Here is a 72,089-nt window from a genome sequence, read left to right on the forward strand (position 1 = left end):
AACCGTCCGCATAACCTTTACTAACACCCAACTGCGTTCTTATACGCTTCGCAGACCAAAGCTCCAACCTCAAAGGACTACGATACATTTTCTTCCCATAATCCACACACCTACCTTGAACTAACTCTGTAACACCCCTTACCCGTATCCAAAGTTGAGACATGGTTCGAGGCGTTACCGGACTTTAATACAAGCATATACATAAAATCGAACCATAAAATTTCCATTTAGATCAATTTCACTCATACATATGCAAATTGTCCCTTCTATGGGCCTACAAGGCCCCAAACATACATCGAAGGTGGTTCGGGACTAAACTAAGAACTTTGGAAAACTTTAGGGTAACTTAGTAAATTTTCATACTTTAGAGAGTCATACGCCCGTGTGGGTAGGCCGTGTGGTCACACACGCCCCTGTGGCTTGGGACACGTCTATGTCCTTAGCCCGTGTAACTCTCTGACTATGACGTTATCAATCAAATAAGGCCACACGGCCAAGTCACACGCCTGTATGCTTGGGCTGTATGGCGAATTAAATTCCAAAAATTAAGTGCAGACTTTACACGGCCTGGGCACACGTCGATGTCCTAAGGTCGTGTCCTTCACATGGTTGAGACACACGGCTGTGTCTCAGACCGTGTGTTTACTACTGGGCAATCTATTTTGCATAATTAGGGTGCAGGGGACTCACAACTGGTTCACACGCCCATGGGGAAGACCGTGTGTCACACACGGCCTAGACACATGCCCATGTGTCTAACTGTGTGGACAACTTCTAGGCTATTTTTCGAGCCATTTGTCACCCTTAAACACTCACATACTTACACTCATTTGTCACCCTTAAACACTCACATACTTACACTCACCTCATGGCATGCAATATGACATATTTGATTACTCAAGCATTCACATTCATGGTTGTAATATGACTTGGCAATGTCAACATATCACCTATTCAAACTATTATGCTTTCATATGGCATTCCACACCAATTTCATATTTAACTATCATTTTTACTAACCTACTTCCGAGTTACATTTGCATCTTATTTATTGGTATACACATTAATCATATCTCATACACCAAACATATATGCCATCCATCGCACTCATTACCCATAAGTAACCATAACCATATTAAAGCATAAACACATTTGCATGCATCCACCAATAATTAGGGTTACAACCCAAATAACCAATATGGACCACTTTTCATGGCCATATACAAAATAATCATAATACTTTCATGAGTCAACTCATTGGCTAATCAATATGACATATGACAAAAATACTAAGTCCCTATACATGCCATACTCGAAATGATAAGACTAGCTATACCCAAAATATTCAATTGATAGTATGATCGAGTCTCTGACGTCTTGCGATCTCCGTGCTAGCTTGGCGGCGCTATAAGAAAAGGAAAGGAAAGGGGGTAAGCTTTAAAGCTTAGTAAGTTTATATGCAAATAATATGCCACTTAACAAGTATTAATCATACATTTAACATAATGAACATGATCTTGCATTTTTATCACACCTATTAACCCATTCTTTATATATATATATATATCTTTTTACCATAAATTCATCATTTCTCATGTCATTCTCATGAGTTCGATGTACATACTTGTGCCACTTGCACATAATAACTTACTTTCTCGTCTTGACATATTCATCAAGATTACTTATTGAACTTCCTTGAGAACTACCCGTTGAACACTCGGAATACTATCGGATGCATCGGAATCTCGCACCTAAGTGCTTCATATGTAGCCAACGTTGCCTCATATCACATATCACATGTTGCTCGCTTTCGAGCTACTCACGAGTCTGCTCACATAGGCTGTCAGGCATTCGCAACACATGTCGGACTACCCCGCCACTGGTAATATACGCGAGACTAGTACCCGGATGCCAAAACATGTGCCATATACATCATGAACTCAAACCATAACTCAATGAGTTCAGATGTCACATATATCATGAGCTCAGACCACAACTCAATGAGTTAAAATCACATAGTTCCTAGTGACATGTCACTTGTATCCTAAACTATTCCTAAGGTTCAAACGAGATTCTTCGATACCATATTTTCATTGACTTGCTCATAATGTCGATTTCAATGCTCATAGCACCAATCACATATTCATAGAATAATCAAGCATACTCATAATAGTAGTAAAGCATTAAAATTCATTTGATATTAAAGCAATAGAAATATGACATAACATCTCATATGAACTTACCATACATGCAATATTAAAGCATTTAAAGTATGGTACATGTTGCATTATTTTCAAATGAACTTACCTCGGTACAAAATGATAGAAACGAGCCTAATCCTCGTGAACCTTGTTTTTCCCTCGATCAAGACCCAAATCGCGTTTTTCTTGATCTATAATGTCAAATTCAACTTGTTTAATAGTTACATTTCTCATATCGACCCATAGCACGTACTTTGGTAAATTTACCTTTTTACCCCTAACTTTTCACTTATTTACATTTTAGTCTCTAGGCTCGTAAAATGAAATGCATACAATTTCTTGGTTACCCAAGCCTAGCCGATTCATATTCTAACTCATATCAGCCCACATTTTCCTTTATTTCACATTTCTACTGCTCATTTTTACACCTTTTACAAACAAGTCCTTTTTAGGTGTTTTTACTAAAAATCACTTAGCAAAAGATGTTTATCACATACCAAACATTCATATTCCTCCATTAATCATCAAAACACAACCAAGTCACTCATGGGTTAAATTTCATACATGAACCCTAGCTCAAAATAATGGTAGAAATAGCTAGATCGGTTGATGACAACTTCAAAAACGTAAAGAGCATTAAAAACGGGACTTGGAAGCACTTACAATCAAGCTTGAAAATGTTGAAAACCCTAACTATGGAGACTCCCCAAATTTTGGCACCCTTGGAGAAGATTGAGAAGATTTTTTCTTAATTTTTCTCTTTTTATTCTTTTATTAACCAAATGACCAAAATGCCCTTAAGGCATTTCTTTCAAAATTTTCCTATTCATGCCCATTTTTGTCCAAAATTTTAGAACTTGGTAAAATTGCTATTTAAGGACCTCTAATTAATAATCTAATGCAATTTTATACTTGAAGCCTCTAAAACACAAGTTTTACAATTTATTCAATTTAGTTCCTAAAGTCAAATTGGACACTTTAGGCATAGAATTTCTTCATGAAAATTTCATACAAGCATACAATCATATCATGGATCATCAAATAATCATAAAATAATTATATCTATTTCAAATTTGTGGTCTCGAAACCACTATTCTGACTAGACCCTAATTTGGGATGTTACAAACTCTCTATTCCTCTCTAAACTAGCCTCGAAAACTTTCTCTAACACCTTTCTCACCACCCGAGTCAACGCTTCGGTACCAACCTTTAGGTTGTCGCTATTGGAAGCTAGTGGAACCGTATTGACTTCTAACTCCTGAACAAACTCACATCCCAGAGAAGTAAACGACTCTTCGAGAGTCTCACCAGATTGACCCCCATGATCATGCTTACCATCAGAATCCATATCAGTCTTGTGACCAGCTTAAACTATCTACATTTTCAAAAAACAAACATAAAATAAATACGAAAATCTAAATTTCTAATATTACAGTTTTGAATTTCCACCTCGGACTAGTATCGGAGTCTCAGACATTTTATTTCTTCAAAATCAGTGAAACACAGATTATTTTAAAATACTGTGGTACGGTTTATCAAAACTTTTTTTAAAAAATGAACACGTACGCACACGGATACATAAAAACACAGGTCGAGTTTTTACAAATCTAGCTCTGATACCACTAAATGTAATGTCCCAAAACCCAGCCTAAAAGTTTAGGCTGAATTCTGGAAGTCACATTAATCATCTAAGTGATCGTGGGAAATTTTAGTTTAACAAACTGAAAACATTACAGTATTTAAGTTTTGTAAAAACTCTCAGATATAAAGTCTCGTTATTACAAAAATTTTAGTCGAAAGAAAACCATTTTCAAAAACCCAAATTAAAATAATACCACAGCTCAGACTCTTAAACATATTTTCTTATTGTGACTGTCTAAGACCTCTGGCATGCTGAGTCTAAGCAACAGAAAATGGAATTGTACCTAAAAGAGGAAACACTAAGGGGGTGAGCTACACGAGCTTAGTGTAAGTTCAAAAATGATAGATAAATGAATATTAAAATGTCACAATAAAAAAAATAAAATTCAATAGCAATCCGATATACGAACAGTTTTTACAAACAAATCAACGTATCAGCACTAAAACACCTCAAACTATAAGCAGTTAGTCTCGTAATCAAACAGACAGACAGAATGTGGAATGAATGCAACAAGTAATAAAAACCCACCCAACCAGCCAAACAACTCTCCGTCCCCCAATCATACCCCAAAAAGAGCTGATTAAGCTCATCCAACTATGCACACCACAGAAGACCTTGAAAGGCCCGTCCAACCCTACACACCAAGTATGTGGACTAAAAAACTCAAATGTTAATATGCAGCAAAGCTGCCATATATGTCGTACTTGCATTGCGGTAAAATGTTGTATAGACATATTCTAGTTCAAACAGCCAAAATAGATCAGACTCCCTTCTCTTCACAACTAAACCCAAAAAGATTAATGCAAATGCTAAATGCACACCATTTGAAGATAGACTTATAGAAGCAGAGTACGGAATTAAAAATGCACACATTCAAATGCCCAGAATTAACTATAGATATAACATAACACCAATTAACACTCAATCAAATCTCTTAATTAGAGATAAAATTGCGAATAACGCACAAGTCCAGGCCAAAACAAGGTCCTGACCACCCTTACAAAGACCTAGCCAAAGGTCGGAACGCATAGAATCATAATCAGATAAAAAATAGACACAATACAAAATTTGGTGACATAAGGCCACACAGCCATATACCTTGACTGTGTGGAAGTGCCTAGGTCGTGTGGGGGTCTACATGCCCATGTGAAGGCCACACATACCCATGTGGAGTGAACACACACCCGTGTGAGCAGTTCATGTAACTCGCTGTCTAAAAGTGCTAAAAATAAATAATAGAGGAGACACGGCAGTGTGGAGATTTCACACGCCCGTGTGGGGACACATGCCCATGTGACCAGGCCGTGTGGTACTAAAATTCATCGAAAACCCTAAATTCCCAATTGCATACAGCCGTGTGGACCACCCGTGTGCGGCACTCGCCCGTGTGGCCACTCGTATGGTCATGAAACCACACCGAAATAGGTTACAAAATGTGCCTTTGATGTCGAAACGATCCTCAACACTCAATTACACAGAAACATACCAAAAACACTCAGAATTTCAAGCAATTCCACAACAATCAACACTTCAGCTGGTCAAATTCAAAAACACACGAAATATGTCGAATTTTACGGAAACAAATCAGAAATTCGATAATGAAAAAGGAAAGTTTCCAAACACACACCTTATACGCGATAGCAAACACTGAAATCGTTCGATTCGCTTCTCCAAACCGATTCAAAACATCAATTAACATACAAATTAACGAAAACTTCAATTCAATAACAAAATAGAAAAGAAAGAGACATTATCAAAACCCCCAAAAGCAAAACCTACCTTCTTCTCTTCTGATTTACCAAACACCCGAGAACAAAACTCCCTTGACAGCCGAAAACAACGATAAAACAGAATAAGCAAAGAATCAAAAGAAACTGAATATTATCTTTTTAGGAAGAAAGAAAATTGAAAAGCCATAAAGAACAAAATGGAGAAGAGGGGAAGAACGTGCAACTCTCTTTTTTTCTTTTTGGTATTTTTTTCTATTCTCAAAATTAAAATAGCTAAAACTAATAAATATTTTGGCAACTAAAAAAAACAAACCTAAAATACAATTACTCCCATGAACACACACAAAGATTCGAACTCAAAACTCAAAGGCAAATTAAAACACAACAAACCACCAGACCAACAAGCCCATTCTAACATAAAACATAGCAACAAACCCAATTATCTGATCTAGCCACTGACCCTACTTACAAATCTCAAAACTTCTAACCCCAAATTCCGGGGGTGTTACAGTTACGAGGGTACTAACCCTTCATTGTGCATAAACGACTCCTGAACCCATTTCCTAAATTTTGTAAACCAAAAATCATCGTTTTAGTAAATCTAAAATTTTATTAAAATAATCAATTACGAAGTGATCCGATCACACTTAATAAAAAGGATTGATGGCGACTCCCATTCTCATTTTTTAAAAAAATAAAAAGTCGATTACTAAAAAAAGGGTTTCGACATTAATAATAAAAGAAACATGTATCACTTTTAGAATATTGTTTGTGGAATCTAAAATCTCCTTTAACAATGTATCAAATAAATTTTCAATAATAAGAGTAATTATTCTATACATTGTCTATGAAATTTTTAAATTTCACAAAATATATCCTACTCTTATATATATTTATCTTTTATTCCTTTTACTATATTTATACTCATATGTCACTCTAAAAACCTGCTTGTAAAGTTTAAAAATTTAATTGATAATATATGAAATAATTATCTTTGTGAGATTTAAAAACGTCACTAATAATATATTAAATATTTTTTTTGATCATACCTAAACTAAGGATGACAAAACTTAAATCACCAAATAGCTTCCAAAACAATTTGTTTTAAATTAAACGCTTTTCTTTTGGACGAGGTAAGTTTTTTTGGACAGCGATTATAATAATTGTTATCCTATCAAATAACCTTTTTACCTTTACATAACTATTTTTTAGGGGAAACCCTTGCATAATTATTAAAAGAATAATAATAAAAACCATTATATTTTATGTTTATATATTTGAAAAGTCATGTTTACACATTTACTAGCCTCAAATTGGAATGAAGTGGGAATTAATGCATTTTGCCTCGAATTGGAATGAAGTGGGATTCAACATCAATGGAGTTAATAATGAAGAACAAAACAAACTGGTCTAATGAGCAGGCCTGACTGTGATGGGCCTCCAACAATCTGATTGGATTGAAATTCATTACAAAATAACTCAATGAATTAGACTCGAAACATTAATGTGGAAGCGTGAGATGAGCCCAAAGAGTAAAATTAAATTTAAAAAATTGGATCTAAACCCCATTCTCGATTATGGGACAAAATCAACTTTCATAATCAAAAAACAAAACACTATACTTGTATTTGATACTTTCAGATTCTCATGAGTGAAGTTACCTATTTCTTCAAAACATCCACGGAAACAAAATGGCAATATCATGCAAGAAAGAAACATTGTAAAATCATTACATAATATCATCCACCATTGTAATAGTTAAGGTCAGATTTGACTTCAAATTCATTTCACACAATGCAGATATTCTTTTCGTACATTATAAAAGAAAGGGTTATACAAGAGACCTAAAGTACCAATTAAAAAGCCAAAGCCAAGAATGATTTGCCTGTCAACATAGTTTGTAAGACATGAAACGCGAGTGCATCCCTTTCGCGGAAGCATGGAATGGTGAAACAATGGGGGCTCATGATAAGGAAATCCACTACACGAATGAACACTTGCGTTAATAAATAAGATTTTGGGTTAAACGCAATGATAAGAGAGATACTTCACCCCTTCGGAAGGTTCATTTGATTGTCAGGGCCCTGTGAGGCACCCCATTTGCCATGATTCTCTCATGCTGTTGCCTCGGACAGTCTCCTCCTTCCAACATATCATTGGAAAGTGAACGAGAGGTAGAGAAATGAAACCCTTGATGATGGGAATAGTAGCCACTGCCATTGCCATTGGAGAATGCTTGCTGCATATTTGTTCCCTGAAGTTCAGATTCTGCTGCTTCTCGATGACCAACAGATGAATTGTCATTCCAGGACATCTGATTGGTAACCGAGATGCCACTCGTGTTTTGGGGACATTGTGATGGAAGATTCAAACTAGTGTCACTGCTTTTGTTAGGCGTGGCTTTAGAAGCATCACTATCAAGCTTCTTCGTGTTTAAGAACCGCCCTCCACATCCTCTTGCTCTTCTCATAGCATGTAAATGTCGAGACTCGTGAAGATAGGGCTGAAAAACAAAACAAATAGATGCTTAGAACTCGTAAATGCACATTAAATACAAATAGTGAATGAAACAAAGTAGAACAAGATCCTGAATTAAAATTAAGTCTTGCCATTGTGATGTAATAATACATGAACGTATGGTACTACTTCAAGCATCAATCTCTCAATAACAATATGTGCATAAGCATGACTTTCATGTTATCTTGTTGGAACAATGTTTTGCCGGTTTGAAATATCAGAGAAACTATCATTCATGTCAACGGCTATTAGCATCATTAACCATTCTATTCAAGAAAAACAAACAAGAAAAAAATTTTAAACTCGGTTGAATAATGAACTTAGTGGAATAAGTCAAAACAAACTTTGGCACTTAGTTTGAAAGCTATAATAAATTGTCAAAGCACCAGCTTCTAGTAAAAGCTCAAACATGAAAGCAGAATACAATAGCATTCTATTCTCTCGAACTACCTAATGTTCACATATCTGCTTATATCTTGCCTTATGACTTTGAAATCTCTCTTCTAGATTGCATCAATGGTAAATTCTATCGCTCTTTATGACACATGTATGCAGTGCTCGAGGATTCAGACAGTCTTCTGAGTCTCCAAAGTTATCATACAACAAACTTTCGTAACTTAGACACATAATGGTACTTTTATCTCTTCCAAACTATTATTAATAGAAGTCCAATGATTTCATCCTTCCTTAATTACCACACCATGAGATTTCAGTATCATTGACCCACCAGTTCTAGTTCCCTTGCTGCCCATCAATGTATAAAGCAAAGATTGGAACATTTTCTTGCTTGTCAAAAAACTCAAACTGCTTGGTGCTTTCCCAGTTTCCTACTTTTTACGATTTTAACCCCAGTAAGGAACGTAAAACTCCATGCCACCAGACTGCCACATTAACTCATTTACACATGCAAAAGGAACACGGTTGAGATTGTACCAGACTTTCCTTAGAACTTCAACCATGCAAAATTGAATTATGTTCTCAAGCATCAACACAATGAAGAATAGAATCGACAACTAAACTATAGAACTAACTAAAATATGATGTAGCACATTGATGAATCAAATATGTCCATGCTTATATTTAGACAAAAAATTTAGAAAACCAACCTTTCTGACTTTGATCAGTTTCTTTTCCAGCTCAGCTTTTGCACGTGACTGCCTTCGCCTCAAAATACCATGGTATTGCTTAGCATTCACATAAACTGGTTCCTCAGCCATTTCAAGAGGCAAAGCCATTCTAGCAGGATGCACTCCAAGACTATGAGAATGTACCTGAAATGATATTTCAATAATCTTCATAAACAAATTTCATACCATATTTGCATCCGTTTTTTAGAAAGTTGTTCATAAACATTCAACTATTAAGAACAAATCTAAAGCTCGAATACCTAAAAAAGCTACATAATCACTTTCTCAAATATTTAAGTACATGTTACTAAACTGCAGCACTTCTAGTTATATATGTGTATAAATCATTCCTATATTGTAATTATTGCTAAAACAGTTTTCTATGTTTATATTATACCCGGCGTTATGTGTAATCTTAAATATAAGTTTCCTTTTTGCACAATCGCCATTTGACAATCCTACCTTGACAAGTGATGTTCCGCATACAACTTTTTTCTTTTTAGAGAACAACACGGATGTTCTATTATTTATTAGCAACATATTAAGCAAGTGGAATTATGAACCAAATACAAAAGCCTTCCACAGTCTATATCAAGTGATAACAAGAATTCATGTTCAATCATATTTGTGTGCTAGATTCGGAAGAGAACAAGTTTATTTCATTTCACTTACTCCCTTTTTAACATGTAATACAATTGGGATAACAATAAATACTCAAAACTCTTGGGTCATTAATTATTTGGTATGAGGTACATTATGGAGAATTCATCCTGGAGAAGAGTTATTGAACCATTGCATCACCACGGTGTTTTATTTACAATCTTTCTCCAACTCTTCATTTTTCTTAAGATACTCATGTCTGAAGCATATCCAGACAAGGTACGACGATATGACCTTTCAAGAGCCCTCTTAATATATGGAAATTTTTCTTAAATATGATCTTATTCCTTAATGCAACTAAAAGCAAACCAGTCTTTCCTCGAGAACAACTCCTATTCTCCATTTTTTTCTGCCCCAAAATAAGAGAAATAATCCATGCACACAAAACCATTCAAAACCATAAGTGACAGTTTTTGCTGTTTGACTACCTTTCTTCAACTCATACTTTTGAAGCCTTGTACATGGATAATAATGTTATCGGGAGAAAACATAACAATGCTCATACATATTCATCCGCTTTTTACAGTCTAAAATCTCCAACTATTCATTTGTGTCCAATGCATATACGAACATTGATAAGGAGATATCCTCAAAGGATCCTCCAAAGCCATTAGAAACAATAACTTTAAAAAATTGAACATACTCGTGTCAAGCACATCCTGATGTCCAACACTCACACCGAAGTCCAAATGACTTGAGTGTATTTAACAAATAAATGGAGCTACAACCATCTTGATAGCAAATAATTTTATAGGCAGTCAAAAGGCGAATATAACCATACAAAACCAAGCAAGTAGGAAGATAAAAAAATCTTTATGATGACTAGTGAACTACATAAATTCATACCAAAGATTGAGGTACATAAGGAGGCACCACTCCCCCATAATATGGATCCGTGTATGGATAGGACGGACATGCCTGCAAAAGAGTTTTCCACTTAGACTTCCATCATTACACTTTGGTCTTGCATAAAAAATGGAAAGCAGACATATAATTTTGTTTTGTTTCTAATCCAAAAATTATAATAGAGACAAACAAGAGATGGTCCAACCATTGGATCAGACGGAATTCATCTTTCCACCTTTCTATCCTTCCTATCAAACCAAACCCACAAAAGATACATCCAACAGTTCAAAATGATTCATCATGCAAATTCATTTTCATAACTATGTGTACTCTGAAGAGAGAGGAAGAAAAAATTTACAATGGAGTGGCCAACGAGCTCCAGCTGGGGTTCTGGTGGTACATATTCACCCATTGTCGGACGTATGATGGGTATAGCATGTTGTAAATATGGCTGTTCATCTCCACATTTCCCGTCTTGTCACAAAAGAAAAAACCTCCATTAGCTTTCACAGCATATGAACATGATGTGCAAAAACAGACTGAAAATTCACAACTGTTCAAGTACAGTAGCATCTAAGAAATGAAAACAATACATTGCCAAGAAAACAAAGAGAGCCATTATTGAAGTTTGGCTATAACAAAGTTAGTTAAATGAGTGCAATTAACACCACTCAAAAGTTTGATCAGGTTAATGTCCTTGCGAGGTCTCATTGAAACCTGCCTTGCGGGTATATCCTGATTACACTTTCAAGTCTTTTAATTGCATGACTGCAACTAGTGTACATTTATAAAGTGAATTTTATGCCTTGAAAACTACGGCACGCAAGAAAGAATTATGCCTTTTTTACTTCAAAATCATATAAATATTTGATAATTCAATTTTATAAGGGTCGATATCTGCATGCATGTAAAAGCTCGCTGCAACAAATCAATCACTTATATTATGAGCTGCGTTAAATTTTGCTCATATGCAAACATTTTGAAATATGATATAGCCTTCCGAAGTTGATGTGTACACAAAGAAGTAACCTCAATGGTTAGTGTGGAACTGCAGACACTTAAGAAGTCAAATTGTTACCTAAAATAGGCAAGTGTACCAATGTTTTTAATTCAATAAAACATTCTAGCAATACAATATCATGCAAGTTAAGTTCTTTGCAACTCATTATAGCAAGACAGGAGCTGATTAGTAACAAATGGTTCATTGAATTCTTGTTAATCATGATCTTAAAGCCAGGTACTGAGCCACCCTTTTTATAGCACACTTAAAATCCATGAACTAAGATTGCAGTTCAAGATCACTCACATACAGCAAACCCTTTGTATAAAATAGCATATGTGTTACCTGGATGTGGAAATATAGTTAAGGGCATTTCTTTACTAGAACAAAGCTTATCATCAGTCCTAATTGTGCTTGGAGATTCACTTGTTTTTGTCCCTAAACCGCCATTTGAGTGTTTGGCCAGAGATAAGCTTGTCCTGCCTTCTCCTAAAACACCCGTCAAGAAGGAATCTTGCCGTGTGCTGCACCAACATGGTTGAACCTGAACCATTTGCGGTTTATTGTTATTTGCATTGGGTTCCGGATGGTTTGTACCATCTGGTTTTTGGTGCATGCTTCTGAAGTCTAAATCTATGACACCCTGACCAACTGCTTGGTTATGCAAATAAAAGAAATATTCAGTCAACTAATGCAGTGATTAATATAGTCAAGAGAAGCATATCATAATGATCATTATATTAATACGTATATGTCTATCTTCGAACAATTAGCTAGGACATTCAGGAGAAAATCCATATAAAATCAATTGCATAGATACATAGATTAAAGCAGCCAGTGCAGGACATTACATGAGAATGAAATCTCAAAGAACATACCATATAAAGATAACTTGGGATTCAAAAACCATTACTGATGCTGCACATAATGGGAGGAACACAAAAGCAAAATCGGTTGTCTTTTTTATATGCATGTACTTCTTTTCCCTTTTTATTTTATTTCTTTTCTTATAAACAAATGAGAACTAAACACGTATATAACAACGAGTATTTATGAGCAGTACATTATGAACGCATTTGGGGTGTAAATCAAAGATGCATTTAGAGACCATATTACGATTAGAGTTGCAAATTAGCTAACGTTATCCCTAAGTTTCATTGATGCTTGTATTCAAAAAAAATAAAACCCTCTAAACTATAAAAAAAACACATGTTCCAACAACAATGCTAAACATGACCTTAATATGCCAGCTAAGATGATCCTTATTTCAACCTTGTGGGCATAGCCAAAACCCTCATTTAGCTTCATAAACAAGTTAATTAGAGAATGATAGCTTCACACCATCCTACTTTTTTGTATTTCTTGAACACTACTTTCCTGTATTAATGAAGTGTTCACCCAAAAAAAGGGCCCTATAGCTAACTCTACAAACTTGGAAAAGGCTTGATTTATTTTGTTGTCCTTTTTAACAAGTAAGCAAAGATGAAGGGCAATTTTGCAATAAAAAGTACCTAAAGTTTGTACCTTTAAAGTATTCCAAACAAGATACATTAAATGTATAAAACTATGGGTGCTTAATTCTTGATCTTCAGTACTAGTTGAATTGATATATATGTATTCTTGACCTCTCTAATTTCTAACCCTTTATGGATCATGCTTAGGTTAAATACTAGAAATATCCATCTAGTTATGTTTATGCTATGTTAGTATACATGATCTCGGGCAAAATAGACATGTTAAGTTTTTCTTTATTTGAAGGATCATTATTCATACCCTCCGTATCGGTATGGAGCAAATAAGAATCTAATTAAGCATAAAACTTCAGCAAGGCTAAAAAAGTACCCAATTTTTTTCATCCAAATTCCATTCGGTTGTTGCTTTTGTTCTTTTGCTACATTTTTTTAACAAAAAATATATTCCAAAAAGCACTAAAACGAACAAAAAATGGAATAAAAAATAACACTAAATTATTATATATATTGTTCTGCAAAAAAGATTCCAAATCTAATCTTTAATCCATCTAAAGAGGATTGAAATCAGTTCCAAAACTTTATGTATATCTCATCTTAAATCCATTATACATAAATAAAAAAGAAAATCAGTATCTAAATTTAGCAAGAACATGAAAAGACGAGACACATCAGATCATGTCCTCAGTATCATCATTAACATCCATAAGAGAACATACATACATGCATGCATGCACATACACAGCTTGAATTGTGATCCTTAGTCCACTTTCTTATTCAAAAAAAAAGCCCTCCAAAAATAGTAATTAAAACAAATATATCAATGAAAACCAACAGAAAAAAGGGAAAAAAAAATAGATCCTTCAAATGAAACAAAACAGAATCCTTAAACAAACCATTTCTGGAAATCAAGAAAATAGAAACATTAAAATAAGAGAAAAAGAAATCAAAACCCAAAAGAACTATGGAAATAACTTGCATCAATAAAAACCAATAGAAAGAAACACTTTTTTTTATTCAAAAATATATAAAACAAAGATGAAATGGGAAAGAACTTACTGAGATGAATAACTCTAAAAAAATAGAGAAAAAAAATAAACCCTTTACCTTTTATCTCTGAACTTTCAAACCAAAGAAGATATTATATGGCACTGTGTAGTATAGTAAGTGATACATAGAGAGCAACGAAACCAAAGTATTAAATAAATTAAAGCGAAATTAAGAATTATTAGTTTTTCTATTTTTAAAAAAACTTGAAGGTGCTAAAGAAACGTCGTTTTCCTTCTCCCGCTTAAAAGCTTTTTTTATTTTTTGTTTTTTGTTTGGGTGAGTTAACGGAAAGTAAGCGGGAGGAGTACTTCCGTTTAAACGGTGAGGTGACGTCAATGTCTCTTCTTCTTTTTTCATAATGACGAGATCATCCTTCTTAAGTCACAACAAAAAAAGTGTCCGATGTTCTCTTTTTTTTTTTTTTTAATTTCCCTTTTTTTTCTTACCTAATTCTCAATTTTTTTCTACCCACGTTTCATTGACGATTTTCTTCTAGCTTAATACTTCATTTGGTCCCTAAAGTATACTACTTTTTTTATATTGGTCCTTTTGATTATTTCCCATGCATGCTCTCAAAAGACTTGTCAACGTGAAAACATTTGGTTTCAAAGTTGAATTCTTCATCATATTATATAGCTCCAATGCCCAAGCACATGTAAACCTATTATTCTTGTGCTAATCTAGCAATGATAGTGGTTCATGAAACTACATTTCTCAAAAGCATTTCTTCAAACACTTTAGCCTTCTCCAACTCTTCAGATTTTCCATAAAATATAACTAATGAAATTCCCACAGAAATGACATTTAAAAACTTGGTTTTTATTGGTAAGTAATGTACTGAATCCTACATCAAAGGCTATGTTTCGATTTATGTTACGAGGGTAGAACTTTAGTCTAGAAAATCGTGCAGCCTTAAGTGACTTCTTTGCTTCAAATCTGCTTAAGTTAGCTTAACTTTCAAAACATGATAATTCTTGCAAAAATTCTTTAAGCATTGAAGCAAAACGAAAGCAAACTCGAAAGAGAAAGAAGCCACGAACGAATAGAAAAGCCATAGAAAAATAACGCACACCAAGTGTTTAAGTAAAAATATTCTTAATTCAAGAATGAAGTGATTACAAATGAAAGGGGAGGGCTCTATTTATAGTTAAGATCCCCCATATCCAATGGAACAAATCAAATTACATTAATGGTTGAGATTACTTCCCATCTATAATAAAAGAGTCTTAAAAGAATTAAACTCTATACATATTTATCCTTTAGGATTTACAATAATTATCCTGGTAAAAATACAATTTGTTAGAGTCTTTACATTTTAACTAGGATCTAAGTAGATAGGCCTTGAGTCTCTTCCAAGCAATGAGCTAGTCTTATAAGGTCGAATGACCCCAAAGGAACATGAAGGTTTGAAATGTGTGCATCAGTTGCAAGCTTCTTTTCGTGGCTCGTTACATTCTCCCGCATTTGTTCTCGTGATGCCATTAGCGTCCTCGAAATGGAACTGGTCTATCTTCTCTTGGAAGTACCATAGAGCCTCAACATGTTCCCAACTAACCTCACTTTCGAGAAATCACTTCTGTTGAACAAGGTACTCATGCCTCAACTTGTAGTAATTTTGTCGGATCACTTAATTTGCCATGATAAACTCAATATTACGATCATAAGAGACTTTTACCCCTATTGGTGCTCGTTCAGATTTGCCTCAATTTAGATCCTCTTGATCCGCATTATCTTCATGAAAAGGCTTAAGCATACTGACATGGAATATTGGGTAAACCTTAAGTTTTACTAGCAACTCAAGTTTGTAAGCCACTTTGCTTACCCTCTTTTAGAATTCTGAAAGGTCCCTTATACTGTCGCACAAGTCCCTTGTGTAAGCTAGTGTGGCACAAAATCAAGGGCAATTTAGTAAAGACCAAGTTACCAACCTAAAGTTGCACATATTTATGATTATGATCAGCCCACTTCTTTTTTGCGCTTACTTTCCTTGTGTAGACAAGCTTTGGCTAAGTCATTCTGTTCTTGTCAATTTTTAGTAAATCGATAAGTTGTTGGATTTGGTCCTGTATAACAGGCTGCAATAGCATTGGGTGTGAGTGGTTGTTGCCCCATCAATATTTTGAATAGACTCAGATTCGTGGCCTCACTCCACTACAAGTTATAAGAAAATTGGGGCATATCCAACAACTTTGGTCAATCCCACTGTGTGGAATTAACATAGTGCCGGAGATAAGTCTTCAATAAAATATTTTCTTTCTTGATTTGCACATCAGTTTGCGGATGTATGCTAGTGGAAAAGTTCAAGTTTAACCCCATAAACTTGAACAACTCTGTCCAAAATTAACAAGTGAACCGCCCATCACGATCACTACCAATAGACTGAGGAACAAACAAGTTGCCTCCTCAACAAGGCATATATTGGTTGCTGAAAAATATGTTCTATATTTGGAAAATCTATCAGCCACAACAATAATACTCATAAACCCATCAGATTGAGGAAAACCAATAATAAAATCCATGGATACCCTCTTTCTTGGATGTTCTAAAATGGGAAAATGTTGCAATAAACTTGTCACACCCCAAATCAAGTAGATCTAAGAAGAAGGCGTGCAGATGTAAAGTTATCTATTTGGCGTAATATATTTCACTAATTAACAATTTTATGGCAGATTAGAGTTTGGCGTAAAGTATTTACCGTAGAAGTAATTAAAGATTTTATCTTAGAGTATTCTGGTATTTAAGAAAATAGTATGACAAACGAAGAGTAAACCTAGTGAGAATTACCGCCAAATGTATAGTATGTCCAGTTTGCTTGAGCACTGTACTAATTGGGTTTTGTAATGTGATTGGTTAAGGGTCAAGTGAATAGTTTAACCGGTCAAATAGTATCAACATCAGATTCTCTTTTATATTTTCTCCGATTTTTGTAGGACATTAAGAAGGCCACTTCTATATGCATTTGACACTTGTCAAGTTCTATTAATGGAAAACTAGAGTATATATATGGCGAGATGGGTTCGTCAAGATGGTTTTTCTTCCTTCAATTTTACTCTTTGGTTCTTTTTCTTAAAATTAAATGTTCTTTCTTTTTTATTGAGTTGAAAGTTAAGGTTTTTAAATTAACCAATAGATGTTTCACCTCCTGGTAAGACTAATAGCTCTGCATGTTAAGTTTTAGAAAGAATAAGGTTGTGAAGAAGCATATAAACAATAGGTTATGAATAAGAGGCCCTAAATGGGGGTTGTCTGTAGTTGAGATGATAACAAATTATCTGTTAATGGGTTTTTAATGATATTTCCATGTTCTTTAAGTAATTGCTACTGCTAGTTCAAGATGGATGTTCGAGTTTGGAATTTCAAGCTGTAGTATAGGTGAGTATCAAGCGAGTCTTTATCATGGCTCCTGCATGTGAATTGAGAAGTGTGTATGTGAAGTAATGTAAAGATTCTGTATATATAAGAATGATATGTGTGAGGTATTGTTTGAATAAGAAGTTAAAAGATAAGTATGCATATGAAATCTAATATGAGAAAGTAAGAATCAATCAGACATGCGAACAAATCTAGGTAAGTAACTTCTGAATAAAACATTCCTTTGTGATGCCTTTGGTAGGATAGTTATATTGCTAACCAGACTGGCAGATCACAATATGAAAATATGTGCAAGTCCATGTGGTACAGACCCCTGGTATTATATGACAAAGAAAACATTCATGGTGATGCCTCCACTAAGACAAAGATTGGACTGGCAGATCACGACATGAGGATGTATAAGTCATTGTAGTTGATACCCATGGCATAAGAAGATTATGAGAATATTTATGGTGATGCATTCGGTGATATGTAAACCAAACTAGTAGTTCACAACATGAATATATATATAAGTCTATGAGGGAGAAAATCATGGCACCTTCTATGAAAATTTGTCAAGATAGTAAATACGTGACTCTGTATGATACTTTTGTAGCGTGATCTGCTAAGTCTTTTAGGCGTATTTTGTATTGCCTCTGTGGCAAATTTTGTAATGCCTATGTGGCATATTCAGTGATGTTTGTGTGATAGAATCTGGTTATTCGCCCTCGTGGTAAGATCTGGGTAAGTTCTGATATTTTTTCGATAAATAATTCTAGTATAAAGATATGATACATTTGAAGTTAATTTGGTTTGGTTAGTCCTGTGGTGAAATTGAATAAGTCTTAAAGGGCCTTTCCTGAAAGAAAGTATGTATCTATATTTCTAAAGAGGGAATTTGTCATAGTAGTCTGTTAGTATAGGATATGGGCATATTCGAAGTTATGAAAAGTATAAGAGTTCATTGGTCTGAGTTGGTCTACACTATGTAGGGATAAAATATGAGTTATCTGGTATTCGCCATATCTGAATAGTTTCATGTCTCATTCTAGTTATCTGAAATCTGAACTGTTTGTCAATTTAGGCATTTTTTATGTAATATAGATGCTTAGGCCTTTCATGAAAGAAAGTATGTATCTATATTTCTAAAGAGGTAATCTTCCATAGTAGTCTGTCAGTATAAGATATGGGCATATTCGAAGTTATGAAAAGTATAAGAGTTCGTTGGTCTGAGTTGGTCTACACTATGTAATGATGAAATTTGAGTTATCTGGCATCTACCATATCTGAATAGTTTCATGTCTCATTTTGAGGTTATTTAGAATTTGAGCCATTTGTCAATTTGGTCGTTCTTGTGTTATGTAATATAAACGCTTAGAATTCTTCAAGATGATCTAGAATGTTTCATTATCAATATGTGTTTGATTTGGGTTTGATTTGGGATATGATCTAATTGGTAGTTTATTATTTATCAATTCAGTATTGGAGTCCGCCAAATGTAAGATCAGTTTGTACTTTTCCACCAAAGAGTAATATCTATGACTACCAATTATAGGGAAAATTTTAAGTGTTTGTTTGAATAGAACTCCGCCGAAAGTAGGCTCTATATAGATATTCTTCTGAGAAGTACCTATGTTGTTATAAGAAAGAATAGTATCTGTATTGACTGATAAGATTTTAAATCAGCCATGGAGTGAAGTAAAAGTTGGTACGTTAAGTATGGTAGCTGGCGTATAAGTATATATCTGATATTTGTGAAGTATTTGCCAAATACAGAGTGGTAATCCAAAATATTCAAAATAAGGAACTTAACTAGAAAGACTTAAGGTATTCTGTATTAAAACTCACTAAGTTCGCAAGTATTTACAAACTAGAAAGACTTAAGGTATTCTGTATTAAAACTCACTAAGTTCGCAAGTATTTACAAAATGTTTGTTCACGTTTCAAGTCCTGCTATGAGAATGAATGTGCTAAGAAGGACCAAACTAGGAACGTGCCAGGGAAAACAACAAGTTGGGATATTATGCATATAAAGGATATCTTAGGAGTATGGCGTATAGTTCTCTATGCCAATAAAAGTCTGTCTCTATTAAACTTTTGTGTTGTAATGTTTTATATTATTTTCAAGAGTCTATTGTATTCTTGAATGTTTTCTTTGTCTTTTTCGTTCAGAAAACCTTTATTAAAATAATAGAAAGTATGTGGAAAAAAGATTATACGTAGATGGTTTAGAAATTATACTAAGTGTTTGTATGTCGTAACATTCGATATGCAAATTTAATGATTCGGGTCGGGTAGAAGGTGTTACAAAACTAGCTAACGTTTTCAACTCTACCTTGTCTTGTTTGCACACAAGACAAGTCTTCACATAGGTCTCAATATTATCACACATGTGATGCTAATAATATCAGTCCCCTAAAAGAGCCAATGTGTGGTGCATACCTAAATGGTTAACCCATTTCAAACCATGACACTTTTTGATGATCTTCTTGTGTAATTTCTCATATTTATGCACATAAAAACGGTGCCTTTGGGTATACAGAAAATCTCTCTCAAGATAAAATTGCCTCGTTTTCCCTTCTCTAGCAAGCTCAATTAATATTTTAGCTGTGAGATCATGGGACAAACTTCTAGCTCAGTGCACCAGTCACTGCATTAGCTTTCCCCAGTTTATACTTGATGCTAAAATCAAATTCTATCAAGAAAACCTACCAATGAGCCTAGTTGGGAGATAACTTTTTCCGAGTTAGGAAATAACTATTTGTAACATTATCTGTAAATACCACAAACCTAGAGCCCTACAAATAATGTCTTCATATACGCAAACAATACACCATTGTGGTCATCTCTTTCTCTTGAACCATATATTGTTGCTTAGTATCATTAAGCTTTGACTCTCGAAAGCTATCGGATGCACATTTGCATAAAAAATCCCCGATTGCATAGTATGATACGTTTGTATACACCTCATACAGTTTAGTGTAATCCAGCAAGGTAAGCATAGGTTCTTTGGTCATTACCTGTTTCACCTGATCAAAGGCTTTTTGAAACTACTCATTCCAATCTCACACTTTACCATTATTTAATAAATCTATTAAGGGTGTGATGATTTTGAAGTAGCCTTCAATGAAAAGTAGGTAATGGTTTGCCAATCTAAAGAATGACCACAACTCTATTATCTTGGTTGGTGGCTCCCAATTAGAAATAAAGCTTATTCTCTCGCAAGGTTTGAAAACTTCCCTCAAATACCCCACATGTTCTTCAAGTGACTTATTGTACACCACAATATCGTCAAGATAAACAATCACATAACATCTAAAAAGGGTTGAAATACCTTATTCATCAATTTGTAGAATGTCGCTAGAGCATTAGTTTGTCTAAAAGGCATGATAAAGAACTCAAATGAGCTATAACGCATCACAGAAGTGGTCTTTGGCTTATCCCTTTCGACTATTCTAGCTTGATGGTACCCCGATCACAAATCCAACTTTGTAAACCATCTTATGCTCCAAGCTGATCAAACAAGTCTGCAATGAGTGGGATTAGGTACCTATTCTTCATAATGATCTTGTTTAATGCCCTATAGTCGGCGCACAATCTTAAGGACTTATCGTGTTTTCTCTAAAACAACACCAGTGTACCATATGGGGCATTAGATAGTTAAAGAACCTAACATCTAAAATTTCTTTCAATTATTTTCATAACTCTTTCAATTCTAAATGTGACATTCGATATAGGGACTTGGATGGCAGTTCAGTATTGGGTATTAACTCAATTTTGTTATCCACCTCCTTTCTAGGTGGTAACTTCTTAAGTAGCTCGGTAGACATTGTAACACCCCTTACCCGTATCCGAGGCCGGGCTAAGGTACGAGGCGTTACCAGACAAACATACAAACATTAAACTAAAATACGAGCCATAAAATTTTATTCATATTTCAAAGCGTTCATTCTCTTACAGACATCACATCCCGAAATAACTGTAACAACTAAGTCACTACTTTTGGGATCTCACTAATGGGCTCATGAGACTAATTGTCCTTCAAAGTTTCTAAGTAGGAAACTTTATCTCTTCGCACCCTTTAGCAAACTATATTGCAGATAATACATTAGTTTTCGTACCCGCCTCATGTTTAATTAATACCATACATTGATAGCGCAAATCCAAAATTCACATGCAATAAAAAAATGAGACAAGAAGTGCATTAACCCAATCAAGGAACTTTAAACCAACCACAAAGTCATAACCATCAAGTGGTATTACCTTAATGACTTTCTTATCAGTTCAACTACCAAGTTGAAGTTCAATTCCTTTCACAACACCCATTGTCTGAACCTTTTTAGAATTTATTGTCTTAATCCATCCTGGTTCTTTCTCAACCTTGAGATGTAACTTTTGAGTAGTCTCTTTGGGCATGAACAAATGTAAAGCACCTGTGTTGACGAGAGCATTCAATCTTTTGCCTACCACAGTAATGTCTACGAACATCAATCCCTTTCTTTTATGACCCTTATTTGCTTCGACAAAACTCAAAATCAAACCAATCTTCATCATTACTTTGTGTGGCTCCTCATCCCCTTCAATGGTAGGAAGCGAAGACTTTTTTGAACAGTCCCTCACTACATGTGGATTGTCACAAAGGAAGCGCCTCACTGGCCCCATGTTCTTCTTTTTTTCCCATAACTTGTCGAGTTTAGCTCTTTGAACAATTTGGGACTTATAATTACCATTCTTAGCTATCTTTTATCTCTGTCCCCCCACCATTGCCCTTGGGTTTGAATTTGGGCTTGGAATATTCAAAACTATCAGACTTTTTGCCCCTAAACTCAAAGAATGCCTCAACCTCAGCCATGGCTACGATAAGTTTGGTAATTCCTTATTGGTGAAAATCTTATTTTACCCATGACGTTAATCCAACTTTAAACCAATAGAATGCTTATTTCTCACTCAGGTCAAAGATTTGAAATATCAACTCACTAAAGTCTTTAACATACTCTCGAACAATGCCTTGCTACATAATCTGACGCAACTTAGCTCGAGTCTCCTCCTCGACATATTATGGGTAAAACTATTTTTTGAACTTATTTTGGAACTCCTCTTAAGTTTTTATTGTTATCCCACATTATTTCTCATATGTGGACCTACGACGCCACCATAAGAGAGCGACATTAGTAAAATAAATTGCAGCAATGTTTACATTAATGGCATCATCCTCGATTCTCATTGTACAAAAGTATTATTCAATCCCCTAGAGAAAATAGTCCACGTCCCTCATGGACCTCATCCCTTTAAACTCTTTCAATTTGGGAACATCCATGTTATAGTCATTAGGAACTAAAGTCAACATCCAATTACCCAAAATAGCTTTTTAGATAGTGAACTCCACCTTGAGTTCTACAATCTATTACTTCAAAGTCATTATCGTGGCTTTGAGATCATCATTCCTCTTAGTTAACTTCTCAGCTTAGTCATCGATAGTTGCATTGAGAGCCTCTTTCATCTCCGAAACATAGTCCCTGAGTTACTCTCTCATCGAGTCCATCTCATCAATGTGTCCCTCAACTACCTCTAGTGTTTCCTTTACACCACCCATGGATTCCTTAAGATTGGTGTTGAATTTGATGCCCTAAGTGTAGTATATTTGTTTTCATACTTGTATTTTTTCGAACAGATTGGTTTAATAAAATTACCCATAAGTTGCATTAATATTCTTTGTATATTGTCATTAATGGTTTTTGCACGCAAAGAAAAATAGAAGAAAATATTAGCTCACTGATTGTCTAATGTTTAACTAATACTAAGCGGTATTACATGGTCGGATCGTAATACAGAAATACAACTTATATTAGTAAATGAACCTAAGCATGTCTTTAGTCTAATTAGAATTTAGCAAACTGATTAAAAAACAAATATGTCGTCTACCAAGTTTAATTAGGGGATGCTTTGTCTTAGGCATCGGAGTAGATGACTCTCAGAAGATAGAAACATAAATGTGATTGACTAAACTGACAGTACATCGAACAAAACCTAAGTAGAATAGATCTTGAAGTCGTTTATGGATTTATTCACTTGTGACGTTTATAGTGTGGCATACATTAATTCTGAGTGGATGATGGACTATGTATGCATGACTCTTATACTTTAATGTATGTAAAAACTTGAGTTTAAATAGATAAGGAATTGAAAGCTAGTGCATTGGGTATAAGACTTCTGTAATATGTAGCATCATTCACAATAGTGGAATTCATAGCCCAAGAAATGAGTAAATGGTATCTTCTCATTGATATTACATGATAGATGAAAAGTAAACATGGCTATGGGTCATTTGTTTTTGTGATGAATGACTTAATTACTATATAATAGTAATTGACTTTTCATGAAGGAAGATGTAATGGTTACCGTAAGATAAAATATGATCATGTTAAGAGAGCAAATTTATCCTAAAGAGATTAAGGAGATCCTATAATGGTAACACACCTCTCATTGGACGAGCATTGATCGAGTAACTTTCCTAATAATATATAATTGGAGAGAGCTCAATCACGATACTATAGTGGAATGACTTTGTGACTAAATAAGTTTATAATTAATAGGTGAAAAGTTAGAACTTAATTACAAATCATTTGAGCCTTAATTACATATGTCCAATTGGATCCCTCTGCTAACTCATTGAAACTAGAAATGAATTGTATGTAGAATCAAATGAACAGAAATGAATAAAAATGATAAAGTTAGATAAATGAGTTACATATGGAAATGAATGTGGTTTCTCACTAAGTATGGAAACAACCTGAGAATTAATTTAAGTTATTATTTAATTAAATAATTGCAGTTTGAAAATTGAATTACATTAATTATTCATTGTGAATTCGTTGAATATGAAAATTAAATATATTTTCACATAGATTATTTTACAGTAAAGTTGCCATGACTTTTACAGAATTAGAATTGGGTTGAGGAAATTATTTAATTAAAAATTTAATTTATTTAAATTGATTTAATAAATAATATTTATTTTGAGAAATTAAAAAAACATGTACTAGGTTGGATTAAATTATAAAGTGTTGTGTTAAAATTCAAGAAACACGTATAATTGGACTCAATACATGAGAGACCCAATACTACACCCCTCTAGAACTAGGGGACTAGCTTTTCTATGAGATAACTATTATTTGTACTTTATTAATTCAACCAGAATTCTTCTATCTCACGATCTATAAATATATGATACTAGTAAGGCTAAAAACATAAGTTTTACACAACTTTGAGATATTGTTATTCTGTCCGAAAATAGTTAGAATTTATTTCTAAGTGTAAATTATATTTTTCAGGAATAACAATTTTACCGGTTTCTATAAAGAGATTTTCTGTTCTTACTAAAAGTAGAAAAATTATTTCTGGTTGTGTTTGATTTGTGTTTGTTCAAGTCCACACTCGAAGCGATTTATAGTATGAGAATAATAGATGAGGTCATTCGCTTGAAAGCCGAGAACATCAAAGATTCATCTTGCACAAAACGCAAGTACTTTTTAGGAAGAGATTATTCCTATAAATATCATAAACAGACTCGATTTTCAATTTTTTATTTTTCCACTGTACAAGAAATCGTTTTCGAATGGGATTTTTTTACAACAATTGGTGACTCGGCTTTCCAGACTCGACAACTTATCCCTCAATCTGCTATTTTTCCTAGTCCTCCCACATGCCTCCATCGAAACATTCTGTTTGTTTCCTTCTTTCATCATTTCAACCGATTCTTTCAAACATTGGCTTTGATACCAACTATCAAGGGACTAGAACTTTAGTTTGAAAACCTACGCGGCTTTAGGCAATTTATTTGCTTCAAATATGCTAAAGTCAACTTAACTCTAAAAAAAATGAGAATTATTACAGAAATTCTCTAAGGCACCAAAGCAAAGTAGAAGCAAATTTGAAAGAGAAAGAAGTGACAAACGAATAGAAAAGCCATAGAAAAATAGCGTAAACCAAGTGTTTGAATAAATGTTCTCAAAAATATTCTTAACTCAAGAATGAAGTGATTACAAACAAAAATAGACTTTATTTATAGTTGAGCTCTCCTAGATTCAACTGTACATATCAAATTAAATCAATAGCTGAGATTAGTTCTCATTTAAAATAAAAGAGTCCTAAAGGATTTAAAATCTATATATATTTATTCTTTAGGATTTACATTAATCATCTTTATAAAAGTATAATTTATTGGAGTGTTTACATCTTAACTAAGATCTAAATAGATGGATCTTAAGACTCTTTCAAGGAATAAGTCAATCATGCAAAATCATATGATTTCAAGAGAAAATGAAAAGTATGAAATATATGCATCAATTACGAACTCCTTTGCAATACCGTGACACTTACATGAAGCTATAGCATTCGACAACACAGTTAAATTAAAATTTGAACTCTTTTTCTGTGATAAAGAGTATTGGGAGACTTTTTGTTGGTGAATCTGAAAAAACCAAATCATCAAAACAATTTTAGGTAATAATTGATATGAAATTAATTTCTAAAAGATCTTGGACGACAAAGATGGTTCTAAATTTTTTGGTTATAATTTTTTTATATAATTTTGTGTTTTTATATTTTTTTTAATTTTCTATAATTTTCAAGTTTTTAATTTTTTTATAATTTTATGAGTTTTTAATATTTTTTTTCAAACTTTTTGGATGATTTTATGAAATCATCATTTAACACGCGGCTGTTCTTAGGTGGATAGACATCCCAACTGTATTTTTTTTTCAACCTTTGAAGGGCTGGAATGGCTGAAAACATTATGTTTCGATTTGAGGGAAGAGAAATTGAGTAAATTACTATTAATTTAATTTTAAATAGTTAAAAGATAATTATTAAATTGTTTAAAAATCTTTATCCGAGTTTTTGAACTATTTAAATTTTTTTAAATCATTGAATTGTTAAGTTTTTTTTTAAAGTATGACTAATAAATTTGAAGTGGTGATTCGACAATCAGTATAATAGATCAATATCCATTGATTAAATCCAAGTTAATTTGACGATTATTACTAAAGATCGGAAAAGAAAGCTATTTAGATTTTGATTCACTGATTCGTGAAGTTTAAAATTGTTTCTTTAAAAAAAACTAAATTGTAGATAAAAAAGAAAGGTAAAACTTTCGATTAGTATAGATAATACGACAAAAAATATTATATATCAATATTTTTAACAATACAAAAACTTAAATAAAATTTTTTAAATCAATAACTATTTTATAACATTTTAAAAATAAAAATTAAATTTATTAATAATTTAATAATATCCGTTATACTTTAAAGAAAATATTTAAGAAAAAAGCAACATGCATTAAAGACTAAATGATGGGTTAAATAATTCTTTTTTTTTCTGCTAATTAATGATTTTAGCGTGTGATTTAGTTTAATATCTATGTTACCCTAACGCCTTCCTCCTTTGACACCTCCTTTGCTTTTTCTTTTTTAATAAATCATTAACAAATACGGTTAAATTGCAATTATAATCTCTCTATTTTTCTTATATAACATAAAATAATCAAATCTTAATTTTGCATGTTGAAATTTGAAATTTCATCTTTATATTTTGTTTTTTTGACATAATTTAATACCTCCGTATTTATAATGTCATTAGTTAGTCTAGATATTTTATTTTAATTAAAGTATTGACATAAATTTAAATAATTCTTAACATCATTAAATTTTTTGTGACATTATAATGTTATTTTTTGTGACATGATTACTAAACGAGTAATTTTTTAAAAAAATTTAAAATGCCACACTAATAGATTTAATATAATAATTTTAACAGTATTAATAATTAAATCTAAATTAAAAAATTAAATTTTTAATAATAAAAATGTATAAACTAAATTTCAAATATAATATTATTTAATTAAAAATAATTAACTCAAGCTTCAATTGAAAACCATAAAATTCATTAAATAAGTTATATCCTCGAAATAAGCTCTCACATATCTTATATATTAATGTTAAATTTTTAAAATTTATTTATTGGAGTAGAAGTGTATTTCATGATTTTTTTCATTTAGTTTTAAATATTCTCAATATATTTTCTAGAAATGGTATTGACGTTGTTAGAATATGAATTTTTTTTATTTTTCCAAATCAGTATAAAAAATTTACAGCATGTTATATTATTAGATTTGCTTTTTTTTTTTTAAATTTCATGAGCTTTAAAGTGCATAGGTGTATAGAAGTATTATAAAGGCTTTTGTATTAGAAATTAGATTATATTTTGCCACTTTTATTAAAATAATGGGCAAATTACTTCTTATATATTAGAGCAAAAAGTAAATAGATCTATATATGTCAGCATGAGATGCATGTAGCACGCCACATATAACTGTTTGGTTATTTTGTTAATTATATTAATTTTTAATAGTAAAAATTGATTAAAAAAAGTCTAAAAAATAATTTACTTTTTTATTTAACATACATAAATTAATTAATTTATTTAAAAAATATATATAATTCAACAATACATTTACTTACATAAATGTGGTTTTTAAAAGAAAAATTAAAAGGTGCACAAATAAATCCAACACCTCAAAAGCAACCAAGACGTTATCTATAATTAATCATCGATAATAAGATGAATGAACAGGCATCAGTACCCAGTAATAGTAGTATGTGGCATAATACAAAATAAATAAATAATTGGCATTGGATGTGACGCCAAAAACGTGTCCACATGTCCCACAAGCTTCCACAGAATTCGAAACATTGACACGTGGGACCCACTCACCACCATTAAGCTCCACGTGGTCCACGCCAACAGTTTTCACCACACCTCAAACGCCGTTAGCCTGTCGTGGCGTCAGGTAGCAAGCAAGCAAAGCGGGGGTGTGGACCACCCAAACTCCAAGGGTAAGGGCAATAAATAAAACGACAAAGCACGGATCTTCGTGAGGGCGACCATCAACGCCACGTGTCCCCTAACGCAAGGAGTCAATTATAAGCCGAAATTTCTTCTTTCCGGGTTCTAACCATCCATTGCCACAGGGTCTTCTTGGGGGGTTCCACCTTTGACTAATTCGCCTAGTCGTCCCTCGTTTGATTCTTTCCATTCTCGTAATGAAATGGGCCTTTTTTTTCATTGTTTTGTTTGAAGTAAAGGCTTGTTTATTGAGTCTAAGAGCCTACCCGAAGTAAATCCTTATCCTTCTTTTTATTAAAAGGACAGCTCATCCGTGGGCATGAATGACCAGTGAGGTCTTATTTTGTCTATTTCTAATTTCATCCTCTATTTTATGAAAATTAAAAAAAAAAATAGTCTTCTCTTTTTTTAATTTATCAAAATTTGAATATTTTAGGAAAACTGAAAAAAATTAATTTAATCCTTAGGAAACATCTGAACATGAACCATTGATTTTTGTTAATTTATTGCATCTAAGTTGTGAAACTGTTGATTTTTACTAATTTTTTTTACATATAAATTATTAAATCGTTGGTAAACATGTGATCATGAATTATTGATTTTTGATAATTTTTTATATATACATTATAAAATCATTAATTTTTTTTACATAGAAATTATTAAATTGTTGGTTTCTAAATTAATGAATAAATGGAAAATTTTAACAGTATCATTTAATTAAAGTAGCTTCTTTTCATGAAGTAAAATGATAAAATCCTTCAAAAATAAATTTGAGGGACTAAATTTTAATTTTTTATAAAGTAAATGGTGAAATTTATAATTAAATCTAGGTTCTTATTTTCAAGGAAATAATAAAGAAAACGAATTTTGCGGTCCGGCGTTAGTGATAGAGATTGTGATTTTTCATTATTTTGACTTTAATTTGAAGATATTAAATAGCATTTATTGGAAGGGAATCTTATAGAACTATTTTTCAAGTTTATATGATTTATTTTTTTAAAAGGAAAATGTTTAGATACCACTAAGTGTTCCTTTTTTTATTTATTTATAAGATTCAATAGAAAACAAACATTTTTAAATGATTATTAGATAATTTTAATTGGTTTATCTCATAACTTCTAAATTTTGGTCATCTATTAAATTTGATAATATTTACTTAAATCTATATAAACCCCATTTTGTTGGTAGAAAACAATCTTTTTCAAAATAACACTATTTATTAAATTTGATTATATTTTGCAAAAAATAAAAAATAAAAAATTGATAATTATTAATTAGTAGAGATTTATTATTAGAAATGGAAAGAAAGAAAACTTAATGAGTAGTTGTTAACAATAAATCATATAGTAATTTTAATAATAGTTATAATTTATTATTAGAGATTAAAAAGAAAAAGAAAATATCATAGTAAAGTAAATGACATATTCAACCTTATTTCAAAAATGTGTTTTAATTAAAATTTGAATTTTTTTTTAGAATTAAGTTGGGATCACTTAATCAAGCAACATTAAATTCAGTCAACAACTTTATAGTAGTAGAGATATATAAATCATTTATACATTTTTCTTTCACTTAATATTTTTTATATATCTAATCCCTTGCGAATTAGGGCCAATATTTCAAGAAGTCTTCTCAAATACTACTTCTCAAGAATTGGAACCCACCTTATTGAGGGATTGTCACACCCCAAAAACAACAGACCCCGAAAGGATGAGTAAAGTATGTATATAAACTGTTTGGCGCACTGTTGTAACATAATCTGCCATATTGGTGGTTTGATGGCGAGTCAGAGTATTGACACATATTAGCATTAAAGTATCCACCTGTTGGCAATATCTAATAATTTAGTTACAGGGTACCTTCAAGTGAAGAACGCCCTAGAGTTTTGGCTGAGCACTAAGAGCCTATCAAGTGTAAGAGAAAGCTATAGGAGATTTGATTGTCTTTAAGACCACTTCATATGCGAGTCACTACCAAGGTATAGCACGCTCGATTTACACGAGCACTATTCTAGTTGGTTTTTGTAACAAGATTAATTGGGAGTCAATTAGGTTGATTAGACCCTTTCAATGACTGGTCAAACAGTAGCTAAGATCTTCGCTGGATTTTCTTTTACCTTCCCCCTGATTTTTGTGGGAAAATCAGGAGATTTGAGTCAATTAAGTATCGTCACTTGTCAAAGTCCACAATAGGGGGACATGGAGTTTATATCTAGTAAGGGAAAATCAGGAGATATGGTTGTATGTATGTATGCATGTATGTATGTATGTATGTATGTATGTATGTATGTATGGTTGTGTGTGTTCTCTATGAAGCAGTTGTATGTATATACTGAAATATACGATGCACTGCATGAATATGACGATGTGTGATAAGCATGCATGAGAAACTATGTGTTAAGAAGTAGGATTTTATTAAGATTATTAGTGAAATCTATGTAAATGTGTCTATTATGTTATTTGAGTGATGTATGACCAAGTATGGCTAGCAATAAGGGGATTTAACAGAGTGTCGGTAAAGTATGTGATACAATAATGGATCTCGCGGTCGTGTTTTAATGACATCCACTGGGACAGTTAACATGAATGCCAACATGGCAAAATGTAATCCACTGGGACCGTAAACATGAGGTCAACCGGGATAGTAAAAACGAGAAAAGACCTGTGTGACAAATATGAATAAATACCATGGCCATGACACATTTCAGGAATGGCGGATGAGCCATATTTGTCTACTAGGGTTTTTTTGTGTCTTAAGGGATGATGATGGGCAAACTTAAAGATGTTGAGTTTAGGCAATTCCATATCGTCAAACACAACAATTTATATGGTGCCTTTGTGGCAAATCAAACCAAGATTTTGTGGAGAATTATAAAAAAAGCTTTTGTGGCTAGTTATCTGTAAAGCCTCTATGACGAGTTATCTATAAAGCCTTTATGACATATTATCATAAAATCCTTTTTGACTAGTTATCTGTAAAGCCTTTGTGGTGAATTATCATAAAAGCCTTTGTGGCATGTTATCTGTAAAGCCTTTATGGCAAATTATCTGAAAAGTCTTTATGGCGTGTTGTATGGAAAGCTTATATGACGAGTTTTGTAATGCCTAAGTGGCGAGTGGTCTGCCTTTGCTGTAATACCCTAGAACCGAGTGAGTAGGTTCGACCCAAATCCGATGTGCCACATTAGCCACCAAAGTGACTCTTCATTAACTCCCAACTTATCCTCCAACACACTACTTGATACAACAAGAAATATGCTAAGTTATTACATAGCAGCGGAATAAACTTATACTTAGTATATAAAAACATGCGAACTTACAGAATATCAAAGGAAAGGTTCACATGTTAACAATAAAAAGACTTAAAAAGTTCACAGCATATAAAGCATAGGTTTGCATATAGGAGTATAAGTTCGTTAAACATCAATAGTTCGCATAGTACCTTGGTTTGAAATATACAATATGATTTCGCATACAAACAGACTTCGCAAACAAAAGAGTTATGCATGCATGGGTTTTCATACTTTGATAGGGTTCACATATATATATGGGCTTGCACAATTTGCCTAGGTTCGCTAAGTAGAAAGACTATCTCTACCAGTGGTACACATGTAATTTTTGAGGTTGCAGAAAATAGTACTTAATAAATTTGATTCACATAATATGACAAAAGGTAATACACGTAATATTCATAAATGAATAAACATTACTTTTATTCATTATAAAAGATAATATTCTAAGACATGGTTCGCAAAGATAAAATAAACTTAAACTTTAAAAGAAATTATTTCAATAACAGAGTCAACTATTGATAAATCTACTTCCATATAAAAATAAAACCCCATTGTCTATTTTCCAGGTTCATCAGTATCTATTCAGGGATGAGCCTCGCCAAGTCATCTACCTCACCACTGCCATATGTGACCTACTTACTTGCAAAGTGAGAGAGGAGTGGGTGAGTTCACTGTGAACTTCGTGAATAATTAGGAATCAGAAGAATATGCTTAAAATACATAGTTTAAAATAGAAAGTAGGCTTAGTCTGAAAAATCATGTTGCGAGATGGTTTTGCGGTGAAGATGCGAGACCCAATTTGTCATCTACCTGGTTGTTAGAAAAACATATAAGTCTTCGAAAATAATTTTAGTTATGCTTGTAGAAAAGTCATACTTGAAAGCTTAGCTTGTTCTTGTTTGAAAACATATATTAAATAACGTGAAAGATGCTTACACACACTTATCTTATCAGAATTGCTGAGAAACATAAATGTTCTCACCTACACTTATCATAATCTTGTCTCGTTGGATATGCGAATATCTTTATAACGCCTCAAAATAACTTGAAGAGTCCTTATAACATGTCCCATAAGTGCGGCGCGAAGCAATACACTTTTCTGTACACTAATAAGTGCAGCGCGAAGCAATTCACTCTTCTGTACACTAACATGTCCCAGTGAATGGAGCATAACTCGACATTTTCTTATCTCTTCACATGTCCCAATGCCTCAACCCCCAAAATCACAGAACTGAAAGGTGAGTACTCACAATATTTTGGTATACTAATATACCCAACATAAGCTAGCAAAAGAGCATACATAGATACTTATCATAGAGAGCTCGCATAGAGAGCTTACTTGAAAACACTTGCTCACGTAGAGCTCGTGCAAAAGCTTGTAACACATAGTTTATAAAATCGTACTGTAAAATCATCTCTTGAAAACATAGTCTCGCTTAGGAGCTCGCATAAAACATATATTGAAAATCATAGCATTAAAAAATATATTGAAAACAGAGTTTCAGAACTTGAAAATAGAGGTTTGAAGAAAACTTACTTTTGGAGCTTAGTTTTTAAAATAAGGTTATTTGAAAACATAACAGTTCGTAGACAAGTTACAAACCTTGAATATTCATACTGAAAAACATAGTAGTTAGCACACTTAGGCAATTCATAACCATTTATCGAAAAAGTTGATAAACTAAATAAGCTTGGCATAGCTTTTATCCTTATTGGTAGATAGTCTGGCTGGTTTGCAATATAAACAAACACAGATTACTAAATAGACAAAACTTACAAAATTCACACATGCAAGCAAACCTAGCTTTTCTGGACAATTAAACCTAACATGATAGAGACTTACCCTGGTTGCTACGAACTTAGTTTAGAACAAAGACTTGACGACAGAACATTCGATTAGATAATTCTCATGGAATAAGGGTCGTATTTATAAGCACTAAGTGTCCTAAAAATTTTAAGATACCCTACTTGACTTAGGAAATGTGTTACTTGCACATAAAGTATTCCTAGATACACCAAATCTTTATTTCCTAATTCGAGTTTGACTCAATTTTTAACTGGCAAACCCTAGTTCACAACTCAACTGGCGAACACTAATTTGCCAACAGACTGGCAAACCCTCTTTCAATGTATTTGGTGAACCCCTTATCGTGTTTTTTGACGTATACTACTTCACTGAATTTCTGGAAAGCTCCTTACAAATACTATTTTGGCAAACTCCCTAGTTCACCGAAGCACTGGCGAACTCCTAGTTTGTTAAAACACTGACGAACCCTTACTTTGCGAGGTTAAAACTTTTAGGCCTTATCTCGAGATGTTACATTTTCAGTGAAATCTGGGTATGCCTTTGAATCATTTTCTGAAAGAATTCTCAGCAGTGTATCTGACTTAGGAATCTACCTTGGTAATCCACCAGGACGGAAAACTTGGTATATCCGAGGGTACAGTGGGGTAAAAGTCCGCTAAACCTGGATAATTTCATGTTATGTATCAAAGTTGTTGGAATTCTATTGGATGATCTAAATTATTACATTCATCCGAATAAATACGTTTGTTAGGATTAATTTGAAGATTCGATATGAACAGTGTTTTGACAGCTGCTAGAGTCAGTATGAAAATTAGTCAAGAGTAGTATCCATATAAATATCATTTTGAGGAATGTATCCAACTACTATCTTCAAAGAGATTGCGTAATAGGATTCAAACTATGGGGTGAAGCCTGTGATCCGCCAGTCAGGTGAATTGTCTATAAGGTGTTGAAGTGTAGAGATTGACGTATAATTATTCGCCAACTAGAAATCAAAAAACTTTCAGCCAAGGTCTGAAAGGAAGTTCAGAATCTTAAAGTCGAGGATTACTTCAGTGGCATTAAAAGGTAAAACTGGTTGAGACTCATTAAGTTCCATTGTATTTATGGGTGTTTATTTGTAATGTAGGTTCTTAAGTTGAACCAATTTGCCAGAAGGGACCAAGCTAGGAATGCGCAAGGGTGGTTGATCATAGTGCAATGTTATGCATAAAGAGGGACACTTTGGGGAATATGTTTTCAAATGATGAATAGAATAATACACCATGAATATGCCTATCTTATTAAAGATTTAAGTTGTAATGCTTTATACTACTTTTAAGAATCTGCTTTTAAGAGTCTGTTATAAATTATAAACGTTTCATTCAAATCCTTTGACTCAGAAAAGATTTTAAATAAATTAGTAATGCAGGTTCTTAAATTGAACCTGTTCACCAGAAGCGACCAAGCCAGGATTGGATAGTGGTTGATCATAGTGCGATGTTATGCATAAAGAGGGACACTTTGGGGAATATGTTTTCAAATGATGAATAATATAAGACACAACAAATATGCCTATTTTATCAAAGATTTAAGTTGTAATGCTTTATACTGCTTTTAAGAGTCTGTTATAAATGCTAAACCTTTCATTCAAATCTTCTGACTTAGAAAAGATTTTAAATAAATTAGTACATCCAGTATGATTTTTGCCAGTCTTGAAATTTTGCTAAGTATGTAAGTATTGTGGTGTCCTATATCAGGGTCTGATATATTCATGTCGGTTATAGGGTGTCACAAGGGGCACAAACCTAGAAGACATCTCGGATTTTACTCTTCGGAACCCTAAATGAATGAACTTCTTGTTGGAACTCCTTGCCCACACACCTCGAGGAAACTCCTCGGATTAGACTCATCTTGACGTAAATCATTCGAAGGTGCCACTTAATCGTCATTTATGACACCAGCCCCTGAATACTAGCCCCATCTGACATGATTGACAGCCTGTCCAATTGCCACCCTAGTGGCCATACCTAAGCCTAGGGTGAGTAAAATTCGATTCGATTCAAAAAAATCAATTTTTTTTTTCGAATTTTGGGTTAATTGAATTGAGTTATTCGAGTTTCAAGTTTAAGTTGAGTTGAATTTCACAATTTGAATAATTTGAATAATAAATTGGGGTAATTACTCTTTTGGTCCCTGTCAACTTTGAAAATAAGCAAATTAGTCTCTCTCACAACAAAAATTACAAAAAAATTAAAATAATTTTCAAAAATTCAAAATAATTTTTAAAATTAAAAATATTTATAAAAATTTCAAAATTTATATTTTAAAAAAATATAAAAATTCTAAAAAAATATAAAAAAGTTAAAATTTTAAAAAATTTAAAAAGTAGAAATAATAATTTTAGGACCTAATTAATGATTCAAATTTATCATACTCAAGTGTCTTATTTTTTTTAATATTTTTCTTTGAAATTTTTTTCAAATATATATGGTTTCAAATTTATGTGCTCTAATATGGAATTAGTTATAATATAACAATATTTTTATTTGACATGTTTAATTTGTTTAATTTAACTTGAACAATTTCACTTGATTCGACTTGACTCGAATTTAATTTCACTCGACTCGATTTGAAAATTTTCAAATTGAGTTAGAATGATAAAATATGACTTGTGAACTCAATTAACTCAAAATATATTCACTCCATTCGATTGAACACTTACCCTTACCTAGGCCTGTTATGATAGGCCAGTTGACATAATCACCTCCAGTCACCAATAATTGGGTGGCACATGGTACCTCAGATTCTAACGTGTCATATATAAGCCTACACTGGATCCCATGAAGGGGGTTTCTCTCTCTCTATTTTCCATCTCATAACTACCTTCTTCAGTGAGCCCTCTTTAGCCACCATCTCCCACAAGTCTACGCCTCATATTAAGCTAGGTGAACCATTGATCACCACCATATTACCCTATTTGTTTGATTCTTGCATCAACAATATTTAAATTTTAATAATTTAATCTCTCTACTTTAATATTATCAAAGAAACATTAAATATTAGATTATGACATATTCAAGGTTTGGGTAAAAAACAATTATGTAAAAAAATATATTTAGATATAAGTCTAATAAAAAAGTACGTAAAAGATTAATCAAAATTTTGATTGAAATAACAAAAATAAAAATTTGAAAACATTGGTGTCTAAGTTCTACCATATACTTTATATAAAATATAAAAAGAAAATATAAAAATAACTATTTTAAGGTTTTTTAATTAAATTATGTATGATTTTGAGCCTACTCAATGAATTAATAATATAAATATTAATAAAAATATCTTAATTAATTTTAGGAATAAATGACAGTATTTTTAATGTTTGTTATTTTTTTTATGAGAGATAAAAATAAAATATATTGGTGGATAGTTTCTTTAAAAGTAAATGATATATTTAACCTTATTTGATAAATGTGCTAATAATCTAAATATGAATTTTTAGTAATTTCACTATTGATTTCACTAAATCAAATGAGATTAAATTCAACCATTTATAGTAGATATGTTTATGGGTCAAGTTGAATTCGGGTCAAATTTAAATATGATATTAATACAATTTATACTTATCAAGCCTAACTCAAAAATATGAGTAGAAAATTTTACCTAAATCTACTCATATTTACAAATGACTAACCCAAATACATTTTAGGCTCACCCATATTATTTTTTAAACTTTTTAAAAATATTTATTTTTAATTTAATATTTAATGCTTTTATTTTTTTTCATTTATTAGAATTATATATAGGTGATAGGCTATCAAGACCTACAAAAACGAAACTACTTGAAAATATAATATTAGTAGAAAACATCAAGTAAGGTTGTATCCATAGAGATCAATAATAATTTTATTTATTAAGTAAAAAAAGTAAAGTAAATTGAAGGGGTTTATAAAAACAAAAGACAAATTCAAATTAAAAACTAAAACGAAGAATAATAATTAAAAGCTTTAAGAATATCAATGATAAAAAGCTCTAGTCAAATGTAAAATCTCCATGATTCATAGATTTAATTATTGACGGAAGAATGTCTTTAATGCCTTTAATAAATTAATCTTAGTTGTTGAATCAATATCGATTTCTCCAAGATGCAACACGTTTGAAATTATTTCTCTTACCAATAAATGACTTTGTAACTCAATGTCCAAAATTTAACTTAACAACAATATTAAGAACGAGAAAGACCTAACTCTAATAAAAAAGCTCACTTCAATGGGGTTTATTTAAGCTAGATTACATAGATAACCATAAAGTACGACAAAAACAATTTATACAGTTCGTCAATAGTATTAGAATGAATGAATTAAATAATTATAGATTTAATTATTCTAATTGACAAGGTAATTGTTCTAAGCTATCAAATACTGACCATCTATTTGACAAACCTAAACAATTGTAATTCAAACAAAAATGCATGAACACTAAAGAGAAAAGAAGAATTAAAGCACAAATTAAGTCTCACGGATTTATTAAATTAAACTTCGATAACCCTTCGACTAGAAAAGAGAGTTTAGAAAGCCAAAAAATAGAAAACACAAAAACAAAATAATAATAAGAGTGGCTGTATCTAAGTTTGTTTAGTCTTAACCTAGTAATGTCTATTTATAGGGCAAAAACAATATATTGGAGAATATACAAAAGTGCTCTTAATTAACTAAACCAGATTTTTTTTTTAGGTTTCTTGACAATATTCGCATCAAACTTCCAAGCCATGTGTGCAAGCCTACGCCCGTGTTAATTTAACAAGTTCGCCCATGGTTCTTCCACACAGGCGTGTCGCACACCCGTGTTGTTTTGGCAGGCTCGACCACGGCCATATCGTATGGCCATGGCATTTAATCGTAGCCCATGTTGGGGAAATCTTTTGCCCTGTTTTCACACGGCCTTAAGCACGCCTGTGTTCTTGGCAGTGTCTCTGTGGAAACACCTGTATTCAAGATTTGTATTAGTAAGTTAGGAGTTAAATACCAAAATTTAAAGAAATAAATATTGTTAGTGCTCGGGTTGCCTCCCAAGAAGCGCTTATTTATAGTCTAAGCTCGACTTACCTCTCCAGTGAATGGTCATGGTGGTTTGAGGAGTTTATACTCCTCATTCCTGCTATCAATCTCATCAAAATAAGGTTTTAATCGGGTGATGTTTACCTTAAAAGTGCCGAACTTTGGATGACTCACCTCCACCCTACCGAATGAAAAAATACTGAGTACTGTAAGAGGGATTTCTTCATTCGGTGTGGTTGTGACAATGTGGGGATCTGTGGCATCTAATAAGACCTTATCACCAACCTTAAGTTGATTTGGAGAGGTATCGAGCTTGTTTTGGCATAGTTTCGGTTTGTCGGGTGTTCTTGGTTTGTGCGTCCGCCATTCATCAAGTTCCTCGACGTGTAATCTTCGATCTTCATGAGCAGGTCCTCTACTATTGCTTGAGAATGACTCGTGTGCTTCCTTCAGACTTATTTTATGCAAAGTAGGTTTCATCATATTGTTAGGTTTAGTAGAATGGTTTAAATGATCACCTTCAATTCCTGATGTGTTGCCAAAATTGCGAGCTTGAAGGGTGATTGTTTCGTCTCCCACCCGGAGTGTGAGTTCACCTGTGCCAACATCAATGATGGTTTTAGCAGTTGCTAAAAAGGGCCTTCCTAGAATTAAGGGAGTGTTGCTATCCTCTTCTATGTCTAGGACAATAAGGTCAACAGGAAATATAAATTTATCGATTTTAACTAGCACATCTTCAATAATACCTCTAGGGAATCTTATAGTTTTATCTGCTAATTGAATGCTCATCTTAGTCTGTTTGGGTTTCCCGAGACCTAGTTACATAAACATTTTGTAAGGCATGACGTTAATGCTAGCCCCTAAATCAGCTAATGCATGACTTATATCTAAACTACCAATTAAGTAAGGAATTGTAAAACTCCTTGGATCTTTCAATTTGTGGGGTAGCTTATTCTGTAGAATAGCTGAGTAGACTGCGTTTAGCTCCACATGCGATGCTTCGTCCAACTTTCGCTTATTTACTAAAAGCTCTTTTAAAAATTTCATTACATTCGGCATCTACGACAGAGCTTCAATAAACGGTAAGTTAATATGTAGTTTTTTCAAAAGTTTAAGGAATTTACCGAATTGTTAGTCTGAGCTGTCTTTCCTTGTCGCGTTAGGATATGGGACACGAGGTTTATATGCTTCATTCACCATTTTTTTATGACTTACCTCACTTTTACCTTTGCTCACCACAGTTTCTTGCATCAATTCTGGCTCAGGCGCAATGAATCCTTCCTTATCTTGAGTATTAATTGCGTTGAGGTGTTCCCTTGGGTTAGGTTCAGTATTACTTGGTAAGCTACCTTGTGGTCATTCGGAGATTAGTTTGGATAGCAGGCCTATCCAAGTGTTTAGTCCTTGGATCGATGCTTGTTGATTTTTAAGTGCTGTCTCGGTATTTTGGAAATGGGTTTCTGACATTGATATGAATTTTGAGAGCAGCTCCTCAAGGTTTGGTTTCTTCTCTTGTTGATAAGGTGGCTGTTGAAAACCCTGAGGATTTTGTGGCTTTTGATTCCCTTGACCACCCTAGGAGAAATTTAGGTGGTTCCTTCAACCTGCATTATAAGTATTACTGTATGGGTTATTTTGAGATCTAAAGTTATTGTTACCCATATAGTTGACTTGTTCCTCTTCGTTTGTGGGATTGAAGGATTGATATTCTGTATGCACACCTCCTCCACTTGTGCCACACCTCATTATTGGATGTACCTGCGTAGAACTAAGAAAACCATCAATCTTTTTATTGAGAAGTTCTACCTGATTTGACAGCATAGTAACTGAGTCGACGTTATAAACGCTGGCTGTTTATGTTGGCATAGTCCGCATGACTTGCCACTGATAATTATTTAGTGACATTTCTTCAATGAATTCATAATCCTCTTCAGGTGTTTTGTTGTTGATGGTTCCTCCAGCAGCTGCATCAATCATCTGTCTTGTTGAGGGATTCACACCATTGTAAAACATTTGAACTTGCAGCCATAGAGGTAACCCATGGTAAGGGAACCTTCGCAGTAGATCCTTGTATCTCTCCCATGCATCGTAAAGTGTTTCTAAGTCCATCTGCACAAAAGAATAAATATCATTATGTAACTTAGCCGTTTTAGCTGGCAGAAAATATTTTAGTAGAAATTTTTCGGTCATTTGTTCCCAAGTAGTGATGGACCCTTGTGGTAACGAGTTCAACCACTATTTAGCTTTGTTTCTCAGTGAGAAAGGGAACAATCGAAGGCAAATGGCATCATCAGAAACGCCATCAATTTTGAAAGTGTCGCAAAACTCCAGAAAATTCGCCAAGTGAGTGTTGGGATCCTCATCCTGCAAACCATCAAACTGAACAAACTGTTGTATCATCTGAATTGTGTTAGGTTTCAGTTCGAAATTATTTGTAGCAATAGCAGGTCTAACTATACTAGATTCAGTTCCTGTTAAAGAGGGTTTAGCATAGTCATACATAGTACGTGGAGTAGGATTTTTATTAGCCGCAATTGCAGGAGGTAGCTGATAGCCTTGGATTTCAGCCATCTCGTCTGTTGGAGGTTGAGTATCATCTTCTTGCTCTTGTATCTTAAGCTTCGCCTTATTTCTCTTTGGTTTCTAAGAACTGTGCGATTGATTTCTTCGTCAAAAAGTAATGGTCTCGACAGGTTTCTTCTAGTCATAAACTATAAAAACCTGCTAAGAGAAAGACAAAGTAAATTAATTAGTAATAATAATAAAAAAATTAAATTGCAAGAAAAATAAATGGCTAAAGTAGTAAAAATTTAGCGTTCCTAATATTTTAGTTCCACGGCAACGGCGCAAAAAATTTGATCGCGAGGTTTCATGATAGGTTTCAAATATTTATAATTACTCATTCTTGAACTAACTATTATCGTGATGTAGGCAAGTGTACCTATCAAACAGTAGTATAGTTTTAGCAAGACCGGATTGTCGAACCCAAAGGAACTAAAAGTACTAGTAATGACTGTCTTTTTATTATCTAGCCTAAGAATAAAAGGGGTTTTATTTTTTTTAATTAACTAATTATCTAAAATAAGAACTACAGAGAAAAGAATTGGGGAATTGCTTTTAGGAAAAGCGATTGACTTGAGACAATACCTAAGGAAAAATCCACCTAGACTTTACTTGTTATTCTGGCTCCGAATCGGACGATTTATTCATTCAACTCGTTCCGTAGAGATCCCTAAGTTATGTTATTATCACTATTCAAGACTAATAATGTCTAATCCCTAGATTGAATAACTGAGACTTTTCTCTAATTACCACTCTAGGGTTGCATTAACTCGATCTATGGATCCTCTTATTAGGTTTCACCCTAATCCGGTAAAATCTTGTCACCCTATTTCTAGCCGCGTAATCAACTCCACTTAATTATGACAAAAGTACTCTTAGACAGGGTCTATTCCTCCTCTAAGTAAGAGCATGTCTTGAATCAATATCCTGGGATATCAAAACAAGAATTAAGAACACATAATTAAGAACAAGTTAAATATTTATCATACAATTTAGAAAATAATAACAAGGTTCGTCTTAGGTTTCATTCCCCTTAGGTATTTAGGGGTTTTAGTTCATAACTAAATAAGAAAACATCTCAGAAGAATAAAAAATACAAAACATAAAGAAAACCCAAACTCCTGAAGGGAAATTTGAGGAGAGATCTTCAGCCTTGATGATGAATTCGGCTTCTGAGATGGATCAATCGGCTTCGTTGGAGTAATTCCTTACCCTGTATTCTCCGCCTCCATTTTCTTCCTCTTCTAGGGTGTATTTATAGGCTTTGGAATGCTTAGAAGCCCTCAAAATTAGCCTTTTTCGAATTGGACCCAACTTGGGCTCGGTAGGGACACGCTCGTGGCACACGCCCGTGTTCGATTACTTCAGGCCGTGCTCTAGCCTGCCAAATTGACACGATCGTGTGGTCTGCCCGTGGAGGAGGTCTAGGCCGTGTTGATTTCGTACTTTGGCCAATTTTCTCCATTTTTGGCCCGTTTCTCGTTCCTTTCGCTCTCCCATGCTTTCCTAAGTATAAAACATGAAATTAAAGCATTAGGAGCATCGAATTCACCAATTCTAATGAGAAATCATCCATAAAATGCATTAAACATGGGGTAAAAATATGTATAATTTACGGTTTATCAGTAACGCTAAATCTTCCAAAGCTGAATGCCAATAATGTGGTAGACGTCATTCTGGCAACTTTAGGGTGAGTGAAAGATCTTGTTTTAGGTGTGGTTCTTTAGACCACTTTATTAAGGATTGTCCCGAGATGATGGAGAAAGAAAGATTTCAGAGTCCAAGATCGAGTGGCTCAGCTTCTAGGGGGAAGACCCTTGAGAAATGCCGTGAATGAGTCCGATAATAAGAATGTGACATGAGATATAACAGTGAGATCTAAAGTTAGGGCTCTGGCTAGGGCCTATGCCATATGCACACGCCAAGATGCAACTTCTCCTGATGTGATCACTAGTAATTTTCTCTATATGATACTAATGTTATTGCTTTGATAGACCTTGGCTCTACTCATTTGTATGTGTGTATGAAATTGGCATCTAGCACGAATATACTTTTCGAGTCTACAGAATTTATTATTAAGGTGTCAAACATGTTAGGAAAGCATGAGATAGTTGATAAAGTATGTAAGAAATGCCTTTTGATGGTTAAAGGTCATTATTTTCCGGCTGACTTGATATTATTGCCTTTTGATGAATGTGATGTCATACTAGGTATGGATTGGTTGACACTATATGATGCTATAATGAATTGTAGACAGAAAGTTATGAAATTGAAATGTGAAAACGGTGAGATTCTTCGGGTTGAATCAGATGATGCCGATAAGCCGCCAATGGTAATTTCTTCAATGACTGCTCAGAGATGTATGAGGAAAGGGTATGAAGTTTATTTGGCATACATAATGAATACAAAGGAATCTGAGCTGAAAATTGAATCAGTCTTGGTTGTATGTAAATATGCGGATGTATTCCCGGAGAAATTGCAAGGTTTGCCTCCAATTAGAGAAGTTGAATTCAGTATTGAGCTAATGCTAGGGACGGTACCTATCTCTATTGATCATTATAGGATGACCCCGACTGAGCTGAAAGAATTGAAGTTACAGTTGCAAGAGTTGATTGACAAAGGTTTTACGAGACCAAGCTTTTCACCGTGGGGTGCTCCCATATTATTTGTGAAAAAGAAGGACAGTTCTATGAGATTATGCATTGACTACCGACAACTTAATAAAGTGAAAATAAAAAATAAGTACTGTCTTCCAAGGATTGATGACTTGTTTGACCAGTTGAAAGGAGCGACATGGTTCTCTAAGATAGACTTGAAGTCTAGATAGTACAAGTTATGAGTTAAAGAGTCTGATGTGCCTAAGACTGCCTTTAGAATGAGGTATGACCACTACGAGTTTCTTGTTATGCCATTTGGATTAACGAATGCTCCTGCCGTGTTTATGGATTTAATGAACCGAATTTTTTTGCCATATTTGGATAAGTTTGTTGTGGTGTTTATCGGTGATATTCTGATTTATTCTAGAGATGAGGCAGAGCATGCCGAACACTTGAGAATTGTTTTGCAGACTTTGAGGGACAAACAGTTATATGCCAAGTTTAGTAAAAGCGAGTTTTGGCTTCGAGAGGTCAGGTTCTTAGGCCACATTGTTTTAGGAGATGGTATACGAGTTGATCCCAGTTAGATTTGTCTATTATCGAATGGAAGCTGCCAAGGAATGTAACTGAAGTTAGGAGCTTTTTGGGTTTAGCCAGTTATTACATACGGTTTGTGAACGGGTTCTATATGATAACCACTCCTATGACGAGACTACTTCAAAAAGATGTCAAGTTTGAATGGCCAGAAAAATGTTAGCAGAGCTTCGAGAAGTTGAAAATGTTATTTACTGAGGCACCAATGTTAGTACAACCAGAATCAGGGAAAGAATTTGTGATTTATAGTGATGCGTCCTTGAGTGGACTAGGTTGTGTGCTTATGCAAGAATGCAATGTAGTAGCTTATGCTTCGAGGCAACTAAAGCCACATGAGAAAAATTATCATACATATGATCTAGAATTAGCCACCATTGTATTTGCTTTGAAGATTTGGCGACATTACCTATTCGGGGAGAAATGCCATGTCTATACAGACCATAAAGGTCTTACGTATCTGATGACCCAAAGGGACTTGAATCTGAGGCAACTAAGATGGCTTGAATTGTTAAAAGACTATGAACTTGTGATTGATTATCACCCCGGTAAGGCAAATGTGGTCGCCGATGCCCTGAGTAGAAAGTCTTTATTTGCTTTGAGAGTAATGAATGTACGACTAACCCTATCTCATGATGGTGCAATTCTAGTAGAGTTAAGAGCTAGACCGACTTTTCTTCAACAGATTTGTGATGCTCAGGAAGTTGATAAAGAGTTACAAGCTAAGAAAGCTTAGTGTGAGTCGAGCAGTGAATCAGATTTTTAGAGAGATTTTGATGGTTGTCTGAGGTTCCATGGAATGATTTGTGTCCCAAATAATGCTGAGTGGATTCAGAATGTTTTGCATGAGGCTCATAATGGAGGTATGTCAGTTCACCCAGGTAGCATGAAAATGTACAATGATTTAAAGAAAATGTATTGGTGGAATGGTATGAAAAGAGATATATCCAAGTTTGTAGCGAGGTGCTTGATTTGTCAACAAGTAAAGGCCGAACACCAGGTACCTTCAGGTTTACTTCAGCCTATTTTAGTTCCTGAATGGAAATGGGACCGAATTACTATGGACTTTTTAACAGGCTTGCCGTTTATACCAAGAAAGAAAGATGCCGTATGGGTTGTGGTTGATAGATTGACTAAATCAGCTTATTTTATACGGGTATGCGTTGATTATTCACTTGATAAGTTAGCCGAATTGTATATTTCTGAGATTGTGAGACTTCATGGAGTACCTTTATCAATTATTTTGGATAGAGATCCGAGGTTCACTTCGCAGTTTTGGAAGAAGTTACAAGAAGCTTTGGGTACAAAGCTGAATTTTTGTTTCGCTTTTCATCCACAGAGTGATGGACAATTCGAGAGAGTAATTCATATACTAGAAGATATGCTCAGATATTGTGTTCTTGAATTCAAAGGTAGTTGGGAAAAGTACTTACCTTTGGTTGAATTTGCTTACAACAATAGTTATCAGTCGAGCTTGAAGATGGCACCCTATGAAGCATTGTATGGACATAAATATCATAGACCATTGTATTGGTCTGAGCTTAGGGAGAATAAGATTCATGGAATAGATTTGATTAAAGAAACCAAAGAAAAGGTGAAAGTAATTCACGATTGTTTAAAAGTGGCATCGGATAGACAAAAGTCGTATGTGGACTTGAAATGAAAGGAAATCTAGTATAAGGTCGGTGATAAAGTATTTTTAAAAGTGTCTCAATGGGAAAAGATTTTGAGATTCGGGAGAAAAGAAAAGTTGAGTCCTCGTTTTATAGGACCGTATGAGATTACCGAAAGGATAGGGCTTGTTGCTTATCGATTGGCCTTACCGACTGAGTTAGAAAAGATTCACGATGTGTTTCATGTATCCATGTTACGTCGATATAGATCCGATCCTTCTCATGTGATTGTACCCACAGAGGTTGAAATCAAACCGGATATGACTTATGGTGAGGAATCTATTAAGATCTTGGCTCGGGAAGTCAAGCAATTGAGAAATAAAACTGTTTCTCTTGTGAAAGTTTTATGGCAAAGACATAAGGTTGAAGAAGCTACATGGGAGCCCGATGAGGCCATGTGGAAACAATATCCAAACATTTTTACCGGTAAGATTTTCGGGGACGAAAATCCCTAAAGGAAGGGAGAGTTGTGACATCCCGAATTAGGGTCAAGTCAGAATAGTGGTTTCGAGACCACAAATTTGAGATAGAAATAATTATTTTATGATTTCTATGAGGTCTATAATATGAATGCATGCTTATGTGAAAGTTTCATGAAAAAATTCTATGCATAAAATGTCTAATTGAATTTTAGGGACCAAATTGAATAAAATGCAAACTTGCATTCTAGAAGCTTTCAGCATGAAATTGCTTTAGACTAAAAATTAGAGGGTCCTAATTAGCAATTTGACCAATTTCTATAATTTTGGACAAAAATAGACATGCATAAGAAAAAATTGAAAGAAAAACCCCAAGGGCATTTTGGTCATTTAGTAATTAAATGAAATAAAAAGGGAAAATCAAGTGAAAATGTTGTCCATCTTCCTCCTTAGCTGTCGAAATTTGTGGAAAACCATAGCTAGGGTTTTCAAACTTTTCAAGCTTGGAAGTAAGTTCGTTCTAGCCTCGTTTTTAATGTTCTTTACATTTTTGAAATCCTTGTAACATGATGTACCCGTTTCTAACCATATTTTAAGCTAGGGATCATATTGGAATTTTGAACCATGCATGAAAAGTTTTTGTTTTGATATTTAATGGAAGAATATGATAGTTTGATATGTGTTCAACATCTTTTACAAGGTGATTTTGTATAAAAACACCTTAAAGGGACCATTTTGTAAAAGATGTAAAATAAGTGATAAAAATATAATTTTTGATGAAAATACGGGCTGTTATGAGTACAAGGAAAATTTGTCTAGGCTTGGGTAACAAAGAAAATGCATGTATTTCATTTTACGAGCCTAGGGACTAAATTGTAAATAAGTGAAAAGTTAGGGATAAAAAGGTAATTTTAACAAGGCATGAATTATCGATTGATTTGAATAATATGATTGATAAACAAGTTAAAATTGACATTATTGATCAACAAAAATGTGAATCGGGTCTTGATCGAGGAAATAATAAAGTATACAATGATTACGCTCGATTACTATCATTTTGTATCGAGGTAAGTGCATATGCAAATAATGTGGTGTTGTAGCATATTTTTAATGTTTATATATTGTGATAAATGTTTTCTTGTTATTATGAGTTATATACTTATTGGTTGCAATGAAAGCATTAATGATAATTGGCTGTTACATATGACATCACGAGCAAGCATGACAAAGTATGCCTTGTGCAAGTGAGGAAAGTCCCGTTTGAACCTTAGGAATAGTCTAGGATACCAGTGACATGTCACTAGGAATTAAGTAGTCCGAACTTGTTGAGTGGTCCGGGTTCGTGATATATCTGGCATCCGAGCTTGTTGAGTGGTCCGAGTTCATAATGGATGCGATACATGTGATTGAGTTCCGGGCAATGGTCTTATGTGTCCTACGGTGGCTAGGTAATCCTTGAGTGCTCGGATACCTTACAGCTTTTACGAACAGCCCGTGTAGTTACACATTGATTGATAGCTTATAAAAGCAAGCCCGTGAGTAGCTCCATTACGAGCATTACATGTTATGAGGTAGCTTCAGCTACGTATGTTATGTGACACTTATGTGCAAGTTTTCGTGTATCCAATAGTATTCTGAGTGTTCAACAGATGAATGTGATGAAAGTCCCGAGGAGGGCATGTTAAAAAGGTATGGTTATATGATATACTACGATGAGTACAGGTATGTACGCTAAACCTATGAATAATGCCTTGGTAAAGAACGATTTGTGATGAGCAAGTATATATGTACATATGATAAGTAAGCCAAAAGGTTTGAATGATGAATTATATTTATGTATATGTTACTATGTCTTTGCATGTTGATTTCTTACTACCATTGCATATTATTTGCATGTGGACTTCTAAGCTTTAATGCTTACCCCTTTTTCTTTCCATCTTTTGTAGTTCCGCCAAGCTAGCTCGGGGATCGAAAGTTGTCGGAGTATTCGATCACATTATCAAAAGATCATTCGGTATAGTAAAATTATTATTTTGAGTATGGTACATATAGGAAACTTGGTTATTTTGTGTTATGTGCCATGCTATTTGGCCAAATTGTGAAGGCCTATGATGTTGATGATTCATTTTGTAATGGCCATGTGATATGGCTTATATTTGATCATTGGGTTGTAATCTAATTACCCAAGCATGCATGTGTTAGTGCCTTGATTGTAATATCCCGAATTAGGGCCTAATCGAAATAGTGGTTTCATGACCACAAATCCGAGATAGAAATAATTATTTTATTATGATTTTGACCATACGTATCAGTCTACATTGAGTTATCGTATAAAATCATAAGATGTGGTCCTTATCCATTATGGTTTATAAGTTTAATTAATCGTGCCATGTCTTATGTTTTGATGTAATGATATAGTTAGCTTTGTTTGTTATGCATGTGTTCGAAAAGTTTTGAATTAAATGAAATTTTATGGCCCAGTTTTCATCTATGTGTATTGTTAAGTCTGGTAATGCCTCGTACTCTGTTCCAACCTTGGATATGGGTAAGGGGTGTTACATTTAGTGGTATCAGAGCTATGGCTTAGTCGGTTCTCGGACTAACCTAGCATGTGTAAAAGTCCAGCTATACATGCCACTGATCCGTGATAGTGTGATGTCTTCCGACGCGTATGAGCACCGTCTTGCTTAGACAGAGGTACTCTCCAACCGAGCTGCACTGACCATGTTCAATGTGATGCGAAGGTGTTTGAATAAAATTACGATTATGATGAGTCTCAATTTAGAAAAGTATGAATAAAAGTTTATGATATATATATAAGTGATAACACGTGAGAGGAAATGTCATGTTGTGATAAATATCCATACTTGCTTGATGCTCATATGATGTAGTGCACTTGGCTTACTTGATAAGATGAACGGGATAAATAGAAATTTGTAGAAGTATGAGTAAAAGTTCCTAATATCATGATATGAATGAAAATGTCATTGCCTTGATTGAACGTTGAATGTTGATGAATGTCAATGTTATTTTTTATGAGATAAGTGATTATAATGAAATGAATTTATCTATGTTAAATTGTTTGGACTGAATTATGTGATTGTAATTATATGTATATGATGATGCACGAAACGAAAGTTGTGATTGTGATATAAATATCTATGTTTGTTTAACCCTTATATGATGTCATGAGTATGATTTGTTCGAGTAGATGAATGGATAAGTCAAGCTATCCAGAAAACATAGGATGCATGCATAATTATACTTGACTAAATAAGATAACTGGAAAGTGAGCATTAAATCAATATGAATGTTAGTTACTCGAAATGAATAACATGATTGAGATATGATTGCTATGAAGAAAACTGTGTTACATGTATATGTATATGAGAGTTGAATCAGAGGCCCTACGACCCCTTTCCTCTTACCAAAGTGGTGTTTTATAATGGAATTTCATGAGATTTATACTGAATAAGTTTCCGGTTGAGAAACCAAAGAGTTCAGTGCTAGAATAATTAAAAATATGATTAGAGATTGAAGAATGAATTGATTAGTGAAGTCAAAGCTAGAAAAGTATCAGATTAGCATAAGGATTATTGGAGTTATGCACTGTTCCACTTAGAGAAGAAATTTATTTTGGTAAATCGAATTACTAAGGTACAAGGTCGAGAAAAGTGCAAATAAAAATTTATTCAGAACTAGTCTTCTTTAGTGAAAAGTAATATGAAATTTGTGATGACAGAAATAGTTAGGGAAATGATATCTGAAATGTGTAATATTTGAGTGTGACAGTTACGGTTGGACAGATTTTAGCAGTTTCTTCTAAGATGTTCTATGTGTTTATCCGTTCCCAGAAATATTTCTATGGTTATTGATCTTTTGAAGAAATTCTTGTTATATGGGGATGTTTTCTAATCCTGATGTTAAATGAAAGATTGGTAGCTTGACTGGTTTATAATTTATATTGCTCTATTCCTTCGGGCATTCTATTATATTCTGCCTGATAAAAAAAAATTGATGAGAGAATATGTATGATACTATGATTCTGTTTCTTCTACTTGATGCTCCATTTGATATGTATATATATGGGAAGATACATTGTTCTCGTTGCATTTGATTCCAGTGAGACTAAATGATGTTTTCTACTGGATTTCTTTTCTCTGAGGAATTATCGGGATCTTCTATATTTTCCTATGAGTTTGGTTTTCAATTTTTCGGCATAATATCGTATCTTGGGTTTCTTTATTCTGCATTTCTTTATTCTGGGTTTTTCTATCTTGGATTTCTTTATTCGGTTTTCTTGTTATCTTTATTCCGTAATTTGTCAACTATAACTCATGTTCGGAGTGATTCTTCAGCTCGTGATAATCATGTCAAGTATAGCTATACTTCTGATTTGATTTGGGTGATGTGGTGATTTCAGTATTGAGATTTTTCTAATTTTCGTGTAAGGTTTGACAACAGTAAAGGTATAACTGATAAAAGTGCGAGTTTCAATCGGTATGGTGGATTACTTCTCTCAAGTAAGTCAATTATAGTTAATGTCTTCAATTGAGATATTTTGGTACTTGAGTTAATGCAATTGAGACAGTTTTGATTAACGTAATGAATGAATAGTAAAGGATGGCATGATGAATTGTTTTGTAACTAAAAGAAAGGATTATTTTCGAGGTTATATCAGAATTATTTCTGTAGCGGAAAGAGGAAAATGTGATAGTGAGTAGCAAACTAAAAGAGTACAGTGAGGATCGACTTCTGATAATGAATTTCAGAATATATGAGAAATTAAAGAGATATATTGGAGGCACTACCTGAGTGAAAGTTCTTTAACACTGAATATGAAATTGAGGAATCTAAGTGAAGACCACTTTTCTGGTAAGATTTTCGGGGACAAAAATTCCTAAAGGGGGGAGAATTGTAATATCCCGAATTAGGGCCTAATCAAAATAGTGGTTTCGTGACCACAAATCTGAGATAGAAATAATAATTTTATTATTATTTTGAGGTCTATGATATGATTGCATGATTGTGTGAAAATTTCGTGAAGAAATTCTATGCATAAAGTGCTTAATTTGAAGTTAGGGACTAAATTGAATAAGTTGCAAAACTTGCATTCTAGAAGTTTCTAGTATGAAATTGCTTTGAAATATTAATTATGAGGTCTTAAATATAAATTTGACCAATTTCTAAGTTATGGACAAAAATTGGACGTGGATGGAATTTTTGGAAAGTTTAGTAGTAAGGGCATTTTGGTCATTTAGGGGTAAAATGAATTAAAATACAAATTAAAAGCCAATTTTGCTCATCTTCTTCACCATGGACGTGTATACCAAGGGAGACTCCATGGCTAGGGTTTCCAAGCTTCCAAGCTCGATTGTAAGTCTGTTCTAGCCTCGTTTTTAATGATTTTTACGTTTTTGGAGTCCCGGTAACTTGATTTAGCTTATGCTAGCAATAATTCAACCTAGGGTTCATATTTGGAAAAATACCCATAGGTGAAATTTGTGTATTTTGGTGTTTTATGATAGAATATGAGGTTTTAAATTATGTTAGACAACTTGTGCTACTCGGTTTTAAGTGAAAACGAGCAAAAGGGCTTAATCGGTAAAAATACCTAATAGTCATAAGTACATGTTAAAGTGAGAATTTGATGTTGCCATAGAAGGGAAAAATGATCAGCATGTCATAAAACATAAGAAAATAGGATGAAGTTTAATTTCCGAACCTTGGGGCAAAAGTGGAAATATGCAAAAGTTTAGGGGTCAAAATGAAAATTTTTAAAAATATGATTTTTGGACCCGTATGAATAGTGTGACTAATTATTAGGCTAAATGTGATATTATAGAGGAAGGAAATCGAGATTCGGGCTTAAATCGGGAAAATACAAGGTTATGGACTAAAATGGTAAATTGCTGTTCCTGGATCGAGGTAAGTTCGTATGATAATAATACAATGTTATGTTTGAATTATATTTCTTACTATTATTGCATATATTTTATGATTTAATATATTGGAAAAGTTGATGGAATGGTGTTTATGATGTGGAAATATGACATGAAAGAATGTTACATGAAATGCAAGAAAATGAAGATACATGACAAGTGATATATGAAATATGTGATATATGTTATGTAAATTCTTAAAAGCTGATTTGATATTTGAGTTGTGTCTTATTATACTATGAATGGACAATTGGTACTATGGTTAGTGAGATCGACAATTCGAGTAAATTCGTACATAAATAATCTATCGATTCTTTTTATGTTATTATATTTTGATATCATATGAAATGTGGCTGCCTATCAAATGGTTATTTGATGTAAATTATGAATTTAAATTGATTACGGACAATTTAGTAAAATGTTGAAAAGTGAGGAATTTCCCGATTGAACCTTCGGAATAAAAACGATACGAATGATCTATTGTGAGGTCGCATGTGTAGTACTAAGTGCAGGCTACTATGCATACCCGAAAACTGTGATCACGTGTGTAGTACTAAGTGCAAGCTACTACGTGTATTAGATGGTGAGGTCGCGTGTGTAGTACTAAGTGTAGGCTACTACGTGTACCAGACAGTTGGTCGCATGTGTAGTACTAAGTGCAGGCTACTATGCGTACCAGATAGCTTTGGCTACAAGTGTGGAAATGGGAAAATGTGCAGGCAATTGTGTATCTGTTATTATTCCGATGAGTTCAACGGGAAATTGATTAAATGAAAATACATATGAAAGTGATTATGTGATAAACAAGTGCAAGTATATGTTTATTTGAATTTATGAGCAATATGCTCAATATTTGAGCGAACCTCGGTAAAATGGAATGGATTAAGTGAAATTGTGTAAAAGTGAACTTTAGTAGTAAAACAGTATTAGACATCAGCAGTGCCTGACTTTGAAAATTCACTAAAAATTGTGTAAGTTGAATTAAATTTAAAAAAAATTATGGAAATAAATCTTAATGAGTCTATTTTCACATGAAAGAAACAAGGGAAGCAAAAGAATTCTTTATTGCGTGATATTTGAATTCTTGTGAAACAGGGTCTGAATGAATTTGAGATCCCCTGTTTTGACTTTAGAAATTTACCATAAATTGAAAAAAATTATTGAGAGTCATACCTTATATGCATTGATTCCTTATTGAATCTAATTTTAAAGGAAACAAACAGCATGGTCGTTGGAATTCTGTACAGGGAGAAATTCAGTTCGTAGTGCACAGGGGTCAGAGTAGTCATACCCTAAAACAGGGGAGACTTTAACTAATAAACTGTACTAAATGGCCCGACCAAAAATTCTAGAAAAAAATTAGTAAGTAGACATATGAGTCTAGTCATATAAAATTTACGGAATTGGATTTCGAGTTTTGTAACTTGAAATATGCTTTTTTTTAACACTGGGACTCCAGAAAACAGCCTGTCCTGAATATATGTGTAATTGTACAATTATAGTGTTTTATCTTGAAAAGCATGGTAGTAATTGCTTATTATTTTCATATGAACTTACTAAGCGTAAAGCTTACCCATCCTCTCCATTTCTTTAGTATTGGCATGTCGGCTCGGGGTTGGAGATCGTCGGAGGCAAAATCACACTATCAAACTATCATTTTTGGGAAAATTAATTCAAATATTAGAAATATCAAGTGAGTGGCATGTATAGGAAGTTGGTTTGTGATATGTATTTTTATTATGATTTTGACCATACGTATCAGTCTGCATTGAGTTATCGTATAAAATCATAAGATGTGGTCCTTATCCATATTTTAAGACCTCCTAATTAATATTTCAAAGCAATTTCATACTAGAAACTTCTAGAATGCAAGTTTTGTAACTTATTCAATTTAGTCCCTAACTTCAAATTAAGCACTTTATGCATAGAATTTCTTCACGAAATTTTCACACAATCATGCAATCATATCATAGAACTCAAAATAATCATAAAATAATTATTTCTATCTCAGATTTGTGGTCACGAAACCACTATTCCGATTAGGCCCTAATTCGGGATATTACATTGATGATATGATGTGTTATTGCTTGGTGAATGTATGATAAAGTATGGACTAAATGCTTAAAGATTAGGGATGACTTAATGGCTTAAAATGACTGTAGTCATGAATGCATAATTTGAAATTATGGTAACAAGCTTAATAATGCATGAAATTGGTGTAGAATGCTTCTAAATGGTGTAACAAAATGAATGTGCATTAGGATGACATTATGAAGATGTGAGAGTGCCATGGTGTTGAATATTTGAGTGTCTAAATATGTCATGTTTCATAATATAAAATATGTTTGAATGTATGAATGATTGAGGGTGACAATTGGCTTGGAAAATAGCCTTTAAATGGACCACATGGGTAGACACACAAGCATGTGTCTAGACCGTATGTGACACACGGTCTATCCCACGGGCGTGTGGAATGGCCCTGTGTCCCCTACACCCTATTTTTGCAAGTCAGTATGCTCAGTAGTAAATACACGGACTAAGGCACGGGCATGTGTCTTGGCCGTGTAAGGAACACGGCATACCCACATGGGCGTGTACTCTGGTCGTTTGAAGTCTGCACCTTTTTTATGAAAAATTCATTTAATTTTAATTGACCACACGGTCTGGCCACACAGCAGTGTGACACTAAATTGATGTTGACGTCATAGTCAGAGAGTTACACGGCCGGAGGACACGGGCTTGTCCCCTGTCTCACACGAGCGTGTGGCTCTGTATTAGGGAAATTTCCCAAACTTTTCTAAAAGCCCTGATTTAGTCCCGATTCTTTTCTGATGGTTGTTTTGGGCCTCGTAGGCCCATATTAGGGACAATTTGTTTATGTATGAATGAAGTTGTTTTAAAGAAAAATTTTATCGCCTGACTTTTTGCATGAATGACGGTGTATGTGTTCAGTAATGCCTCGTATCCTATCCCAGCCTCGAGTACGAGTAAAGGGTGTTATAGGTTTAACGACAATAGGAAAAAAGAGAGTTAAGAGTTTTCATTTAACGATTCAAAGATTCTCTTTCATTGGTTAAGACAGCTTGAAAAATCTAACTTTCATTTCTTGATTTGGTGAATTCGGCGTTAATTTGGAGAAAAATTGAGGATGCAATGAAGAGAAAAAATTCGTTATGTTCTTGTTTTGGTTGGTGTTATAAGAGATGAGAATACAAAAAGTAACTTTGCTTGAGGGAGTGAGAATTTTGCTTGAGGACAAGCAAACGCTTAAGTGCAGGATATTTGATAAGTACTAAAAGTGACATGTTTTAGCCTCATTCTTAATGCATTTTTGGGTGATTATTCAATGTTAATTATGAATTTTATGTTCTTAATCCTTTAATGTTTTAATGCTTAATAGAGCATTTGGGAGCAAAAGGAGCAAAAAATGAGTAAAAATCGAAGTGTTGAAGCAAGTTGCAAAAGCCACACGGGCTGAACCATTCTACATAGCTAGACCACACGATTGTGTGACCCATACGGGCGTGTGGTAGGCTGTGTCGATTTCGTGAAAATACGCACCAAACAGTGTAAAATAAATTTTTTTAGTTTTTTTGTGCATTCTAAGACATATATATAACAAAAATAAGAAGATAGGTGAGAGCCGTCATAGAATATTCAAGAAAAAAACTCGAAAAACACCACTGAAGCCGACTCTGAAGTAGATTTCCATCAAGATTGAAGATTCCCAGTTGATTTCTTAAGAAGTTATCATAAGTTTCTTTATTTCTTTCGGTTATACTGTCTCTTGGATGTTTTTATTTTCAAGCATGAACTAATTTTCTAAATACCTAGGGGAGATGAACCCTATGATGGATTCTGTCGTTTGATTTTTATTTTACACAATAAATTCCTAGTTTTTTGTTCTCAGTTATGTGTGCTTAATTCCTGGGTTTTTGATATTTTTAAATTATTGATCCATGTTTGATGTGCTTAAATCGGAGGTCGAATAGACCTTGTTAAAGAGTAGATCTTGCGTAATTGAGTGGAGTTGCATGCAATCCTAGAAATAGAATGACATAAATCTACCAGATTAGATTCAAATCTAATAGGGGAATCCATAGCATGAGTTAATGCAATAATAAGGGTTTTAATTAGAAAATGTGTTTCAAATAATCAACCTAGAGTCAGTTGCTCTTATGCTCGAAAGAGATATTAGCATAATTTAGAGATTTCTACGGATCAATTTACTAAGTAAAGAAATTGCGTAATTTAGATTGATAGTGACATATGAAATTTAGGTGAATTCTTTCCTGGGTATTGTTTTGTTTTGTTGGTTGTTAATCGATTATTTTCCTGATTTATTCTTTGCTGTGTTCGTTAGTTAATTAAATTAGTTAATTTTAGTTTTTAAATGAATCACTCGAATTATTCGGTTAAATAATAAAAAGACAGTAATTACAAGTACTTTTAGTCTTTGTGGGAACGATATCTTTGCTCACAGTAGCTATACTATTAATTGATAGGTGCAATTGCCTTAGTCAAATTTTTTAGTTAGTTCTATGGACATCAGAAAACAAGATAAATATTTAAAAGAAACAAGGTAAGTGACCAATGAAATAAGTAAAACTAAGTGAAAGAGAAAACGAAAGTGAATAACAGAAGAAAAATGAGAATGGTTACAAAATCAAGGAAATCTTAAGGACAAAAATTATTTTTAAGGGGAAATGATGTTAAAACATGATTGGTTAGAATATTTTAGTAATATTTTATTTTAATATTTTAGCATATGATATTTGTATAGAAATGTGAAGAAATTTATTCATAATTCCCTTGGTTCAACACCACCACCATTATAAAAAGAAGAAGAAGTTCTTATTTCTTACAATTTGGTCCCTTGTCATGTAATCTCACTATTTCTCCCAAATTTCTTGAAAATTTCCATAGGCACCAAAGAGGAAAATTAAAGTAGAGACTCTAGAGAGTATGTTCGTCAATTTAAAAGCAATAAATTAGTAGATGGAAGTGAAGAAAATTAGAAGAAAAGTGAAGGATAGTGGTGAAGTTGAGGAAGAAAAGGGAAGAGAAGTAAAATGGGCGGAAATTATTGATAAAATAGGTAAGTTTTCGTATTTACTTTATTTGTATTTCAAAGAATTGAGTTAGATATGTTAATATTGGAATGAAAGATATGTGACCTTAAATCGGAATAGTAGATATAGAAAGTATTTTTTTTAGGATGAAGATATGTGACCTTAAATCGGAATAGTAGATATAGAAAGTATTTTTTTTAGGATGAATAATATATAAAGATATTAAGTTTTTATGAGAAAAAGATAGATACGATTTGGATGATGAGAAATGCTAAGGTAATATAATGAATATGTTCCTAACATATTAATTTATATGATTAAATTAAATAATAATCATAAGTATAATTATTATATACATCCAATTGAAAGTAAATACAAAGAATCATGGAAAAATAAATATTTTCACTAAAACAGTTTCTGGACAGCAACAGTAGCTCAACTTTGAAAATTCACCAAATATTATATAAGTTGAGTTAGAGGCTAAAACAATATGAAATTACAGAATATTGAGTCTAGTTTTGTATAAAAGAAATGGTGTAACCAATGAAATTTTAGACTATGAGATAATTAAATTTAAGTGAGACAAGGTCAGATTGATTTCGGGTTCCCCTGTTTTAACTTTGAAAAATCATTAAAAATTGAAAAAAATACATTTAGGAGACAAAATTTATATTAATAAAATTTTAATGAGCCTATTTTCAATAAATAAATGAAAACATTATATGAGTCCTGTATTGCAAGATAAATAATTTTTTGTGGGGAAAGGTCAGAGCTGCCTAGCAGAGAATGAAGGATGTAATGAAGAAAAAAACTGTATTAATTAAATTGTGTGAAAATTCTGAAATTTTTATTGTAAAAATTTCATTGAGTCTAGCTTCATAAAAAATAAGCAGAACTTAATTTTGAATTTTTTAGGCCAAGATATAAATAATTTAGTGACTACTACTCAAGTAAACAACCTTGTTAAAAGTATTTGTGTAATTAATGAAAGAATAAATAATATTACATTCATGCTATACTAAAAACAAAATATTATTATATATATATGTATACATATATATAAACATGTACATATAGGATGTGAAATGAAGAGGAGGAGGAGGAGGAGGAGGAAGAAAATAATAAAAGAGTTGTAATGCTAAGAAGTTGATATAAGTGGTGAAATTGCTAACATGTAAGGTAAGTTTAAATGAAATTGTTGGGACATCAAGTGAGTAATTGTTATATGATGAATTAATGAAATATTAGTAAAGTATTATTGGGATTTAAATTGATTGGAACATGTGTGAGGTTTTGTGGTATTGATTTTAACACAAAAATAAAGAAGTTTCAACTTGTTTAGCATAAGAGGACTCAAGGTTGCGACATTGGCCTTGTTTTCCTTTGCTTTGTTCTTTTCGATTTGAAATAGTCCCGAATTATCCCTAAATACAGTAAAACTTTTAGAAATCCTAGGAGTGTTACAAAAAGCCTTAAATTACTTAAAAAAAAGTCTAAAAGATGAGAGCTTGAATAACAAAAAATTGGATCTTGAACAAAATATTTGTTCCAAAATGTAGCATTCCTTACTTGAGTTTAGGAATGAGCTCAGGTAAGGGTTGTTACATTAGCCAAAGGTAAAATCTCCATTTAATTCAATAGATTCGATCATTGACGCAAAGATAACTTCAATACCTTAAATAAATTAGTTCTATTTGCTGACTCTATGTCAAGCAACTAATCTCTCCTTACTTGTTTGGTAACCAAGAGACAACTCGTTTAAAATTACTTCCCTAACCAGTAAAAAGCCTTGTAACTCAAAACCCAAGATTTAACTTACTGGCAATATGAAGAACTAGAGAGACTTAATTCTAACCAACAAACTCACCTCAACGGGGTTCTTTTAAGCTAGATTACACATCCACACCACATAATCGTAAACTATGACATAAATGAGTTACGTAGTTCATCACTAATGTTAGATTGAATCAAACAATCACAAATTTAATTATTCTAATTGACAAGGTAGTTGTTCTAAGCTAATCAAATACTGGTAAAATATTCAATAAACCTGAGCAATTGTAATTATAGCCGAAGATGCATGAATACAAAGAACGAATAAGAATTAAAGCATAAATAAGTCTAACGAATTTATTAAGTCAAACTTCGATTAACATTCGACTAGAAAAGATGGTTTAGAAACTCATAAAATAAAGAAAACAAAATATCTAAGAACGACTATATCTCTTCCTGAGTCTTAACCTAATAATGTCTATTTATAGGGAAAAATAATATATTGGAGAAAATACAAAAGTACATTTAATTAAATAAAGTAGAATTTTTGAAGGCTTTCGATAATTTTTGCGTCAAACTTCCAAGGCTGTTTTTGGACTTTTTCCATTAGCTAAAATTTTCAATTCCCTTCAAATTGATATATCATGGGCCTAAAATAAAAGTCTGTAGCTTAAGTTATAATCAAAATACTGAAATTGTATTGTGTTAAAAGTCCAAACTAGAAATTCGACCTTTTCTTTTTGTTTTTCTGGGGGTATCGTTTGGAAGATAAATTCTTTAGTCTTTTAATGAATTTTACTTCCACTAAAAAGAAAAAAATGCTAATGGACTTCAAGCCTATGGTCTTAAAAAAATAAGTCTAACAACTTAAAGAATCATCCAACATTTTAAATCAAGGAAAAAAGTTCACCATTTTGTATAAAAATTTCCATTCAAGAATACTAATAAAAATTTATATATTTTTATTAATGATGCTTTGATTTAATGGTAGAAAAACTTAAAAAACATTTATATCTCAATTCAAGTTTTAAATTTTTACTATGTGCTGGATTATTTATTTTTACATTCTTTTATGAAAAATTATTTTTTATCAATAATCACTCACTTAAAATTTGCTTAAATTATTAATAAATAGACTATTTAGGTTTTTATTTTTTAAAAAATATTTAATAAATTTAAATATAATTATTTTTAAAATATTCATTCTAAACGCCTCAATTATTTTAAATATATTTTTATGTTTAGTTTTATGACACATTTGGTTAGTTGTAATGACTCTTTTGTGAGAATGGAATGGAATTATAATGAAATGAAATGAGTATAATAGTTTGTTGAGTAAAATGAAATGGAATGAGTATTGTAGTAGGTTTTCTATGCCTAGTTCAAAGGAATATTAGTATAATAGCATAAGAAAAAAAATATCAATTGGTTGGAATACCTTTTAATAGTTTTTTTTTTAAAAAAAATCACAGAAGATAAATGTAAAGGGTAAAATAATAATATTAACTCAATCTTATTACAATATTGGTTCGGATATCCTATTTAGTGGAGGGTCCTAAATGACTATTATAGCGCCTTCTATAATAAGACCCCTATTTTTTTAGGGTTGTAGTAAGCTATTACAACAAGCCAAACATTAATTTAATATAAGCTCACTGAATAAGGTTGGAATGTATGAGCAATTACACTCATAATGTAATAATCATGGACAAATCAAGCTTGACTAATGTATTATATCAATATTATATTGTTTTTACCAAGTAGAATTTCTGGACGTAAAACCAGAGATTCATATAATTTAAAAAAAAACCCTATTTCTTTCTAGCATAGTAGCAAGAGCGTATGGGGGGTACAATACCAAGTCAAAAGGGCAAGAAAAACACTGGTTAAAGCAAGGATGCTTCGAATATCAAGCTCTAACATATAAAGCCTCCCAGTGCAAATCCTTGATTGAAGAGAATAGATCAAGTCCATGTTACCTGATTCCAAAATGATTCCATTGTCCCTCAGGAAAGGTGATTGAACTCTACCCTTCTCATTCCCTAATAGCCATTTGTCAAGCTAAATTAGGAAGCTCTTACCATTTCAAACATTCCACTTCAATCCAAACCCAAGATCCCCTTGGACCTCACTCAACTTCGATAAAGGTTTTGTTTGGATAGTAAAAGCCTTTGATAATCCGATCTCATAAAGCATTTAGGTTATTTAGAGCCTCCAACCTTGCTTTGCGATCAGTGCAAGATTGAAAACTCTGAATTCTTTGAAACCGAGTCCCCTCCTTACTTATTAAGATTCAATGTATACCACAATTCAGTAATTAGAATTCGGATTTTATTAAGATCTGTAATAGGTAATCCAAATTTTTTCAATCTTTTCTATATTATTTATTGTAAGGGAAAACAATTCTTAATTGTTGGTATAAAAAATAAAGCCACTTATTCGGTGGTGTGGGTTCCAATAAGGGCTCAGTGTCATTATGTTAATAAAAAATGGCTAAGTGGTATATTAACAAATTGGCCCACTATAGAAATAAGGCTTCATAAGTTTAGGGGCTTAAGAACAGAACAAAAGACGGGGGGACTCAATCGTCTTCTGAAAAGAGATGCAACTATGTTGAAGAAACAATTATCTCGCTTGCAAACATATCTGGGCAGGATTAAATATATGAAAAGATTGCTTGATATTGTAATCATCGTTGATCAACAAGAAGAATATACGGCTTTTTGAGAATTTGTCACTTTAGGAATTCCAACAATTTGTTTAATCAATACAAATAGCGATCCCGGTCTCGCAGATATCTTCTTCTATTTAATATTTAGAATTTTAAATTTGTTTCTTTAATTATATTCAAAACATAATTAATTTAACTTATTTATAATGTTTACATTATAATAAGTTTAATTATAGTTTTTGTCCATATACTTTACTTGACGTGGAGATTTAATTCTTATATTTTAATTTATCATAATTTGATTGTTCGTTATATTATATTTTACATTTGTTTAATTATAGCTATATATATTTTTATTGATATTGAGTTTTTGACTTAAATTTGAACTACCCTTTCCATTATCCTTTAATAATAAAAAAGTTATGGACACCAATCATGAGGATGAGATATAGAAATAAAAAATTAAGTAGAAAACTAAAATAATATAAAAAATAGAAATGATTTAACTAATAATTATATATTTTTAAAAATGATTACTAATAAAGAAAAAAATGTAAATGATATTAATAAAAACAAAAAATATAAAAATGCATGGAAGGAAAAAGAAAAAAAAGGGAATCTCTAGTTTTTTAAAATTAAAATTTTTATCTCATACTAATATGTTATTTTTTTCTAAGTTGTTTTTTTATTTTCTTCAATTGAGTTAATGTCCAAATAAGTAGTAGCATAAACTCAAATAAAAAATTAATTATTAATATAGATCATTTTTATTTATATATATATTGTAAAATTAAAAACAAAGTGGAGTTCAAATATTAAATAATAAAGTTAAAGCTCAAATGAATTTAAAAAATGATTTAATTTCTTGAATAAATTTATTTTTGAAAATTTAATACTTTTTCAAGGACGTTAAAAGGAATAATGAAAGGGTTTACTCACTGGAAGGTAGAAAAACCTTACAAGCAACTTTTATCTTAGACCACTAAATGAAATAGTGGTATTTTCAGGTTTAGAAAATATTGTAACTTCTTCATCAAATTAGTCGAATAACAAATAGGGTGCCAAGTGTTTCAAAATTCGAATGATATGACTTCGGTGGTTTGGTCCCCATTTGATGGAGCTGATCCAGCCGGCCCTTTTGCTTGTCATATTCCCACATAAATTTGAGGTGTTGGATAATGATGATAATCCATTTTAGCTAATAAATTTTAAATGGCTTAATTCACTATCTAATACCTAAATTTAATATTTGTTTGACTATCAATATTGTTTTTAGATCATATAATACTCAAACTTTCATTTTTCAAATCATTTCTCTTATTTTATAAACATAATTAACCAATTTCAGCTATTGCTAGAATTAGGGTCTCTAACTAAGGTCATCAAAGTATAAGTATCTATATAATTTATAGGAATTAACTAAATCTTTGACTGTTACTATTATTGATCCCCTACTACCTAAGTTTTTATTCTAGTGAGTTTGTAAATTAATCTACTATATTGCTATTGTTAAGCCAACTTTTCCTCGTGTGCTCCTTCAGTTTATTCTTTAACTTATGTCACCTAAATTAATTACGAAAAAAGAAATTGAATAATCAATCTTGTCATAAATCTATATCCATCTTTAACCTATGTCAATTATTAATCTATTAACCTACTATTAGTTCACTACCATTTAGGTGATTATTTCATATCGAAATTTTTGTGATTTAATTTTGTGATTTAATTTTGTCGTTTGAGTGTTCGATTAAATAAAAGGACCTAATCGCGTAAAATGCAAAATTTGAATGCTAATTGTTGAAGTGTCTAATTGCTTTGTTCTTTTAATGTGGGGTATTTATAATGCAATTATACCATTATTTTTATAAGTGGACGGTTTTGGACATGTTAAATATGGTTTTCTAATTAATTTTAAAATGTTAAATTTGTAAAATAATTAATAACTTATATATGATATATTATATCATAATTAAAAGGCCATGTTCATTATTTTTCTTAGTGAATGAATATGAAAACATAAATAAAAGAAAAGGAAGCTTAGGTTTCGGCCATGGTTGATCTTGATGAAGGTATGTAACAGCCCGGTTTTTGATAATTTTTACGTTTTTGAGATCGTTGCTAAGTTATCTACAAGACCCATGCTTGAATTTTTGATTTTGGTGAATATTTTGAGTTATGCCATTGTTGAAGGCTTGTGATTTTTGTTGTTTGATGATGAAATATGAAAGATATGTTTTGGGTTTTTTGTATTTGAGTTTTTGATGATTTTTAGTAATTAGGACTAAATTGCAAAAATGATAAATTGAGGGACTAAAATTTGAAATAAATGAAATATATGGATTTGTATGAACACTAGGAACATTCGGCGTAACATGGGTGTAGTGAAATTTTGCATATTTTGTGTTTTGTGTAATAGGGACTAAATTGTAAAAAGTGTAAAATGTCAAGGGTAAAATGATAATTTGCCTATTTATGTGTTTTTGGACTAAACTGAATGAAAATATGTTTGAACGATTTTAATTTGAATATGTTTAGATTAAGAATCAAAGAAATCAGATTTGGATTGGGAGAAAACTAAAGTTGTCGACTAGTCGTCCCGTTCCGTTTTACATCGTCTGAGGTAAGTTTATAAGCGAGTAGATGTTAATTTTAATTAAATGAAAATTATACATGCTGAAAATAAATATGTGAATATATATACTTAATAGCCGAATGTGTTCAAGTTTGGCATCCATGATTATGAATTCGTTTCGACCGAGTTACGACATCCGAAAGCCCCGTATGAACCCTAGGAATAGCTAGGATACATATGTCATGATATAGGATTCGGATATGTGATGTACGAGTAAGACCATGGCATCGATATATATGTGTGAGTAAGACCATGTTTTATACGTTGGCATCGATATGTGACTCCAATATATGTGTGCGAGTAAGACACCATGTGGGGATTAAATCAACCCACCCATCCCTGCGCACCATGCTGTACCGAAATGCAGCACGTAATCAGAAATTCATAGTAGAGCTTCCAGATAATAGTTTTAAGAGCCTTTCAGACACTTCCTCCAAATGTCATCAACCCACCTCGAAGCAATGCAACATATAATAAATGACATGCTATTATGCAGTTAACAGTCCATACGTTCAGATCAGCATACATGCACAGTACAGAAATCAGTTAGACATATTACACATATAGGGGTCTAAGTAATGCTTACCGACCCTATAGTAGGTCCACAGTCGACTTGGGCGACCTGTGCAACCTTAGAGAACTTTTCAGACAAATGGGCTCACATGCCCATGTGGCCTACTCGTGTGGCCCACACGGCCTGGGCCAAAACCCCTACATGCTCATGTGGGCCCACACGACCTGATTGGCCATCACACGACCGTGTCATTCGCGCACGGCCTGGCTTGTCGATCACATGCCCATGTTTTATCACACGGCCTACCACATGGGTGACCGCACGCCCGTGTGGCGTCGGCAATAAGCTTTTTTAGCTTTTCACCGAATCCCCTTTTTTTCATTTCGGGTCCACACCTGGTATCGATTTCTTGCAAAAAGTATCTAGAGCTTTTCAAAACCTATATTCAGCCAATACAACTTTCAATTAATCACTTCACTACTCACTCAATCAAAACCAATCGAAGTCCACAATCGACAATTCCTCAAAATCTTACCTTCAACAGAGCAAGGTGGCTTCACACTGCCAAAGTTCCGATTAATAGCCCCCAAACCATGACTTTCACCTAGTCATTAAATGAACCCTATTAATCCATCGATTCATTTAAGCAAAACAAAAAACAAAACGCACCTAACAAGCTTACCGATAATGTACAAGAGGCACTGCAGTAGAAAGGTGCAAAGAAACGATGGTAGATAAAGAGTGAATAATCGAAACCGGCAGCAATAGGGAAAGGAAAATTTGGCAAAAGGGCAAAAAGAAAAGAGAGAATAGAAGGGAGATGAGAATTTTTCATTTTTTTTGGAGAGAAAATTTGGGAACTGATTTACCTAAATCCCACTACCCATACTATCTCAACCACCCACTACTCAGATTTTCAGTACAACTTAAAGTCTCAACCACCAAACCGAGCAAAAATATTCACTCATGCTCATGAAGGGATTCGAACACAAGACCTTCAGCAATTTAGCACACCAGTTAACCACCAGACCAACAGGCCTGTTCTAATATATTCTTATCAATAATTAAACATAAGCCTATTGAACAAGGTGAAGGCTTTATTCAAGAAAAATCTCAAAATTTTCCAAAGGCATGGCTTGAACTTGGGACCTCCCACACACACCCAGAACACTTAACCACAGAAGCAGATACATATTTGTGATGCAATTTAACAGGAACAACAATATAAATTTTGGGGCGTTACAGTTATTGAAAGAATAGGACCAGTAGCATATCGGTTAGCTTTACCAGCAGAGTTGGAAAGGATTCATAATGTGTTTCATGTGTCAATGTTGCAACGATATCGTTCTGATCCTTCACATGTGATTTCTCTATCAGAGATTGAGATTCAACCGGATATGACGTGTGGTGAAGAACTGATCAAGATCTAAGCTCGGGAAGTTAAACAGTTGAGAAATAAAAGTATAGCCTTAGTGAAAGTTTTATGGCGACGACATGGGGTTGAAGAGGCTATGTGGGAACTCGAGGAGGCTATGAGAAAATAGTACCCAAACCTATTTGCTGGTAAGATTTTCGGAGACAAAAATTCGTAAAGGAGGGAGAGTTGTAACAGCTCGATTTTGGGCTAGTCGAAACAATGGTTTTGGGACCATGAATTTGACAAAGTAAAACTTGTTTTTATTACATTTTTATGGTCAACAGTTTTATGGAATGATTTCATGAAAATTTCGTTCGAAAATTTTAACGTTTGAGCACTCAATTTAACAAAAAGGACTAAATTGTAAAAAGTGCAAAAGTTGAGTTCTAGACGCTAGCGGTGTCTAATTGTTATGAAATTTTAAATTGAAGGTCCTTAGATGGTAATTGGACCATTTTACTTTAAGTTGGACAAAAATAGACATGAGGTAAGAGAATTTTAGTGTTTTGAAAAAATGGCATTTTCATCATTTGGTAATTAAATGAATTTAAAACCAAAAATCAAGCCAAAATTTAGTCCATCTTCTTCATACTTGGTCGAAACTTGCAAGGAAGACATATCTAGGGTTTTGCCACTTTTCAAGCTCTATTGTAAGTCCGTTCTTGCCCCATTTTAATGCTTTTTACATTTTTGAAGTCGTTATCACTCGATCTATCTATTTTTACTATTAATTTGATAAATGATTAAGGTCTAGGGTTTGAACCATGTTATATGTGTGTATTTTGATGTCTAATGGTAGAAAATGTGTGTTTGGTATATGATAAACAACTTTTGATAGGTGATTTTTGATGAAAATGTCAAAAGGATCAATTTGTAAAAAGGTTATAAAATATGTGTAAAAGTGTGATTAAATGAAAAGTTTGGGCTGTTATAAGTACAAAAGAGGTTCGGCTAGGCTTGGGAATTGAAGAAATTGAATCTATTTCAATTTATGAGCCTAGGGACCAAAGTGTAAAAATGTCAAAGTTTAGGGGTAAAAATGTAATTTTTTCCATAATGTGATTTTTGAACTAAATTGAGTAATTTGAATAATAAATGAGTTAAATTTGCTATTATAAATCAAGAGAAACAAGGTTCGGACCCAGATCGGGGGAAAACAAAGTATTTGACTATTAGGTCCTATTTAGAGGCGTGCATGGGCCGGGCCGGGCCGGGTTCTGGCCGGTCCCATAAAAAAATTTCGGCCCATTTTCAAGGTCTGGGCCTGGCCCGGCCTGAAATATGGGCCTGAAAATTTGTCCAAGCTTAGCCCGAGAAAAAAATGGTAGGCCCGAGCCCGGCCCGGCCCGACCCGATCATATTAATTTTTTTTTGCTTTTTTTATTAAATAAAAAACTTTAAAATATAATAAATCAAATACATTTAAAACATAAAAACAAATATTAAAACAAAAAATAAATAAATAATGGGACTAAAATAATTATTAAAATAATACATAAATTAAAAATATAATAAAAAGTAATTATATTAAAATTGAAAATTGAAACAAATTAAAACTAAATTAAGAATTAAATTATATTAATAACAAAAGTTTTACAATATCAAAATAACATCAAAACAACAAAAAAAGTAAAATAAAAGTACTAAAGTTATTTAAAATTAAAAATAAAAAAATTTTAAAATAATTTAATATTAAAATTGGGCCGGGCCGGGCCGGCCCGGGCCAAAAAAATCTTAGCCTCGTTTTTTGTCCAAGCCCATTTTTCGGGCCTATATTTTTACCCAAACCCTCCCATTTTTTGGGCGGGCCTTCGGGCCGGGCCGGGCCGCCCGACCCATGCACACCTCTAGTCCTATTTCTACCATTTTTGTATCGAGGAAAGTTCTTATGTAAATAATGCATTGTTTTAAATTATGCTCTAAATACTTTACTATTGTATGAATTATGATTGACCATTGAGCATGCTCGAAAAAGTTACAACAAGAGTGAAATCCCAGGTAAATCTTTGGAATAGATAGGATACAGATGTCTTGACATTAGGGTTAATAAGACTATGTGTAAGACCATATCTGGGATATGAAATCTTTATGAGACTTCGTGTAATACCATATCTAGTATATGGTCTCGATATGAGACTTCATGTAAGACCATAGCTAGGCTATTGGCATTGACACGAGATCCTATGTAAAACCATATCTGGGATATGGCATTGTGTACGGAACTCCCAAGTATCCTTTAGTATTCCAAGTGGTTCAACGGGTAATTTAATGAGTATGTCAAAGATGAATTGTGTGTAAATCCAATTCGAGATGACTCAGGTATGTACGAAAAACTCATATGTGATAAGCATTGTTATGTGATGAACTATCGGTAAGGTTATGATTGAGTAAGTTATGGTTATAAGATCTTAATAATATTTATGCCTATTATCATCATGTTAATTGTATGTTAAATGTTGGTTTATGATGCTTATTATTTGCATAAGAACTTAGTAAAGTATAACACTTACTCCTCTTTTCTTTCCCTTGTTTTATAGTGTCACCAAGCTAGCTCGGAGATCGGAGACTGTCGAAGATCCACTCACACTATCAACTGATTATTTTGGGTACCAATGAATTTGACATTTTGAGTTATGGCATATATAGGGACTTGGTTATTTTGTTATGTGTCATAATTGAATTGGCCTAATGTGTTGGCCTAAATTGGTTGATAATTCATTTTGTAAATGGCCATTGAAATTGGCTAATATTGGTTTAAGTATGTATGCATATGATGATGTTTTCATGGATATGGAAATTTGCATGGTTTAAGTTGATAAGTATGTGATGTTTGTATGTGGTAAATGGTAGCATGTGAATGATGTGTGGATGTCTTGATTGTGGTTGAATTGGTGTTATGTTTTGTTGTGTAGGTGTGTGCATAAAAGGGTGACAAAATGGCTTGGTAAATAGCCTTGTTTTTGTCCACAAGGGTAGACATACAGGCGTGTGTCTAGGCCGTGTGTGACACACGGTTTTCCTCATAGGTGTGTGTTCCAGCTGTGTGTCCCTTGCACCTTAATTGTTCCAAAACAGAATGCTCAGAATTGAGCACATGGGCAGAGACACAGGCATGTGTCTCAGCATATGGATGACACAGCCTCAGGCACGGGCGTGTGAAGTCTGCTCCTATTTTATGAAAAATTATAAAAATTAAATCGACCACACGGCCTAAGCACAAGGGCGTGTGCCTCGGTCGTGTGACTTCAATTTGTTCATGGGTGACAAATAAAGAGTTACACGGGTTAGGGACATGGGCGTGTGTGACCACACGGCCTGCCGACACGGGCTTGTCCCAAACCACATGGGTGTGTGGCTCTTAAAATATGAAAATTTTCTAAGTGTTGCAAAACATTCTAAAGTTCTCAGTTTAGTCTCGAATTGCTTCCAATGCATGGTTTAGACCTCGTAGGCTCGTTTTAGGGATGATATGAATGTATACGAAAAGTTTTAAATTTGGATGAAAATTTACATCTCGATTTTGTATGTTTGCTTTTGTATAAGTCCGGTAATACCTCGTACCCTATTCTAGTGTTGGATACGGGTAAGGGGTGTTATAGAAAGCAAGGAACGGTGCTGAAGAGGAAAAGTGGGCCACTCATAGACACCATTTTTAGGTTGGCCTTGGAAGAGAATTGCTCCTATTTGAAGGTACTTTACAAAAAAAGAAAAGAAAAGAAGATGGTAAAAATTCAACAGAGGCATTGTTAGATTTGCAGAATTGAGAAATGGAAATTAATTACGTTTCATTGTTGGAGCAAAAAGAACATTAGAAAAAGTAAAAGAGTGAGAAGAGTAGGGAGAGAATTTGAACCCGTGTGTTATAGGAATTCTAGAACAATTTCCAATATTATTTCATCTGAATCGGTATAGTGGTTGGGATTGTTGAGGTTTTGAAGGTCAGTTGTTGTATGATGGGTTGCACCACTGTCCAACAGCCAAGGATCATGTGAGAGTGATGTTGAAGTGGCAACAACATTTGCTTGACTTTGCCAAGGAGGAGGTGCATGAAGGGCAATTGTGACAGCCCTAATTTGACCCTAGTCGGAATGTGGTTTCAGGACCACAAAACTGAGTCATAAAATTTAGTTAAAATTTTATTTGCATATCTTATATGTGTGATAGTACTTGTATAAAAATTTGATGTTTTAATTTTATCTTAGGAATGTGAATTTTGCTTGAAAGGATCTAGTTGAGAGACTTAGAAAATTATGATAGGTAAATAAGTAAGGACCAAATAGTATTAAAATAGGAAAGTTTGGGTTTGCATGTCAAAGTGCCCAATTTATGTTAAGTGGCCGGCCAAGCATGGTTCCATTCCTCCAAGTTTATGTTGTTTATTATTTAATATTGGTAAGTAAATTAAAATAAATTAAAGAAAGGAATTAAAAAGGAAAAGATGAATAAAATAAGGAGGGAAGAGGGAGTGTTCATCTTTTTTTTCTTTGGCTATTGCCGTGAGTGAGGAGAAGGAAGGGAGATTTGGTTATTTGATTTTGGCTTGGAAGATGGCTAGAATGAGGTATGTATTGAATGATTCTTGAAAATCTATGCATGTTTGAGATGGTTAGTTCAAATTCTACTCATCCTATAGATTAGACTTAGGATTTTGAGGTTGAAATTCGGCCAAGAAGCTTGAAACTCCTAGTAGATGTGTTAATGTCATTAAAATGGATAGTAATGTGGGATATGGTGAGTGGTTAATTGCTTTTAACTTGAAAGTTGAGGTTAAAATGGGTTAAGTGATTGCCGAATCTAATTTAGGGGTGGAGGATTGTGTTCATGTTATATTGGATAGGTAGAGGTTGTAATGAGGTTGAAATTGTTGAATTGTTAGTTGGGTAACAAATGAAGCAATCGGCCATATGGGGTAAAAATGGGATGTTCATTTTAGTTGTTGTTTCATTTTTGTGAGAAATGGGTCAAGTGTTCATGAGATGAAATTTTGTGATTAGATGAATTAAAAGTAATAGTATAGTTGATATATATATAGATATACATATTCGGCCATCACTTAGGAGCTTATGTGATGTTGAGTTTAAGCTTTGCATATTCGGCTATATATACATATATATGTAAGCCCATTCGTGATATTACCTTAGGACTATGTATATATATAACTGACAAAAAATGGGAAAAACTAGCAAAGGTGATTGCTGAATGTCCAAGTATGCATATGCATGTGTGATTGGATTATTGAAAGTATGGTAATTGCATAAGGTTATTAGCCGAATAGCTAAGAACATAAGGTAGCAAGATAACAATTTTACCATGCCGTTCCGTATGTCATAAAATCATTAAAATGTGAATACCAATATATGTAGCAAAGCGGTTGAATGAGTTAATTTATTTGTTTAAGCTCAAGATCCTAAAGGAGAGGCATCCAACAAGGGGAAATCGAAGGTCATCGAGTAGCCGACTTGGAATTATTTTACCCAACACAAGGTAAGTCATTAAGCATATAGTTGGTATTGATTTAAATGATCGTAATACCTATGCAATTGTGTTTAATGAGATGAAATGTATACAAATGTATATGTATGTAGAGATGAAA

At 33.1% G+C, this 72,089-nt stretch overlaps 1 protein-coding gene across 1 annotated transcript; it reads right to left on the reverse strand.

The window, feature by feature from the left end:
- Positions 1-7,256: 7,256 nt before the first annotated feature.
- LOC107937210 (nuclear transcription factor Y subunit A-1) lies at positions 7,257-14,304 on the reverse strand. The gene is made up of 6 exons (XM_041110630.1): positions 14,252-14,304; positions 12,069-12,374; positions 11,082-11,197; positions 10,724-10,795; positions 9,197-9,361; positions 7,257-8,076 (listed from the first exon to the last, which is right to left on the reverse strand). The coding sequence occupies exons 2-6, from the start codon at positions 12,337-12,339 to the stop codon at positions 7,639-7,641; spliced, it is 1,062 nt and encodes a 353-aa protein (XP_040966564.1). The 5' UTR covers positions 12,340-12,374; positions 14,252-14,304; the 3' UTR covers positions 7,257-7,638.
- Between the last annotated feature and the right edge of the window lie 57,785 nt (positions 14,305-72,089).

Source organism: Gossypium hirsutum, chromosome A01 (genome assembly GCF_007990345.1).
Source record: "Gossypium hirsutum isolate 1008001.06 chromosome A01, Gossypium_hirsutum_v2.1, whole genome shotgun sequence".
Classification (NCBI taxonomy): Eukaryota; Viridiplantae; Streptophyta; class Magnoliopsida; order Malvales; family Malvaceae; genus Gossypium; species Gossypium hirsutum.

Excerpts from the sequence above, each read along its gene's own strand:
- LOC107937210 (XM_041110630.1), bottom strand. The coding sequence starts at position 12,339 with ATGCACCAAAAACCAGATGGTACAAACCATCCGGAACCCAATGCAAAT. Across the intron at positions 10,796-11,081 it reads AGCTCGTTGGCCACTCCATT|GCATGTCCGTCCTATCCATA; the intron begins GTAAATTTTTTC and ends ACTCTTTTGCAG. Across the intron at positions 9,362-10,723 it reads CTTATGTACCTCAATCTTTG|GTACATTCTCATAGTCTTGG; the intron begins GTATGAATTTAT and ends ATATCATTTCAG.